General features: G+C 42.6%; 1 protein-coding gene and 1 long non-coding RNA gene across 5 annotated transcripts in view; both read left to right on the top strand.

The window, feature by feature from the left end:
* The first annotated feature begins 28,116 nt into the window (after positions 1-28,116).
* Positions 28,117-38,382, top strand: LOC121139502. The gene is made up of 4 exons (XR_005876452.1): positions 28,117-28,281; positions 31,296-31,489; positions 36,173-36,438; positions 38,283-38,382. It is a non-coding gene; the product is annotated as an uncharacterized LOC121139502 (long non-coding RNA).
* A 28,749-nt stretch (positions 38,383-67,131) lies between these two features.
* The window catches only part of Immp2l (inner mitochondrial membrane peptidase subunit 2), an 871,559-nt gene continuing 870,345 nt past the window's right edge, over positions 67,132-68,345 (top strand). For 2 of the 4 annotated variants that reach the window (XM_040743203.1, XM_021230693.2), the window contains exons 1-2: positions 67,132-67,194; positions 67,625-67,697. The gene's annotated coding sequence lies outside the window, so the exon portion shown is untranslated. Of the gene's footprint in view, positions 67,195-67,403; positions 67,524-67,624; positions 67,698-68,345 lie in introns of those variants that run through there. The other 2 variants (XM_040743205.1, XM_040743204.1) reach the window with 2 other exon arrangements.

Here is a 68,345-nt window from a genome sequence, read left to right as displayed (position 1 = left end):
CTCGGATCCTCATGTTAGCATTATTATCTAACCTATTTTAGCAGCGCCAGATTAGAGAATCTTAAAAGTGGAATTCTTTTCCCAGGAAAGTGTATCAGATTTAAGAGCTAGGAGTTTTAAAAATCACTACTGCTGCTGCCATCACACACACACACACACACACACACACACACACACACACACACACTCACCGTATGACATCTCTGTTTGGGAGTGGGCACAGGGGCAGCACACTGGGGTTCCACCCCTCATTCCTCCTGAAAATTAATGAGCAGAATGAACATTGTGATGGTTGCATGTGGAGGAGGACTAACATGGAGGCAGAAACAAGGCTTTGTGACTCCATGAAATCAATGGGGCAATTTTGCTGATTAATCAAGGCATTTTCTTGCGTCCAGTGTGAGTCTAGATTGTCTGAAACAAACAAGATCATCTTTGAAAGTGAGATTTTCAAAGCTAGGAATTAGGACAAGCACATTCTCCATTTAGTAAGAGGCAGGCTGGTGCTGCAGAGTCACAGTGCGGGCTTAGCAATCCCCAGGATAGATATGGGGTTGGAGAGGAGGGAGGCAAGAAAAAAAAATAGTCATGCATCCACTTTCTCACATAAACCCAGATGTATGAGTTCCCACATTGGCTATGTCTCACACAATTGTCTAGATTTCTTAAAGAAAAAAACAGTTTCCTCAACCCAGAGCCAAGATGCCATAGAAATGAGGCTGGCAAAATGGTTATATGGCTTTGAGGTCTCCTTTGCTCAAGCTGCTCCCAGTGTTCAGTCTATTTCCTGTTGCCTGAGCATCAACATGTAGCAGCTACCTCCCCAGGACCATGTCTGTCTACATACCACCAAGTCCTGCCGTGATGATAACAGACTGAAGCTCTGAACCATAAGCAAGCCACCACAATTAAATGTTTTCCTTTGTAAGAGTTGTCATAGTCATGGTGTCTCCTCACAGCAATAGAAACCCTAAGACAGAAGTTGGTGCTGGGAGTGGAGTATTGCTGTAATAGGCTGGACCGTGTTTTTGTTTGGAGGAATTTGGACTCTGGTATTTGGGTTAGAAAAGCAGTAGAATGCTTTAAGCGCTGCTTAACGGGCCATGCTAGTAGGAACACAGAAGACAGTGGTGCTGAGTGTGATTTGATAAACTGTGGAAGGCTGCTTCAAGAGGTTTCAGCGGAGAAGAACTTTAATAAGTTGCCTAGACATCATTCCTGTGATATTTTGGTGAAGAATGTGGTGAAGAGTCTTCCTGAGGCTAAAGTGGTTTGGATTAATTCTGTTGGCAAAGGAAATCTTAAAAAATGACCTAGTAGGCCGGGCGTTGGTGGCGCACGCCTTTAATCCCAGCACTTGGGAGGCAGAGGCAGGCGGATCACTGTGAGTTCGAGACCAGCCTGGTCTACCAAGCGAGTTCCAGGACAGCCTCCAAAGCCACAGGGAAACCCTGTCTCGAAAAACCAAAAAAAAAAAAAAAAAAAAAAAAGACCTAGTATAGACTCTGCCATGTGGTTATTAGTGATAAGTCCAATGAATATTTATAATGAAAAGTAGCAAGAAAATGCAAAATTTGAGGAGAAAAGGGATGGAACTAAGAAGAATGGAGTTAAGTGCTATGTTCAAGGAGATAAACAGATTAAGAAATGGAATAAAAGGAGTGGTAGCCTTAGATCAAGATCCCACCCAGCTAGATTTCCAATTTCTGAAAAGGAGTTAAAGAAAAGCTTAGAGCAGTGTATGGTGGTCCATGCCTTTAATCCCAGCACTCAGAAGGCAGAGGCTGCTGGGTCTCTGAGTTTGAGGTCAGCCTGATCTAACCAGCCAAAACAGAAGGCTGGTGAAGATGTAATTGAACAACGGGGCCATGTTCCAACCCCAATAAGCAGTAGAACATGACAGCTTTAGTTACATAGTTCTGGAGTTAAGGATAGAAGAAGGGGCCTTTGAAATTTGCCTTCAAGACTAATGAAAGGCACTAAGGCCAAGTATGTGGTAAGGATGTCCTTGAATGGAGACCTAGTAGAGAGGCCATTGCATGAAGATGGAAAGTTGAAGCCTGGATTGACTTGGAGACCCCAAGATGTTGGAGTTGTCAGAGTTTCAAGGTACCTTGCAAGGAAAGCTGCTAAAAGGGGGTGGAACCAGCCAAAGAGAAAGAAGTGTGTTACAGTCAACAAAGCTGAAAGGAGTTGGAGATCTGAAGAGCATGTTGATGCCGCGCCCACTGTGCAGCCTGTATCTGAGAATGTGCAGAGGGTGTCGGGATTGATGACACAGAGACCAGAGAAAACTTTAAGCAGGCCCCAAGAAGGCTCAAGAAAGCTTCCCAAGAAAGGCTTCCCTCAAGAAAAGCTTCTGCTCCCTCTCTTACCCCTGGCTGGTTCTGCTCTGACACCAGAGACTGTGGTGGGTGGGTCAGGAAGAGGTGGTTAGTCTTTGGACAGGTTGAGGTCAGGAAGTTCCAGTGGGCGAGCCCTTATCAGGAACATATTGCTCTGGTAAACATTTCCTATGGACGCAGGATTGTTTTCAGTAAACATGTTTTTAGTAAACATTGCCCCCAGGCTGATGGGGAAGTGGGTCTCCGGCCAAGGTCTGTTGTTCCCACATGTTGACATCAGTCATGGAGGTGTAGAGTTTGGAGTTGCCCAGCTGATTTTCAGTTTTGCTCTGGTTTAGTATTTCCTCACTATGAACCCTTCCCTACATCTTGGAATGATAATGAATATCCTGTGCCATTATATGTTGGAAGTATATGATCTGTGTTTCACTTTTGATTTTTATTTTATAGGGGATTACAGTTAAGAGATTTCACGAATCTCAGAAGAGACTTTGAACTTTATACTTTTAAATAAATTTGCGACTGTTATAGAATATAGGACTTTCGAAGTTTGAATATATTTGTGCATTATGATATGGCTACAAGTCTTTGGGGGTCAGGGAGTAGAATGTTTTGACTTCAAAGGAAATGGCCCCCAAAGGGAGTACCAGTATTAGGATGTGTGACTTTGTTGGAGTAGGTGTGGCCTTGGTGGAGGAAGTGTGTCACTATGAGGCTTTGAGGTCTCCTTTGCTCAAGCTACTCTGAATGTTCAGTCTACTTCCTGTTACCTGCATATCAACATGTAGCGTCTACCTTTCCAGAATCATGTCTGCCTTCATGCTGCTATGTCCTGCCATGATAATGATAGACTGAACCGTGAGCCAGCCACCACAATTAAATGTTTTCATTTAAAGAATTGCCATGGTCATGGTGTCTCTTCATAACAATAGAAACCCTAAGTCAGATAGAGGTAGATTGTTCTTTGCTAATTTTACCACAGATGTGTTCTTTGGGAAGTTCTAGCCAAGAGTAATTTTCCCAGTCTTTTTTTTCATGCTGGTGCCCAGCAAGAACTTACTGCCCAGTGCACTTAGCTGCTGGTCCTGTAGCACTCACTGGGTTTTTACAACAAGAAAAGGCTTTTTGTTATGGACCAACCATCAGGAGGACAAGGTGAAATAAAAGCTCAAGACAGTGTCTGGCATAGGAAGAATTTATAGGAATGGAGAAGGCAGGATCTACCCTCTCTGGATGGTAAGAAGGGGAAGTTTTGGGGTTATTTGGCAAAGATGTAGAATGTCATCATGCCTCTTCATGAGTGGTGTTTGTTTCTTTGGTGTACAGGAGAGAAGTATCACATGTCAGGGAGGAGTTTGAACTTATGAAATAAAAAGGTTGGTAGGAAGCCCGGCATGGTGGTGCATGCCTTACATCCCAGCACTTGGAAGGCAGAGGCAGGCAAATCTGTGAGTTCAAGGCTAGCCTGGTATACAGAGCCAGTTCCAAGATAGCCAAGACTAGAGAGAACATGTTTCAAAAAGCAAAAACAAACAAAAAGGGATAGTGCATTTTGCCAGGGCCATGGTGGTGCATGCCTTTAATCCCATGATTCAGGAGGCAAAGGCAGGAGGATCTCTCCGTTTCAGGCCAGTCTGATCTACAGAGCTAGTTCTAGGATAGCCAGGTCTACACAGAGAAACACTATCTTGACAAACCAGAAAGAAGAAAAAGAAAAAAGAAAAAAAGGTTGGTAGAACAGAACAGACACATATTTAGCACAGATTCATTCTTGAAGATCCAGTTGCAAAACATCCACCAGTGCATTCCAGAGGCTACCCCTGAAGAGCCACATATGCACCTGAGGAGTTTATGTCTGGAGATGTTCATAGCTTAGCTGAGGTAAGGGTCCCTGTGCAGCCCTGGCTATCCTAGAACTAGCTCTGCTGACCAGGTTGGTCTCAAACTCAGAGGTCTACCTGTCTCTGCCTCCCAAGTGCTAGGATGAAAGGTGTGCACCTCCACAGCCTCCAGAATGCTGCAGTTAGAAAGTGTGTGCCCCACACCCAGCTGTGCTTAGCCAATTTCAATGCTGTCCTGGGAAGAGATGGGGGTAGGCCAATGCGGCCATGCTACTTCTATTGATTGGTCTTTTGCTCTCCTCTACAGGTGTCCTCACCTCAAATAATGAGCCACGACAATGGGTAAAAAAGGAAACGCTACAGATACTCAGTTAAAAATGTATTTACACGCATAGAAAGAAATACAGGAAATTATGTGAATTACTTTAAATTTAATCTGGGGGAGAAAAATCAGTCTTTTTTTTTTTTTGAGGAGTTGGGATCAAACCCAGTACTTTGCATATGCTAGGCAAGTGATCTACATCCTGACTTCTGAGTTGAAAGCACTTTAATTAATGAAGTATTTAACATTCCAATCTCTGCTAAATACTAGCTGCTGAAGTTAAGCACTGCTAATTAATCAAATATTTTAATATTCTCACTCATTATTTTTCTATTAGTTCTATAACATTTGTTTCATTATTTCTTGAAGACAGCTCTGTGAATTTAATGTTTGTCCTCTCATCCCCAACCCCCATTGCCCCTAAGGTTATGGAATTAAGAGATGGGGCCTTTGAAAGATGAGTTCCTGAGGACAAACCCTGCAGCAAAAAGTTTGCTAACTTTATAAAAGATGCCCAAGAGGACCCTTATTCCTTCCATCACATAGGGCCACAATGGGAAGACGGGTTTCTACAAACTGTAAGAAATAACTTTCTGTTGTTTATAATAAAGTCAGCATCACTATATAAAAGAGGCTTGAAGGTATGTCCAAGAAGTACAGAGGACCTGGAGAGGGAGGACTGCACTGGAGAGGGAGGACTGCACTAGAGAGGGAGGACTGCACTGGAGAGGGAGGACTGCCCTGGAGAGGGAGGACTACACTGGGGAGGGAGGACTGCTCTGGAGAGGGAGGACTACACTGGAGAGGGAGGACTCCACTTCGGGTAGTTGTCTCATTGCCTCTGTGAACTCAAAGTTGTTGAGGAAGAGGAAGCCCAACCATTTGATTAACCACATGCTTTGTGACAATTGCAGTACGCATGACAAGTCAAGTGACCAGTGCCTTGGGTACATTTGCATTACTGACTTCAGGCTCTGGGCCACACGCAATGGGGCAGATTTTCCCTTAGATTTATTTGTGTCAGTTGAACACCAGGGCAGAAGGTCATATACCAGTTCCATCGGGGGATGGGCTTAGGGGAATTGAAGCTGGTAATGAGTTAAAGTTCTCAGGGGAAGAACAAGTCCTGTCTTTTCTGATAGGGCAAGAAGAATGGTCAATTTATGTCACTGAAAAATAAGGAAGGGGCCAGCAGTGGTGACCATGCCTTTAGTCCCAACACTCAAGAGGCAGGAGGCAGGCAGGTCTCTGTGAGTTTGAGACCAGCCTGATCTACAGAGTCAATTCCAGGACTGTCAAGGCTACACAGAGAAACCCTGTCTCAAAAAACAACAAAACAAAAACAAACAAGCAAGAAGACAAAAGGAAGGATTATGGGATGAGCGAGTTTCCACTGTCCCTGGTCCCCGACTCCCTCTTTTTAGTCCCTTCAGGAGCTAAGATAATAATTACATATTTTATCTAACTTCATTATGATCCAACGGCAGTGTTACAATATTTTATGAGAGCCAAACATCCACATGTTTTCTAGAAAAGAACAATTTACCAAGCAACATTAACCAACAAATGGAGACCACTATGCTTTCAAATAAACAAATTAGAGCTGGGGGAGTTGGGCTGGGCTATCTCTATTCTTTCAAATTGTGCCTTGTTTTGTTCAAATGCTAGTGGTAGTAAACTCAAGAATGCAGTGTGACCCACCAAATGCATGAGACATTGGAAAAGCAGGATGAGGTGGGTGGAGAACAGGTCACACTAGGTGCTGCTTTAGAGTAAATTTTAAAATGAGGAGAAGCTAGGAGGTGGTGGTGCATGCTTTTAATCTCAGCACTGTGGAGGCAGAGGCAGGTGGATCTCTGTGAGATCGAGGCCAGCCTGGTCTACAAAGCGAGTTCCAGTACAGCCAAGGCTACAAAGAGAAACCCTGTCTTGAAAAACTAATAATAATAATAATAACAACAACAAGTTAAATAAACAAATAAAATGAGGGGGATCAACCCCAGTGCCCACCCCAGAGTAAGAGGAAATAAGGGCTATGAGTGAGATTAAAGTAATATTTTTCAAAGCTACCAAAAAGTTTGACTGGGATTTATGTAAATTTAAAACCCACTCTCTGTCTTACTTGATGCGTTTTTAAAGATAGTTTATTATTTCTTTTTGGTTTATTTCTTTCCCTTTTAAGTTGTGTGTGTGTGAGAGTCTATGTGGTTCTGTGTGTTTTTATGTGTGTATGTGCGTGAGTCTGTGTGTGTGTCTATGTGTGAGTATGTATTTTTGAATGCTGGTGCCCTCGGGAGCTAGAGGCATCACACAACGCCCCCAGAACTGGCTATAAATGATTGTGAGTTGCCTGATGTGAGTGCTGCAAAGCAAGCTTAGCTTCTCTGTGCCATCTCTTCAGCCCCTCAAGTCCTATATTTATTGTTTTCTTTGCTTGTCCATCAGAACTCCCGTTTTTAATTTAAATAGTCTTGAAGACCACATAAGCTAGCTAAGATTCTTTCTGCAGTATTTTCTCAAAATGCTATTCATTGCTCTCAATCTACAGTTTTGGTGAATTTGAGATTTTGTTTAGTCGTCACAGGGATCGCCATCTAGATGCTCTGTTGTATTCATAACTGTATCATTAATGCCTAGAAAATGTTTGGTACATTGTATTAGTTGATGAATATTTGTTGACTGACTATATGAACTCCTTCAGCTCATCTGCTTTTGCTAAGCCAAGAAAGATTCTTACCAGAGGGAGTATGCTATAGGACTAAAAAAGAAATGTTAAAGCAAGACTATCTGGATTTACATATTAATCATGTCATTGGTTAACTATTGGACAAGCATACACAAGTTGTAAATGAAGTCCTCTGGAGAATCTGCGTGTGTATTAAAGACATTGCAGAGTGCTGGAGTGGGCTAAATAGAACACCTTGCTTGTGAAGAGGATTGCAGATCCACAGCAGAAGTTATCTGCAGCTACCTTTAGTGACACACCCTCTTCCTGATTTTTCATAAGATCCTGTGTGTGTGTGTGTGTGTGTGTGTGTGTGTGTGTGTGTGTGTGTGTGTGTGTGTGTCAGATGTATAAACCTGTGAAGGCACTGGGTCCCCTGGAGCTAGAGTTACAGGCAGCTGGGAGCCACCTTATGTTGGGTGCTGGGAACTCAAGTCCCTTGGAAGAGCAGCAAATGCTCTGAACCTGAGTGACCTCTCTAATCTTCCGCCCCTTTCACAGTCATATCCTCTGTATATCTCACTTAACATCCTGATGACTTCTACATAATATTCCTGCAGTGGCAACTCTAGTCTCCATCAACTCCAAAGCGGAGACCGCTGTCAACAACCTCTGAAACCTATGGAAGGGATTTCCCTGTTCCACCCAACCAGGGTATTTCTTAAACACATTGGCTCACGTCGGCTGTTCTGTAGCTATAAAAGTCCACATCCTGCATAGGAACTTCCCATGATCTCTTGGATCACTCATATTTGTCTCAAAATAAACTCTTTTCTTATTTCCATAAAGCATATTTATTATTTTTACCTTAACAAAACTAAGGAACCACAGAAGGAGCTCAGGCATCTAGCGGTAAAGCACCTGCTTAGCCTTTGACCCTACCGTTCTACCCAGAACACCAACAATAAATGAACAAGAGGTAAATTAAAGATAAGAGGCCTGTTTTATCTAATTCTCCCTGTTACCATAAGGCAGGTAATTTCCCTCCAGGCCTTTTCCTTAGGAAACTTTTGTGATGATAAGTATGTCTGCCTCCTTTGAAAAGTATGATTTACATACTTTTGGAAACTAGATAAATCTTTCTCAGCTTTAAGGCCCAGGACTGTCCGTCTCTAGGCACCTAAAACCGGGGGGTCTTTCTGGAAGTTTCTGTATAAACGTCTGGACACAGATTTGATCAGCATCTTGCACTAAGATCCCAAACTACCCCTTAAAAGATGAGAAGTTCTCAGCCTTTGAATAAAGCTGGTAAACTATGCTCACATCACCACATGAAGTTAGGATTTGTATAAGTATTGCTATTAAGTCCTTCTACTTGGAGCCTACAATTATTCACCTTGAAAACATGTATGTAACGTGCTTTATTTGCTTGGTTATATTAAAGGATAAGATTTCTTTCTGTCTTTGCCTACAATAGGGTCACATTCTGACTTAGTGGTTATTCAATAACAAAGCCATTTTCTTTCCCTCCTATCTGGAGGAGAGATTTTCTGTTGGCAGGCAATTTTGTTTTTAGTTTCCCCAGCAGTGGGTAAGTTTGGGCAAGTTACTTTTAACTGTGAAACTAAGCATCATTGCCTTTGTTTATAAAATAAGAAGTCTAATAATACTATTCATAAACTCACTGTGAAAATTCTCCAAGCTAACAAAACAAAGAACCTAAAACAATGCATAATTTGTGTGAAGAACTCAGTAAACACTGCTATTACTATCACACAAAGATGATCACAATTTCTAGTTCTGATGTCTTTTGGGAAGCAGTTTCCTTGGGGATAAAATTATCTATCTCTGAGGAAATCTCATTAAGATGCAGGATGTTCTAAATGTAAGTAAAGCATTCAGTTCTTCAAGGAAGTTCCTTAAGACTCAGGATGTACTAAAAAGGGAGGCACCTTGAGACTCAGGAAGTAAGCAACTAAGAAGTTCCAGGAACTCCCGGAAACTGACCAAATGTACTAGGCCCCTCTGTCCCCAAGCTTATATAAGCAATGAGGTCTGCTTAGAGACATCCTCGGACAAGCTGAGCCACCTGGAAGAAGTTCAGATGAAGGGAGCTGTCTGGAAAATACTCACATCTATTGAGCTGCCTGTGAGTCATGTAGTGAGGTCCAGGGTTCCAGATTTCACGAGCCATCACTCATGCTGGCATGAACTCTTGGTGATTCAGCTGTCAAGGCATCTCTGCTCCTGGGAGTAACACCTTACCCACACCTCCTGTAAGCAGTCTTAATAAACTCATGGGTTCACCAAGAAGGACTTTGTTAGCATCTTTGCTTTGGACTGTCATTCATTCCCTGTCTGGGGTAGGTAGACATCTCCCCTGAAAAAGGGTCACATGCTCATAGAGAAAAATATATCTATACCCCAAAATAGTATCCGGGGGCTGGGAAGATGGCTCTGCATTTATGGGACTTGCTACTCTTGCAGGGGACCTGGGCTCAATTTCCAGAAGCTCACAAGCATCTGTAACTTCAGATCCAGGGGATCCAATGCCCTTTTCCAATCTCTGAGGGTACCAGACAAACACGTGGTGAATATACACACACATAGGCAAAAACCACAGACACATAAATTTTTAAAAAAATTTTTTAAATATCCCAGCCTCTACACAGTTGTAGATGGATGTGTAGGCTTTGAAAAGTTAGAAATCCAATGCCACTAATACTGAGTTTTGCTGCATGGTAATTGTCTACACTAGGGTTTTGGGAAGTTCTATACACATTTTTATATATTAATTTTTAGTTATAGGATTTTAGAATGGGGGGACATTTTCTATTTTCATTTGTCATTTCAAATTCATCCAATAATTCAAAATGTTCCCTGGTTCCCAATTCCTCCTCTTGATTGTATATGAATTCCACATTCAGCCGTTTTTTTTTTTTCCTGTGGCATCTTCTTGTGGGATTTTGGCAGGGGTGGGGGGAGTGGGGGGTGGGAGAGGAGTAATTTGCATTCCATTTAATTTCTTCTCAAATTGATTATTTTTAATTTATTAAATAGAAGGCAAGGCACACAGATTTACTAATAATAAAATAATAATTTTATAATAAATTATGCTTTGGATTATATGATAAATTCTAAAGCAATAAAGTATATTAGCTGCAAACATTTGCAACAAAGCTGGTACCAACATGGAGGCTATTTCAGAAGCTGCAGGTCATTGTTGGGGCTGAGTTCAATTACCTGCAGGCAAACCCGTAGCAAACAGCTGAAATAGGGCCACAGCAGACGTGCTGATGTGGGATCACATTTTCGGGCCTATTATGTCTTGATTAAGACTCCCCTGGATATTCCCTTTTAATGGAATTTAAGGGATTAAAAATGGCTTCACAAATCACTTTTTAATCTGGTGAAGGAAGCAGGGAATGAAAAACACCACGCTGTCATCTTCAAGTGCAAGGCAAGTTGTAAATAAAGAAAACAAATTAGAGGCTGGTTCACACCTCATCAGCTACCTAACAACCTGTTACCAGTTAATTACACACCTTTGAAATGCATGTACAAGAGAGATTATTCAGAAGCCAGTTTCTCTAAAATGGAGGGGAGCAGACAAGCAGGATGTCAGCAGTGGTCAGCATTTAACTATTTCGAGCCAAGAAGATGGGAAAGCGTTTTCTCTGGAATGATTGGTTTTGAAGGTACCATCTATTAGTGAACCGGCCTCAAGGGTAGCTGTACCAGTGATTCACTCCAGGCAGATAAAAATTTGTGGAGGACATCCTGGGAGGTTGAATCTCCAATGGCCTTTAATGACCCCTCCCAGTGTTCTCAGTCTCTGGCTGATCCCCTGCAGGCTGAGTTTATGTGCAGGGCCTAACCCTAAGGGATTTAGAAGACAAGGCTGAGCACCACTGCCATGGGAGACGTTAGAACAGCCTCCTTGTGTGTTTTTGTTCTCACTTTTGTTGTTGTTTGATCTGCAGTACGCCTCCTTCCACTTGCATTAGCTGTAGGGCAAATGGGAGCTGTTGGAAAATATATATCTATATATTAAACAGCAAATGAATTTGAAACTGCCAATAACTGTTAGGTTATCTAGTTTAGGTACACAATCTCAATGAGAGATTTTGTTAGGGACCAGATATTTGTGTCTTCCCCCAAGTTTGTGTGCTGAAATCCCAAACCCATTTTATGCCAGGGTGTGAGGAGGTGGGACTTTGAGGGGATCATGCGGGCGGGGCCCTTAGGAAAGGGGCTTGTGCCCTCAACAAACAAACCTTGGAATGGAGAGACTGCTCAGCTTGCAAACAACACAAGTTCTGTTCCATGGACCAACACTGGGGGGCCCATGACTGCGTGTGACTCCAGCTCCAGGGGCATCTGAGACCTCTCACCTCCACATGTACCCTATACTCATACACATACAAATACTTTTTAAAACCTTAACTTTAGTCGGGCCGTAGTGGCGCACGCCTTTAATCCCAGCACTCAGGAGGCAGAGGCAGGTGAATCTCTGCGAGCTTGAGATCAGCCTGGTCTACAAGAGCTAGTTCCAGGACAACCTCCAAAGCTACAGAGGAACAGTGTCTCAAGAAAACCAACTAACTAAATAAATAAAATAAATAAAAATAAAATCTTAACTTTAAAAAGACCCAAGGGAACTACTCAGGTAAAAGACCACAGAATAAGTACCACCTGACAACCAGGAGTCAATGAAATAGGTGGGAATGTGTACCCCCTTTGGTCACAGCGTATGGGATTTCAGCTATGTCAGTCAGAACAGGTTAAGGTAGATGCGTATATGGATTCATACATTTTGTTTCTGTGGGATTATTTTGAATACATAATAGTCTCTAAACTATAGATTTTAAATCCTGAAAGTTTTGTGAAAATGTTCTCTAAGATACCGGTCTGCACGTTGGCTTGGACTCCCTGGGTAAGCTGCAGTCATTTTCTCCGGGCTATAGATTACCCCTCATTAGACCAGGGTAGTCATTACCTACCTCACTGGGTAGCTCAGAAGCGTGACTGACAGGGATAATTTTAGTGCACTAGGCCAGGGGTAGTGTAGATTATGATCAAAGTTCTAAAAAATAATATGTTGTACACCTACCAAAGCTGTACAGCCAGTTATTCTGTTTTTAAAATGGAAGTGTATGTCATTTGAAATCAGTTAACTCCACAATAATATAGTTGATAAACACACAAATTCCATTTGAACTATTAATTCTAGTTGGGTGATATTCACTTACAAATTGTGGTTGTTTAAATAAGAATGGACCCCACAGCCTCGTGTATGTGAATGTTTAGTCACCAGGGAGGGGAAGAGCTTGGCAGTATTAGAAGGATGAGGAGGTGTGGCTTTCTTGGAGAAAGCATGCCACGGGAGGGAGGGAGGCTTTGAGGTCTCAAAAGCCCATGCCAGGCACAGATGAGGATGTAGCTCCCCACTACTTTTCCAGCACCATGCCTGTCACGTTCCCTGCCATGATGGTGATGAACTCAACCTCTGAAGCTGTAAACAAGCCCCCAGTCAAATGCTTTCCCTTGTAAGAACTGTCTTGGTCGTGGTGTCTCTTCACGGGAACAGAACAGTGACTGAGGTGTTAAGTGGCTTATTTATGTACTATGCCTTAATGTGTTTAGCATTAATTCACCACCCAGTAGCTATTCAGTGGATACTTAATCAAAAGGTATCCGGTCACTCCTAAAGAAATATGTGTTAGTAGTGACACACACCTGTAATCTCAACTACTTGGAAGGCTAAAACAGGAATGTGACCTGAACCCAGAAGCCTGAAGCCAGCTGGGCAACATAGCAAGGCCCAAATGCCACCTCAAAAAATATTTTTTTATCTTCTTCAATGTCTTTCATCAAGGCTTCGTAATTTTAACTGCAGGGATCTTTGACCTCTTATATGTATTCATAACTGCTCTATCCTTTTTATAACCATTGCAAATGAGATTGGTTTCTTGATTTCTTTTTTAGATATTATGCTTTGGATATTATAGCAACGCTACTGAACAAAGGCTAAAACAGAAAAGAAAATAATACAAATATACACCTGCATATCTGTGTGTGTGTGTGTGTGTGTGTGTGTGTGTGTGTGTGTTATTAAATCCTTGTCTGGATATTGCCCATCCATAGAAAATATTTTTTAAAATCATATATATGTATACATATATATGGAACTTCCATCATCATACTGAGCCCACCCCCTGATGAGCCCACCCCCTGATGACGGGCGTGCTAATCATCGCTACATCACTCAGTAGCATGCATGCGCAAGCTTCGCCTTTTAAGTGAGCAGCTCCACGAGGTCGCCCCTTACTCTCCACTCTCCACGTTCTTCTCTCTACCTGCCTCTTCTCATTCCCATGCCTGTCTCTCCCCACCCCCCCTCGCTCGGGGCTGCTGTAATAAACAATGGCTCTTACTCTCTATGGCTCGTGTTCCACCTCGCCGATCCAGGTTCCACCTCGCGCCCCCCTCGCTCGGGGCTGCTGTAATAAACAATGGCTCTTACTCTCTATGGCTCGTGTTCCACCTCGCCCGCGCCTTTCTAATTTTTAAACTTTTACAAAAGAACTACATATATAATCGTATACATTCTATTAAATGTATTATTTAGTTTTAATATATAATATAATCCCTAACTTTATAAAATATAAAATATTATATATTATGAGATATAATATGCATTATCTTACGTACATGGGTGTTTAACCCTGAATGTACTTCTGTGCCACATATATATATGCAATACCCACAGAGGCCAGAAGAGGACATTGAGTCTTCTGAAACTGGAGTCACAGACAGCTGTGAGTCAGTCATCATATGTGCTCTGTGAATCAAACCCTGGTCCTCTGTAAGTACATTCAGGGCTCTTAACCTCTGAACCATCTCTCTAGTCAAAATTCATGGAAAGCCGGGTGTTGGTGGCGCACGCCTTTAATCCCAGCACTCGGGAGGCAGAGGCAGGCGGATCGCTGTGAGTTCGAGACCAGCCTGGACTACCAAGCGAGTTCCAGGACAGCCTCCAAAGCCACAGAGAAACCCTGTCTCGAAAAACCAAAAAAAAAAAAAAAAAAAAAAAAAAAAAAAATTCATGGAAAATCTTTCTAGTGGTTAATAAGAAAACTCTCCATCATGAGTAGGTCAAATTAAGATGCTGTTCTACATCTGCTTACTTTATTGACCACCTGCTTTTGTGCATTGAAAACAAGAGTCCACTCATACAATAAGGTATTCTAGTATAATAGCTGGAGAGATACTATATCAACATTAGAAATATTGGATTCTCTTACGGGCATGATTAATTCTACTATTTTGTACATTATGAAATTAGCATATATACATACATACCTACATATGTGTATGTATGTATATATGCTAATTTCATAATGTATGTATGTATACATAGACTTACTTTTTAATGAATCATTTATGATAAGTTTCAAATCCCTGCTTATTGGAAACCCACAGCCACTGATGTGATAACCCAGTCAGGCTGAATTAATAAATCCAGGGTTAATCTGAGCAGAGCATTCCCAGGTGGCCCAAGGGAAAATGAGAAAACCACAAGGAGAACCCACGAGGTAGGGACTTTTAATACCCTGGGTGGGGAGTGGAGCCGCCAATGGTGGGCTTTCTCAGGGCTGGAGTCTAGACTGAGGCAACTCAAGGGGAGGGGTCACCACTTGGCACCCTGAGGGTGGGGTTTGGAACTAGGTAAGATGGAGATTCCAAACAATTTATATATATACTATCATGTTTTAAAGCCCTTACTGTTAGGAAATTTAGGATGCCCTCAAGCTTTCTGCAATAGAAATTTTGGAAATAAAAACCCCAAAACCTGCTTTGTCACAAATGTGCAGCCCACTCGTTGAATGTCTGAAGGAAAAACTGTCGAGGTGAATGGAACTTGTATTTAAATCAAGCAAGGGTGTGCCTGCCTTCTGGCTTGTGCTGGCCAGGTAAGAAAAGAAAACCCATCCTTGTTTGTTTTTTGAATTTGGGGATCTGAAGCTGTCCAAGATGCCTTCATTTGCTTACGTTGGGGCATTTGAGTTCTTTCTCATCTGTTGCCTTTCAGCTCTGTCTCCGGCACCTGTCACTTTGGACCAGCCAACCTCTGAGACTTGGCTTTGTAGTCTTTGAAATGAAGCACATCTAAAACCCATGCGCTTTCAAGTCTCTCTCAGTTGATATGGTCTCCATGGTTAAGTGATAATGTTCAGGGGAGGAAGTAAATCATGGCTTTCCTCTAAATGGACAAAAAGTTTCAGTTTTCAGCGTATTTTATATTCCAAATGCAAAATTTCTTTTTTTTTTTTTTTTTGGTTTTTCGAGACAGGGTTTCTCTGTGGCTTTGGAGGCTGTCCTGGAACTCGCTTGGTAGTCCAGGCTGGTCTCGAACTCACAGCGATCCGCCTGCCTCTGCCTCCCGAGTGCTGGGATTAAAGGCGTGCGCCACCAACGCCCGGCGGATCCAAATGCAAAATTTCTATAAGGGAAAGGGCTTCTTTCTTTCTTGTTTTTTTTTTTTTTTTTTTGGTCATTTTGATTTTTAAGACAGGGTTCCTCTGTGTAGCCCTGGCTGCCCTGGAACTTTCTCTGTAAAGCAGTCTGATTTTGAACTCACAGAGATCTGCCTGCCTCTGCCCCCTGAGTGCTGGGATTAAAGGAGTGCTGTCCAGGCGCGCGCGCATGCCTGTGGGAGTCAGAAGAGAAAATCAGAAGCCTTGGAACTAGAGTGACAGGTAGTTTTGAGTTGTCCCACATAAGTGATGAAAACTGAACTCAAGACATCCGCAAGAGCAGCAAGCACTATTAACCTCTGTACCATTTCTAGCCCCAGGAATGCAATCTTTAACAGGGTGCAAAAATGTTTCTTTTCCATAAGCGAGAAGGTAACTAAATTGAAATCAATCGGACAAGACAGCGTGTGCATGTCTAACTGTCCATGTAGTTGTGAAATCTGGAATCCTGTAATGCATAAATTCTGTATGCAGTATGTAACTGCCCAATGAAAAATGTTTTCTCTGTAATTCTTAGGTGTCTCCCTTCTATATAATAAATATTATTCATGATCATCAAATAAAATTAGTATGAACAGATTTAGCATGGTTATTGACAAAGGAAGAATATTTACTCGCATGTAATGTTTCTGAAATCTGCATTGCTGTATGGAAAATTGCCGCGTCTGCTACGCGGCCTGTGTCCGAGAACGTGCAGAGGGTGTCGGGGATTGACAACACAGAGACTCGTTCAACGATGTAAAGAAAACTTTAAGCAGGCCCCAAAAAGGTTCAAGAAAACTTCCTAAGAAAGGCCCCCACCAGAAAAGCTTCTGCTCTCTCCTCTCCCCTGGCTGGTTCTGCCCTGACCCCAAAAACTGATCTGGGCATGGCAGAAGAGGTGGTTAGTCTTTGGACAAGGTCGAGGTCAGGGTGGTTTCTGTGGGCAGGCCTTTTCCAGGAACTTATTGCCCCTAGGCATTGTATTGTTTTTAGTAAACATGTTTTTAGTAAACATTGTCTTACAGCTGCCTACTCCCAGGCAGAAGGGGAAGTGGGTCTCTGCTCAAGGTCTGGTGTTCCCACAGAAAATACTAAAATGGATCTTCGAAGTCTGATTCGTTATCCCAAGGCTAGACAACCAAAGAATGAACTTATTACCGTATCCACCACCAATTCCTGTAAATGTGGGTAACACTTTCCTTTTCTTGGTCCCCTAAATATTCTTCGGTTCTTGCATCTGCCAGAAAATGACCTTCTACACTAATTTAGAAGTCTAGAAATCCTATAAATCAGGTACCAGGCCAGTTTACCCAACAGGATTTTGTAAGCATTTGTTACATGAAATTTAAAACCTCACAAAAATGTGGTCGTATTTGGTAAAATGAGCATTATTCTCAAATACGGCAACTGTAGAACCACATGCAAGAGAATAGAATTGGATGCCTTCCTCAGGCCATATTAAAATAACTAGTCAAAAAGTGGATGAAGGGAGTCGGGCTTTGATGGCGCACACCTTTAATCCCAGCACTTGGGAGGCAGAGTCAGGTGCATCTCTGTGAGTTGGAGACCAGCCTGGTCTACAAGAGCGAGTTCCATGATAGGCTTCGAAGGTATGCAGAGAAACCCTGTCTCAAAAAATAAAAAACAAAACAAATAAGCATGTAGAGTATGCCTGGGAAGTAGAGGGAAGGCAATCAGGGCTTCAAAAGCAGTTTTGGCTCCTTATCTAGTTTGAACCAGCCTGAGCCAGGAGATCCTCTAGACAGACAGACGGACGGACAGGGGGAAAAGATATCAGGCTTACTATAGTAAATATCCTATCTTGTATTGAACAGACAAGTGCCTCCCGCCCCCACTTTAGCAGCCATGACAGGTTTCAGAAAAGGCCTCTGACTCAGCACATGTCTGACCTTGCTGGGCCAGCCCTAGTCACTAGGAGGTCAGATACCTTCGTGACAATGAACCAGTCAGAAATTAGCTGGCGGGATGCTGGATGTGTTTTATGGCTCTGGCCATGCTTTACAGGACAAGTGGCACAACAGTGATGTGCATACCATAGCAACCACCCCGGGAGGTCCTACAGGCCATGACAACCAGGGACCAATCAACACAGGACTGGTCATCCAAGCCCGGAAGTGCACCAATCCTGAGACTGGTGCAGACCCCTAGACACTCCCCTTGCTCTACCCGATGTATTTCCCGCCTCTCGATCTCTTTGGGTCCTTCTCCAGTCATCTGCCTTGATGAACAGATGAAGAGCCTGAGTTAATGAGCTTGGCTCCTTAAACAATAAAAGACTCTTTGTTTTTGCATGGGAATGGGTCTCTTGTTGATTTGGGGGTTCAGAATTTGGGCACAACAGTTTTCCAGTCTATGGTTTGCCCTGAGAGACTCCATTCTGAGGATGGAGGCTGACTTTACATTTGGGTGGATACATGAAGGGCATCCTGAAAAAAATAAAAGGCAGGCTGACAAACAACTTAATCCCTAAAAGCAGAAAGTTGGCCACTCCTCATAAACTTATCAAAGTAAATCGGAGGAGTCTATAGGAGAACATAGATGTATTAAAATCAAATTAGGAAAACCTGGCCCCAGAACTTACTAGGCACACCAGACTGAGGAAAGAGTGTTTCTCTCTTTCATCTGGACCCTATAAAGAGGAGGACACTTAACACTGTGATAGTGACAGTGCCACCAATTTGTCATCTGACCACTCGGTTTGTTTATCAAGGAACTGACTTGCTGAGAGTTTTCTAAATAGCCCAGGGGCTTCAGCTCCGTTTGGTCCCTGCTGTTGACACAGCCTGTTTCATCTGCCAACCACACACCTGCCTGTCTGTCCATCTGGACCGATGGCAAATCCACCTGCGGTTCCCTTGCTCTGTAGCCTCCCCACCCACACCCTGCTTCTCCACTCATCCCTGACCCTGCAGCCGAGTCTCCAGCTTGAGCTCGTTATCTTCTTTTGCAGACTCTTTTCATCCCTAGAAGCTCTGTCTTTCAGGTCTCTGAGCCACCTCGGTCACTGCCGACCCTCCTGAACCCTTGGCAGACATGCTATAACCTACATACGTCATGTTTAGACAGATGTACTTCTGATGTGTAATGTGTGATTTGAGTACTAATATTGGTAACTATGACTAGAAAAAAAAGAACCGGTGTTTTCACTTACTGAGACTATCAAGGAAAGTGGATTTACTCAATAAGGATATGCTGCCAATAAAACAGCCATTCCTTGTGAATTTGTTTTCAGTAAGTTCTGACATTGTGTTCAACTGATGCAGTATGCTCACAACACAATAAAGGAGAATGGGAAAATATTTGTAATTCCTATATCAGATTCAACACTTGTATCTAGAATATATAAAATCTTACAATCCAATTATAAAGGTAACATATAACATTTAAAAAGTAGTTATTGAGTTTGAATAAAAATTTATCTAAAAGAGATACAAAAGCAGTTAATAGGCACACTGAAAATATTTGACATCATTAATTAGGATGGCTCATAATCAAAAGGCATGAAGAAACTGAAAACATCACACTCCGATGATGAGAAAACAGGAAGAGTGCAGCCACTTTGGTGAGAAGTCTGCAACTAAATGTAGAATTGCTATGAAAATGTTAAGCAGAAATTTATCATATAGCCTAGCAATTTTATTTCTTAGGATACCTAAGAGAAATGAAAACATACTCATGAAAACTTGTAAATAGCCTAGGCAGTGGTGGTGCATTCCTTCAATCCCAGCACTCAGAAGGCAGAGGCAGGCAGATCTCTGTTGAGTTCAAGGCCAGGCAGGTCTTCAAAGCGAGTTCCAAGACAGGCCAGTGCTGTTACACAGAGAAACTGTGTCTCAAAAAACCTAAATAAATTAATGAATACAAAATGTGCTCTTTGAACACAACTGAGTAATAACTGACAACAACGGATGAAGTACTGGTACATAGCACAACATGGACTCCCCAAATGTCATATGCTTAAGAAGAGACATCGGTAGCTAAAGATAACAGATGACAGCATTCCATTTATAGGAGATGGAATGTTAGCATATCTGATTTGGTTGATTGCTGATGGATACAGTATTTCATTTTCAGATGATGAGCATGTCCCCAAATCGAAGGCAGTGGTTGATAGCTGTCTAGAAATGTGGATGTCCTGCGACCCATACTTGGGGATCCAAGATGGCTCAGTGGTTAGCAATACTTGTTCTTGCAGAGGTCTGGTTCCCAGCGCCCTCTCCAGTCTCAGGGCATCCCATACCCTCTTCTCACCTCCACACGCACTAGGCATGCATGTGGTACACATACATACATGCAGTCAAAGCACCCATACACATAAAGTAAATGAAGCTCATATCTTAGGTGAAGAAACAGGAACCGTTAACCGTGTGCCTTAAACGGCTAAGTTTCATGGCATAGTGTGTGAATTATAACTCAGCACATGATACAGAATGACTGAACTCATGACTGAGGGCCACATTACTGTCACAGTCGGCAGAGAAGAGCTCTGCTAAGAGTCATGGGCAAGGGAAGACTTCCTGCAGAGGCTTCAGTTTCTCCAACACAACCCACGCAGAGACGACTAGACCCCTCCTTTGACTTGGCAACTCTCTCTCCATCTCATCCACAATTGCATATCCAGCAAACCCCTTTTACCAACTTTCTTTTCACAAGAGGAAAGAACAACTCTGTAACTCTGTAGATGTTTCAGGGAAATCTCAATGGCAGTTTTAGTCTCAGTAACCTTGGAGAGGCGTAAATTTTGGAGACTAAAATTATTTCCAAACTTCCTCAAAATATAGAAATAAACAGCTGTATTTCCCTGCAACTGTGGCTCCTAAATATAGTATAAACACCATATTCATTATAGCTATGAAGGTGGCTTCCTTTTCACAGAGAAAACTGCAGCGTGCGTAATTGCGCCCTGTCACTCATGGGCATCTTGCAGTGTAGTAGGAGAGCTGGTAAACGCACATAACACAGATTTCCTTAGCTGCCACGTTACTCATACTCCCTTCTCAACGAGGCCGAAATGAGCATGTTCATTACAGACACAAAGAGCCCAGAAAGGCAAGAGTTCAAGAACCTGGTGCGGGACGAAGACGAGTAACCAGGGAGGGATGGCTCAGTGGTTAAGAGCGTGTGCTGCTCTGGCAGAGAACCCTGGGTTCAGTTTCAACCATCCTTGCAGCAGCTCACAACCATCTGCAGCTCCAGCTCCAGAGAAACCAAATCAGATGGTGCACATGCATTCACGCAGGCAAAGCGCTCATATACATGGTTTTCTTTTTTTAAGGTTTATTTATTTATTCTGGGTACAGTGTTCTGCCTGCATGTATGCCTGCACCGCATTCTAGAAGAGGACACCAGAACACGCTTACAGATGGTTGTGAGACAACCTGTGGTTGCTGGGAATTGAGCTCAGGACCTCTGGAAGAGCAGCCGGTGCTCTTAACCTCTGAGCCATCTCTCCAGCCCCCACATACATTTTTTTAATTAAAAAAGATTAGTAATCACTATGTCTGTGCTGTCTAGATAATAAATACCCATTAATTAAATCACTTTAGTACCGGCTCAAGGTTTTATTTTATTTTCTAAAATTATTGCTTGGTTCAGAACCTTGTTTTATTTAAATGTGTTTTTCATTATGCAACACAACCCTTTGGAGACAATCATTCATGTAATATCAATAAGCTTCCTCAAAAGCTTCTAAACTAAAAAACCAACAGCCAAGGTTAATCAAGTCCAACACTATTAAATGTTTTTTTATTTGCTAAACTTTTAACTTAATTATATGGTTTTGATAATTTTATTTTGAGACAGGTCTCACTAAGTAGCCCTGGCCAGTCTTGAAATCAAACTCCTCTTTGCTCCCTGAGTTCTCAGAGTACAGATGCGTACCACCAGGACCAGCCTGACCTTGGTTCTTGCCAAGTTATTTATTTATTTTTCTATACAAGGTGTGAGCACCTGCACGTTCACATGCATACGGGTGCACATGTGTACCCATGCATGTTTTTTTTAAATTTATTTTTCTATGTGTGGTGTGAGCACATGCATGTTCATATGTATATATGGGTGCACATGTGTATCCACACATGTTTTTATTTATTTTTCTATGTGTGATGTGAGTACATGTGTGCTCACATGTATATGGGTACCTACGTGTATTCACACATTTGTATTTATTTATTTTTCTATGTGTGGTGTAAGTACATTCATGTTCACATATATATGGATGCACATGCATACCCATGCATGTGGAGACAGAAGTTGATGTCTGGTATTGTTGGACCCTTCCTCATAGGGATCTACTGACCCAACTCTTGTTACCCTACTTCCAATAAGGCCTGAATGCAAGTTCCTGTTATCAACCCATCCTTATTGCCTGAATGCAAGTCCCTGCTATCTGACCATGCGCTCTTGGAACATAAACCTCTGACTTTGATATTTCTCCACTGAGCCTGCTAACTGGTGTATAATGCTCCCCTCTTGTTGCAATAAATGGCATTCTCCTTGCAAAAATGACCCGCTGTCTTTTGTCTTCATTTCAATCCTCAGGCCCTCGCCCGAATCCTTGAGAAGTGTTGTGACCTGTGCACTACATGGTATCTTCCTCCATCATTCTCCTCTCCGTTTGCTGAAGAAGGGTCTCTCACTAAACCTAGGGCTTGCTGAGTCAGGTAGTCCAGCAAGCTGGCTTCCCTGGGCCTCCCCTGTGTCTGCTTTTCAGACCATGGGGTCACAGTAAGGCCACCATGCCTGCCTGGCTTTTATGTTGGCACCAGGGGTGTGAACTGCAGTCCTCATCTTGTATGGTGAGCCGTCTCCCCTGCCCCTGAACCCGATTCTTAAACACTTCTAAATTGTTTTTGTTGTTGTTGTTGTTTGCAAAAGCTCAAAATGGAAACGAGACAATTTAAAGACTGGTGTCCAAGATTATCTGCCATTCCTCACCTGGCAGAAGGCTCTGTAAACTACCAATTCATTGACAGTGATCATCAAATAATGGGGTTCTAAAATTGTTTTCCAATTAGGAAAATTGTTTTATCTGTAAATAAACCACAATCCAAAACGAAACATGAAATTAGAATGGGGTGTGTGTGTGTGTGTGTGTGTGTGTGTGTAATCAGAATGAAGAAAACAAAGAAGGAGCCAAGTTTAGCGGACCCTTTGGCCTTGATTCTCTGAACAAATAAAAAGTTCCCTTGCATTCAAATTGCCAATGTGATGCACTCTCTGTCACTGAAGATTGGCTGGCTCAGCTGCGAGAATCTGTTGGGTGTTTCATGGGATCTCTAGCATGTCATGAAAAAATAAAGTCCATCTTGTGTCAAAATGTTTATTTTATGCATTCATATAATTGTATTAACAGAAAAGTCAAAAAGTACAAATTTCTCCATAAAAAAAGGAACTGAACTACAATGCTATGTTTTCCACAGGGAATGGGAAATCAGTTCAATCTGTTAGATAAGAGAACGTTAGAAATTTATAGTCAACAAAAAACAAGAGGCAAGCAGTAGTTAAAGTACAAGTGACTGGCTATGTGGAGCCAGAGGAAAGGCATTTGTAGAGCTATTGAGGATGATCAGGTACAAAGTGTTGGGTTGGTGCTCAATTGACTTGGCAGAATTCTTACTAAAATGACCTTTAGGGGGCCAAGTATAGCCACCGAGAGTGGCGCCCTTTCAAAGAGTAAGAGGAGGAGCCTGATTCGTATCAATATACACATGGTGTAAAGGTTATGAAAGACTAGACTCTAATAGCCCATTGCACTCAAGAACTCAGTGCAAGCCAGGCATGGTGTCACACAGTGTTAATCCCAGCACTGGGAGGCCAGCGAGGCAGGCAGATCTCTGTGAGTTCAAACCAATCTGGTCTACATGGTGAGTTCTAGTACAGTCAGGCCTACGAAGACAGACCCTACTTTAAAAAGAAAGGAGGGGGGGGAGAAAGAAGGAAGGAAGAAGAAAGAAGGAAAGAGAAAGGAAGAAAGGAAGAAAGAAAGAAAGAGAAAGAAGAAAGAACTCAGTGCTGCTGTAGTTATCTACATGAGATCTTCTCAAGTCTGGCCTATCATTTCACCACAGTTTAGGGAACCCATTAGGCCCATTTTTGTTCCTGAGGAACCATTGGCAATTAACAATTACTGGGGCTCCCAACAATTTTCTTCAGTGGTGTAGCCACTGATAAGTTGCCCTTGCTCTAGTAAATAACTTTCCACCCCTGCTCAGGCAAGAAACTCTAATTAAACTCAGTAGACCACACCAACAAGAAGACAAAAGATAGCTGGCGGTGGTGGCGCACGCCTTTAACCCAGCACTCGGGAGGCAGAGGCAGGCGGATCTCTGTGAGTTTGAGGCTGGGCTGGACCAACAGCCTCCAAAACAATACAGAGAAACCCTGTCTCGTAAAACCAAAAAAAAAAAAAAAAAAAAAAAAAAAAAGACAAAAGACAAAAGATTTCTTGAGAGAGAGAGTTCTATCTGGAGAGAAAGGGAATAAGATGAGGGAATGGAGATGGAAAAAACTAAAACTCATTATATAAATACATACAGTATTCAAGCAACAAAGAATATAGTATAGATGTGTGTGTATGTATGTTTGTATTTGGTTTTAAAAAATATTTGTTTTTATTTTTTATGTGGATGAGTGTTTTGTCTAGATGCATATGCATGTATGATATATATGTCTGGTTGCCCATAGAGGATAAAAGATGACGTCAGAACCCCAGGAACTGGAATGACTGGGCATTAGGACTTAATGGAACATCAAAAGCTAGAGAATTCCATGACCAAATCTCCATTTGAGGAACCTCAGGAAGCTGAGTGGGGACCAGACTGTTGACATCAAGGCTTCCCAATATATATTTCACTAGTGACTTAGCACAGACTGATTCTCAGGTTCCCCTGCAGTCTTTGTGGGGCTGCAGCTGCAGCTTTGCTGCACTGGAGTACCTCTCAGGCTCTGGAGAGGAATGGATAAAATGAAAAGAATCCGGGTGAGCAAATTGTGACCTAAGGCTGAAGGGTGATATCTCCTATAAAGGACTTGCGGGTGGCCCACAGCCAAGCCCGTTTGTCTGCATGGTGTCTGTCAATGCCTTTGTGCTTAGCGGCAGAGGATTTGGGACTTGTGAGAGTTTGCCATCTGGCTCTCAACTCATTTAAAGTGTTAAAAAAAAAACTTGTGTATTAGTCTATTTTGTCCCTTTTTCTCCAATTATTTATTCTGTATGCTGTATTCAAAAGAATTTATGCAAATGCTTCTGGGCAGCCCAGTGCAAATTTTCAAAGCTTGACTAATTCTTGTGACGATGACTCCAGAATGCTACCCAGACGGCTGATAAGATGGCAATTCTTAGCATCTCTCCAGGGGCAGAGAGATGGGTTTGATTGACACAGTGAAAGAGGCTGTTAACCCAACTGGTTGAGAATAAGACCACTACCATATTTTGGGGGGCAAATTGAAGCAAGTTTTAATTAGATACTGGCTAAGGTGATGGACTATGGCCAAGGCCATTCTGGGGTTCCCAGAAAATGGCAGTGAGTCATATTTTCAGAGGTTTAAAGAAGGCAAACCTTCTCATCGGGTCCAATCAGGAACAAGCATTTATCTCGACATACTTCCTGCCTACATCCAGCTGGGGCAAGCATGCATCCTGATTATTTCATGCCTTCGTACCTCCCACCTCCATGTGGTCAAACACATCTGCTGCAATTTGGTCAAATACGCTTGTTTAGGGGAGCAAAATCATGGCTTGTTACCTTACATTAACAAGAGCCTCCAGCACTTCAGGAAGTGTATCTGTCCTTGGGCAAGGGGTTTATAGGTTACAGGCATTTTTGTTTTATGGCTCTCTTAGGCTTAATAGTTAAACTTAAAACATAACTTTAGCTCTCACAATGCCAGACCTGGATAGTACAAAGTTCTGAATAGTCTGCATAACGTTTAGGACCTTGAATTTGAAAAGTTCAGAGTAAGCGGAAGTTTGGGTGTTGAATTTAATTGTAAGGTTTTTGTTGGATTCCTATTTCCTATCTTTGAATTTAGCACACTACAGTTCTTGTGGGGAACTGCACTGGGTATCTTTTTTTTTTTTTTAACTAATAGTAGCAGGTTTTTGTTGTTTGTTTTCCGTTTTTGTTTTTATGAGACAGCAGCTCACCATGCATCCTCAGCTGGCCTGTAATTCACAGAAACCTGACTTTTAGCAGGTTCTTAAGAGGCCATGCTCTTTTTGTTGTTGTTGTTTTCTGAGACAGAGTTTCTCTGTACTGCTTTGGAGCCTGTCCTGGTACTCACTCTGCAGACCAGACTGGCCTCGAACTCCGCCTGCCTCTGCCTCCCGAGGGCTGGGATTAAAGGCATGAGCCACAAATGCCCAGCAAGAAGCTCTGTTCCTAAATGAGGTTGTTTTGAATTGTAGACTACAGGATTCAGTAGGGGTCAAATACCAACACTGTGATAGGTGATTCCTGAGCTCTTCCCTAGTCTCACAAGCTACCAATCAACCACCCTTACCTCATACACTTTCAGACACTTGAAGACTAGCAAAGAAGCAAAACGTGTTTCTGGCTACATTTTTGGTAGCATCTTTAGACTTCCTCACCAGACAGTGACCGGAATATAAACATGGATAGGATTTCCATAATAAGAACTTCCTCTGGCTCTTATTGCCAAACCTGGGTCAGTGATGAGTATGTGGGGGGGGGGGGAGGGGGCAGGGGTGGCAAGTCCTGAAAACATCATGTGAAAAAATTAAAGCGCATTTCAGTTCTTAATTGAAATTATCCAGCGTTCAGGGAAAAGTCGATTTGCATAACAGTTGGCGTCTCACCTCCCAGTATTAAACCTATCTGTCCTACACAGCCTTTGTGGATCCGGTTTCCTGTCTTTTCTAGAAGGCAGCCTAATTGCTGCTGTCCTACGGAAACCCCTCCTGGGAGAGGGATTTAATTTGTTATTTAATCCCATGGTTTTATGGAGTCTGGTCAAACGCCGTACTCATCACAGGATTTTGTTAGCTTCATCGTTGTCCGGTTTTAGAATCCCTCCTCTGGTTTAATCTGACTCCTGTTTCTCTAATGCTCCTTTTATAACTTTGGTTTTATTTGTCTACTTTTCTGACCCAGAATGCCCTTTTCTGCTAGAGAAAAATCTCATCATCACTCTAAGAAGTATTGATTGCTGGCCCGCAGGGTACATGTCACTGTTCCTGGTGCTTTGGGGGGTTGGCCAGGTTCCATTAACTTTCCTCCATGATACAGCCGAAGTGCAGCCAAATGACAGCAAAAAGCCCACTCTGTCATTCCTTGCTTCTGGAGACCGTGGAGACGGGTATCCCAAAGGGTAGACCACTCGAATGACTCTCAAAAACCAGGTGGGTGATTTAATCATGAAGGTGTTCAGGCCCCTGGATAGCATCCTGACCTTTCACCTAGTTTCTTGGCAGAATAACTTTCCCTTCCATCTCCCCCATTCCCTTTTTTGCCCCCCTATCAGCCCTTTTAACAGCTGCAGAATGAGTGTAAGCAATGGACTATTACCTGACATCGTTTTTATGAGATGGAATTCCTTTTGATAAATGTCAGAAGGGGACAGACATTCTTCAGTGAAATGAGTTGGGCCTACAGCAGATTCGTCACTGCCACCTCACCAGTCATCCTTTTTGGTTCTGACAAATACGGTGTGTCCTGAGCTTGTCTGTCCTCGGTGACCTTAAGGAAATAGAAAAGTGATCCCATCCTTTCTGACTGCAGCAGCACGCAACTGTCAAAGACGGCAAGTTAGAAAAGATTAAAATGTATACGTACTTTTCCTGGGATTCTGTCCCTTTGGGGCAAATGCATAGGAGGACGTTGGAACAAAAGCATGCTATATGTTATGTTTATGTTAAAACAGAGGTTGCATTTAATTTTGAAACTTCGGAAGATTTGTTTTCATTATGTGTATAAGCGTGGGTGCGTGTGCCCAAGGAGTCCAGAACGTATTGGACCTCTTGGAGCTAGAGTAATGGGCAGGTGTGCCTGACGCGGGTACTAGGATCGAACTCAGATCCTCGGTAAGAGCAGAGCAAACTTCTAAGCACTGAGTTAGGTCTCCAGTTCCAGTCTGAAACTTAATGCTATAAAGCTCCATAAAAACCTGTGGTATCCCAATACGGGGATTCATTTCAAAATAGCCAAGTCTTCAACAATGCCTCTTCAGCTGTGCAAACCGTACACGAGAGAAATTCATCTGAAACAACCTTATTCCAGTGAGTGGACCCATCTTTCCCTAAGGACATATTACCATTAGTTATCCCATGTCACAATTGCCCTAGAGAGCAGGAAATAAAGGAAATCGAGTCATAACAGAAGGTGTGAAGCTAGAATTACTCCCTCGGATACCATAGAAACAGAAACTCCGGGAGCAGGGCTGTTAGTCTATGCTTGGCATTTAGTTCCAGGAATGAAGGGGAGTCAGTCATTCTTTCCCGGGTTAGCCTAAAAATCTACTGTTACTACACCTTGGCTCTTGTTAACATTGAACCATAAATTTCAATGCTAGGTGCATGAGAAAGACTTCCCCTGGACTTTAACAGGTAAAATAGACCACTCATGAACTTATCCTTTTAACAGAATGTTACTAGTCTCTATGATATATAGGTCTGTAAAAAGCATGGGGTAGAGGAGAACTCAATGAACTGTGTAGAGGAGAACTCAATGAATTGTGCTCTTGCTCTTACGCAATTTGTCTGCCATGAACAAATAATTCTTTTTTCTTTTTCTCTCCTCTTTTCTTTCTTTCTTTTTTTATTTTTTTGAGGCAGTGTTTCTCTATAGTTCTGGCTGTCCCCGAACTCATTATGTAGATAGATCAGGCAGACCTGGAACCCATAGAGATCTATCTGCTCCTGCCTCCCTAGTGCTGGGATTAAAGGTAGGTATTCTGGGCCGGGCTTTGATGGCACACGCCTTTAATCCCAGCACTTGGGAGGCAGAGGCAGGTGGATCTCTGTGAGTTCGAGGCCAGCCTGGTCTACAAGAGCCTCCAAAGCCACAGAGAAACCCTGTCTCGAAAAACCAAAAAAAAAAAAAAAAGGTAAGTGTTCTGAGGGTGGAATCCATATGAGTGAGATTAGTGAGTGCCTTTATAACAAGAGACATCAGAGAGACAAAATTCCTGTAGGTAAAGATATAGCAAGAAGAGTTGGGTGGTGGTGGTGCACACCTTTAATCCCAGCAGTCAGGAGGCAGAGGCAGGCGGATCTCTGTGAGTTCGAGTCCATCCTAGTCTACAAGAGCTTAATTCCAGGACAGCTAGGGCTGTTACACAGAGAAACCCTGTCTTAAAAAGAAAGAAAGGAAGGCAGGCAGGCAGGCAGGCAGGCAGGCAGGCAGACAGACAGACAGACAGACAGACAGACAGAGGCTGCCTTATATACGCTGGATGACACTGATTCTGCTGCCACCATGGCCTTGAACTTTACTGTCTTCAGAGCTATGAGAAGTATTTGTTTGCTATTTTGACCACCCATATAATATTATCATGACTTGACTAAGACAAGAGGATTAATATTCTACATTATGAGAAGGGAACAGAGTCACAGTGACAGACAGGTTCACTAATTTGCTTATGGTCACAAAGTTCATAAAAAGTAGAGTTGGTATTTCTCCAGGGTAGCCTCGAACTAGAGTCTGCTCTTAACCACTGCCATTCATCAGATAGCTCTCATTTAAATGAATAAACTGCTGACTGTCACGCTAGATGGTTGATAGGAAAATACCATTAAGAAGCTCACAATGTAGGGGGGGGGGACCGAATGATAACGACAGTGCAGTGGAATAAATGGGAGACCAATAGGAACGAATCATATTAGGAACATCAAGAAAACAGCAACACTGTAGCTTGTGGTTTGTGCTTATTGTTTTCTTATTAAAAACACCAATAGAGACAGTAATCCACAGCGCAGTTTAGAAAGTGTTACTAAATTTGCTACTGAGGCAAATGGGAAATCAAAGCGCTGCTAACGACTCTTTCCAAACTCGGTCTCTGGATATTCATCGGCCCTCACAGACTAACTTCATTAGCTCCTCAGTGATGTTAACTTCCACTGTTTCCACGTGAGCATAGAACGGGGGTTTTGTAAGGGAAACGGATGTGTAGAACTGGTCAACTAAAAACCTGTAATTATACTGTTATTAGTGATTGATGAAATTTCCCCTCTTAGATCTCATTATTCTTCCTTCCGTTTCTCAATTCTCAATTCCTTATCCCCATTCTTGCTTAGCTCCCCCAATCTCAATGCTTCACAGTCAACACATTCAACCCGTGCCGTCAGCATCGGGGGACAGTGTGATAGATACTGTTGCTCGCCCATCAAGAGTACTACAGGTTACTTAATAATAATAAATGGCAGGTTAACAAGAAAAAAGCATACCAGGTGTATGTGACGGCACAGGAGCCTTAGTGAAGCCATAAAGGCTCGGGGAGAACTGGTTTAGGCTTGTGTTTGTTGAAGAATGAATGATGCTCAGTTGTGTAGGGACGTGATTAGACAAATGTGTGATCAAATGGGAAGGGCTGTTGGAGGAAACCCCAGAATGCCTAGCTTTTCAGTCTGTCTGGTCTCTCTGTGTCTGTCTCTGGGAAAAACGAAGAATTGGACCAGGGACACAGGGATTATGGTAAAAAAAAAAAATAGAGGTAGTTTGTTAAATAATAGGAAGGCATTCCCAAGAATCGTAATGGGCCACAGAACTGGACCGGGCTAACTCCCAAAAGCCATTGTGTGTTGGGGGTGGGGGTGGGGGCAGCATCTTGACCTTTTAAGGTCATTTATGTAACAAGGGCCTTCTTAGAGGAAGCATGTGTCTCTCTCTTCAGCCAAGCAGCTTCTTTCAGATGTTAATTGCTCTCTCCTGCCACGTCAGCGTGGAAATAAAGGAAAAGTGAAGGAAGTCAGTGAGATGGCTGAGAGGGTAAAGGTGCCTACAGAAAGCCTGGTAAGCTGAGCTCAATCCTCCACGCCTAAGTGGCAGGAGAGAACCGACTCCCACAGATTGCCCTTTGGCCTCCCTGTGCACGACACTTGAGAGCTGGTGCACACACACACACACACACACACAGAGAGAGAGAGAGAGAGAGAGAGAGAGAGAGAGAGAGAGAGAGAGAGAGAGAGAGAGAGAGAGAGAGAGAGAGAGAGAGAAGCACACAGTAAATAAAAATGCAATGAAAAAGAAAAATAAAGGCCAGGCACTGTTGGCGGACACCTTTAATCCTAGCACTTGGGAGGCAGAGGCAGGCGGATCTCTGTGAGTGCAAGGCCAGCCTGATCTACAGAGCGAGTTCCAGGATAGTCTCCAAAACAATACAGAGAAACCCTGTCTCAAAACAAACAAAAAAAACAAAACAAAAAAAGAAGAAAAAAGAAAAATAATACTCGGTGTTAGTTCGTTCTCATTCCCATGGGAGGCGCCTCCTTGGGTCTGTAGCAAAATGTCCCCAACATTCTACCTCCATGTGGACATGGCCTTTTTTCTTCATGTCTGTCTCTTAAGGCAAATACACTTTCCTTGCCCACACTCCAATGATGCTTCTTTGATTTTTCTTCAGAGCCAGACTTCAGACCTGATCTGTGAAGACACCAGATGACTCTCAGCACAGATGATTTTGTCCCCTCTTTCCAGTCCCCAACCCTCTTTAAAAGACTGAACAACCGGCTGAGTCTCCAGGTTTTCTGACTACTTCAGTCTCTTTTCCTGTCTTGACAGTGACCAGGTGGTAAATGACCATCCTGTCTGTTTCAGGTGACCACTAAGAATGGGATCCTAGAATCCCAGTCTCTGTGGGATGGCTGGGGGCTACCTTTGACGAGAGGCAGGGAGCAAGCTTATGTGAACTAATCCCACCAGCTCACTCTCTACCTGGACTTTTTATCTTTCCACTCCACCCCTCCCTCCACTTTCTGGGTGTCAGGTGAGCACTCTGTCACTGAGCTGTTTTCCCAAACCAATTTCTACTTCCTGCATTGGTTTCCAAACTTTCTAGTTTCTCTACTTTCTCTTTAAAATGAAGTGGGGCTGAGTTCATGCCGGGTCTTTTTTTTTTATTGCAAAATGTGTAACTAAACAAAATATGATTGTGTTAGTTTGGATGAGTGGCACTATTAGGAGGGGTGGCCTTTTTGGAGCCGGTGTGGCCTCGTTGGAGGAAGTGTGTCACTGGGGGTGGGCTGTGAGGTTTGAGAAGCTCAAGTCAGCCCAGTGGCTCCTGTTCTCTTCCTGCTGCCTGCCATTCCAGATGTAGAACTCTCTGCTACCTCTCCAGCACGATGTCTGCCTGTGTACAGTCATACTTCCCACTAAGACGATAGTGGACTAAAACGCTGAATTGTAAGCCAGCTCCAATCAAATGCTTTTCTTTATAAGAGTAGCCATGGTCATAGTGTTTCTTCACAGTAATGGAAACCCTATGACCTTATCACTTTAACTAGTTCTGGGTTTGTTCATGTCTGACACTTGTAAGGCCACTCCTTCGGTTTGGGTTCATCCTAATTCAATATGACCTCATCTTGTAGCCAGCATGTCAAGAAAGAATGAGGCTATCACAAGACACACTTATGTCCCTCATTCTGACAACCTGGACTGCCAAAACAAGACACCTCAAGAATTAGAATTCCCCTAAGAATTTCATGTTGGGATCAGGAAAAAGCTGAAGCATGGTGCTAGCCAGAGAGGGAGCTTGACTCTCAGTAAGAAAGAGCAAGTAGCCGGCGGTGGTGGCGCACGCCTTTAATCCCAGCACTCGGGAGGCAGAGGCAGGTGGATCTCTGTGAGTTCAAGGCCAGCCTGGTCTACAGAGTGAGTTCTAGGACAGCCTCCAAAACAATACAGAGAAACCCTGTCACGAAAAACAAAACAAAACAAAACAAAAACAAAAAAACAAAGAAAGAACGAGCAAAGAGCTTTCTCACAGCACTAACTTGTCAGAATGCTTTGCAGGAGACACTGGAGGTAGGCAGTAAAGTTGGGACCACAGCGTGAATGGGGCTGCTGAACCGTATGTCCCCCTTTCCTTCTCTTTCACGTTGGGGCACTGAACATGGAGTTGGGGGGAATGATGAATCTCTTTGTTCCTCTTTCTAATCTACTGGGATCACATTGAATGAATCTGTGTTTTCAGTACAACTGGTTTATTTAGCTAGATTATTAAGGATGGGTGGCCAAATGCATCTTATTGAAGATGTCACAGCCCAGGGTCTGATTCTCAATAACTGATAACAACCATAATCCTAATTTATCTAGATACTGTTTCCCTTTTCTAATACCTGTGCTCAATTCATTTGCTCCATTTTGAAAGCCAATGATACAAACTAAAACTTAACTGTGTCCCCCATCAAATCTTTCCTGTCAAAAGCAGTCAACAGGGCCAGGGAGTGTACTTCTGAGGTAGAACATGTTTAGCATGCCCAAGGTTTTGGGCTTAACCACCAGCAGTCAAAACAACAAAGAATGGACACATTTTTAGATGGGAATCTGTCTCTAGGATGTCAGCAGGTATGTTTTTACCACAGTCACATAATGCATGTCAGAAACGTTTTTTTTCATCAGCCTTAAACATTGCCCATTCGCTGTTGACCTCAGTTCTTACAACAAGCTACTGATGGATGGACACCACTACAGTATAGGGGGGGTTTGCATGAACAAGTGTGTAGGAGCACTTGCCTGTGTACACATATGTGAGGAAGCCAAAGGTAATGGTGAGTGTCTCCTTCTCTACCATGTGCTTTTTCTTTTAGAGTGGGTCCCTCATTGAACATGCAGGTGGCAATTTCATCTAAAGTTGCTATCCAACAATTACTTAGCATCAGCCTGGATCTGCCCTCCCTCCCCACAATGTGTGCAACTGTGCCCAGCTTTTACCTGTAGGTCGGATCCAAACCCAAGTCCCCATTCTTATTCAGTAAGCTCTTTACTCACTGGGCCATTGCTCCAGCCTGGAGCCTGTTTCTGAGATTCTGGGTATGTGGTTTAAGATCACAGATGCTGCCCCTCTAGAAGGGATCAGCACGCCTTATATCTTACATACTAAGTTGTTTACCTCCTAGCATGTGCCAGCCTCATGGTAGGGTGGGATAATAGAACTAGCTTAGCACATTAAGGTCTTATATCTCATCTACTCCTTCCCCTAATACCGTAAACTCAGACAGTCTTCCACTCTAAACTCAGAGACCTTTCCTTTCCAAGTTCAGAGACACTTCACCTCTAACAGCTATAAACGTAAGAAACGTCCTTTGTTCTCTGAGTTTCTGTTGCATCTCTGATTCCCCAGCTCTGAGTGGCCAGAATTAGTAAAGGAATTGATTACCTGAAACATATCTCAGCTCCTCTCAATAGTGAACAAACACTCTGTTTACTTCCTTTCCTCATTTAACAGACAGGAGCTTTGGAAGAACCGTCTTCAATCCATTGCTGTCATTAGCCAATTAGTTACTGCGGCGAGTTCTATGGATTACCCACTGCATAGCCAGTGACTGTGTATTTCTTGATAATAATTGTTTTCCCAGAAGGATAATGTTAGTAGCCTCTAGAGTTGTGGGCCATGGTGAGTCTAAAGTAACAGAAATCTAGAGTTGTGGGCCATAGTGAGTCTAAGGTAATGGAAATGTTACTGCTTGTCAGAGTCTGGCTGGGCATCTCTAAGTTCTTGATCTCTAAATCCAAAGAAACAAAGATAAGGGCTCACACAGATTTGTAAAGGTAACAAGACAGCTTTCTTTGGAGACAGTGGTAGTACAACCAGAGAGGGACACAGTGCCAGGGTTACCAATGAGCTACACGAATGGGAATACTCATGGACTTTGATGGTTATTCGGGGCTTCTTTTTATGGTGTTCAAGAGAAAGAGGACTTTGAAGTGTAGCATTGGAAGTTCTCTATTTTAATGGGTAGCTTACATCATGCAATTTTTCTCCTATGCATATCCTTTCCTATAATGCATCTGATTTTGTTGATATGATTGTCCAATGACGCATCATCTTATTGGTAAATCTCTCTAAAATTTACTTGAGGATACAGTTGTGCCCTGCTGTACCCAAAACCGGTTTAGGCCTGATCAATCCTTGTAATATTCAAACACAGATACAGTGGGGACACACTTGACTAGAAACTGCATTTCATTGTCACTAAGGATGGAGAACTCTACACTGTTTCTCAGTCACCATCGGAGGTACAGTACATGTGGCAGCAGGTAGATGTTTGAAGGGGCCCTGGGGTCAGTAGGTGCATTACCTGATAACAGGTGTGTGGGATCTGCAGGTAAGATGTTAAACCACTAAATGCATGATATAAAAGGGGGGTGTGCATGGCCCGGTGCAAATGGAGTCCAACGTTTCCCTGTGCTTGAATATCTCAGGGACACATCTCTTGCCCTCTTTACCAGCCTCTACTGCTTTAAAGGCTGCCACGTGACCCAGTTCTGGTCAATTATATCTAAAATAGGCTCTGGAGGAGGTTATTCACCATTAAGAGAGAAAAGCCTAGAAAACAGTGTCTATATGTCCAGGCCCTCCCCTTTCTACATCCAAATGCTTCCCTGATCGATCCTCTCACCAAATTCAGTTACCTTTTCCTTTTCTGAAATTCATTTCCTATTTATGGCTTCATTTCTGCTCGATCCAGTATCCATCATTTCTCACTAGACAATTAAAACATTCTAATTAGCCTCCCTGCTTCATTCTAGGCCCATCTATTCCCTTTGGGCCCACCAGAGTAATTGGTCTGAAACACAGTTCATGCCCTCTGCTCAACAACTTTCCTCAGCTCCCAATTACTTAGAGAATAAAGTCTAAACTTGTTAGTGCTAATGAGCTGGCCTCAATCTATTTTTTCTAGTCTCATTTACTTTTATATCCTCATGGATGCTAGACTTTGTACTGCAAAATTATGAAATGGGAGAAAAGAGAGTTCTTGGGTATGATGGAGGCTTCCTAGATTCAGGGGCACATGCTTCGCACAGCTGAGATGCTGGACAAAGCAAGGTCCGTAGCAATTCTAAGCTAGTACCTACTGTGTTCTCTGTCTCAAAGACTTGAAAAATTAGTTTCCTAGACAGTAGAAGGGTGAATTTAGACTAGATTGGGCAAGGACAGCCAGCAATAGGAGGATACGTTTACAAAGTGTTTTAATTATAGATGAGAGCGAAAAAGAAAAGACAGAAGGCAAGGCAGGTCACAGAAATGGAGTGATCTCCGTGTGCTAGTCCGGGCCATTTTTATAGGATTTATGGAAAGACTGCCATGAGATATGGGGAGGTAAGCTGGTCAGCCCACTAAACCCATCCACGAAGTACCCAGGGGCTTCCCGATTTTAATCAAATCCTCTTGTGTAGCTCCTAGGCTGTGGGGGCTCATTTGTGTTGAGTAAAGGAAGAGGACAACTAACAAGAAATCAGCGCAGGAACCAAACTGACTTCTGACACTTTTGACTCCAGTTAGGACAGAACTAAGGCCACATCTCGCTTCTGGACAAGAACAAGGATGCCCACCACTAACCTGCTGGAGCAGGTCCCATCCCCTGCTTGCGTCAACTGCATCTCTGTATACTCCTGTACCTTCCCATCTCAGCCTGGGCAATCACTCCCGTTTATCTCCGGGGAGCTTGACCCCTATGTGACCGCTTCTGCGGGTACCCAGGAGGCACTACCTGAATGAAAAAAAAGGAAATAAAAAGGAAAGGAAAGGACATGACTGCTGCTAGGTAAGGTGGAGGAGGAGGCTCATTGTAGATACGTGGGAGAGCATAGTCAGAGGCAGAGTGGACATTACCAAACTGGGGTGGGCCATGTGGGCAGAAGGGGAGGAGAAGGGAGAGGGGAGAGAAAGGGACTAGATACAGCAGCTGTTGTAATTTTAAAAACACCTCTAAAAGAAGTCATGCCATACAGTAGAACTCACATAGGAGGTTTATTAGAAGAGAAGAGAGAAGGGGCAGAAAAGGGGACAGATAGAGGGGCAGAGACCACTCCCTGGGGACTAGGGCGGTGGAAAAGAAAGAGAGAGGGGGAGAGAGGGACAGAGAAAGAAAGATGGGAGGTGGGCAGAGTCCTTTTAAAAAGGAATGTAGTAAATGTGCACAGGAGGTGCTCCTAGTGGCTGCAGCTGAGGGCGTATCCTGTCAGAACCCCAAGGGCAGGCCAGTGCAGATGCCTGAATACTAATAGCAAGCAAGAGGAAAAAGGTACAAAAAGATCAAGCAACCAAAATTTCTGGATTACATAGGGAAGAGCAGCTGGGGGAAGGGAGGGCAGCCCAGTACCTGGGGCTGAATAGTTCAGGGTAGAGGGCAGAGTGTGCCGGCCATACCCTGTGGAGACTGAGGGATGCTGGGAGGACCTGGAGGTCAGGTCCACTTTGACATGTTTGTCCCGGGTTTGAAAGTTAACATTAACCTTTTCATATGAGGAAAAAAGGAGAGAAAGCTGACTAAAATGTATACATGTATGTGTATAGGATATTGAAATATTCTAATGTGTTTTATTCTTGATATTTTACACATATGAATATCATATTGCTAAAGAAAGCAAAATGATACCAATATTAAAATTGTGATCTGGATTCTAACTCGGTATTTCTTCAGCTTTAATTCAATATTCTTGTACTTAATTGTGAAGAAGTTGTTCAAAAGAGAATATGTAGAAAACACAGGAATATATTGCCCAAGGCCTAATACGGGAAGAAATGAGATATATTTAAAATTACATAATAGGGTTGGGAAAATGGCTCAGTGGTTAAGAGTACTGGTTTCTTGTCCAGGAGGCTTAAGTTCCCTTCCAAGCAGTCACACGGTAGCGTAAACTGTCAGTAAGTTAATAACGTCAGTTCCAGGAGATCCTACATCCTCTTCTGGCTTCCACAGTTGGCAGGCACACATGGCGCACAGATAAACACGAAGCCAAAACACTCACACACGTTAAAAAATAATAATAAATGCACGGGGTTGGGGATTTAGCTCAGTGGCAGAGCTCTGGCCTGTCAAGTGCAAAGCCCTGGGTTTGGTCCTCAGCTCCAGAAGACAGACAAACAAACAAACAAACAAATAAACAAAATGCACAGTAACAATCAGCTTCAGGGTACATAAAGGAGCTTAACTTAAGCCTGGGAGTTTCTCTGTTTCTTAACAGTGTTAGGGAAAAGAAAAGGGGTAAAGAAAGTCAGAAAGGAAGGAAGGAAAGAAGGAGGGAGGGAGGGAGGGAGGGAAGGAAAGAAGAAAGGAAGGAAGGAAGGAAGGAAGGAAGGAAGGAAGGAAGGAAGGAAGGAAGGAAGGAAGGAAGGAAGGAAGGAGGGAGGGAGGGAAGGAAGGAAGGAAGGAAAGGAGAGAAAAAACGCAGTTACCTGAATGAAAATGGGCTCAGTAAAGAAACCAAAGTCCCCACTCTGTGGGTGAGTAGGGAAAAGGTTACTCAAACTGCCAAGCTGTCTTGGGGGTTGGGGAAGGAAGCAAGGAGAAGCAACAGGGGAAAGACACAGGAGAAAGGGGCTCCTTTGCCGGGGAGGGCAACTCTAGCCAGTGATAAGGAGAATGACCCTTTTATATTATTTTAGGAAATAGGAACTTTCTTCAAGCCCACAAGAGACTGGTGGCCTTTGTCTAAATGTCCGACCTTGGGGAAAAGGAGTTTCTTGGGGGACCAGACATAACTCAAAGACAGAAAATATCATTGTCTTTAAAAGTATTGACTGGATACAATTCGGTAAGAAAAAAAGCGAGCCTGGTGTGGGGGTGGGTGCCTTTAATCCTAGCGGAGGCCAGGCCAGCCTGGTCTAGTAAGGGAGTTCCAGGTCTGCCAGGGCCATGTAAAGAAACCCCGTCTGAGCCTGGGGTTGGTGGCGCATGCCTTTAATCCCAGCACTCAGGAGGTAGAGGCAGGCGGATCTCTGTGAGTTCGAGGCCAGCCTGGTCTACAGAGTGAGTTCCAGGACAGCCTCCAAAACAATACAGAGAAACCCTGTCTCGAAAAACCAAAAAAAAAAAAAAAAAAAAAAAAGAAACCCCCGTCTGTCTCAAAAACCAAAACCAAACCAAAACAAAGAAACAGAAGGGGAGGGGAGAAAAAAAAAGAGTGCTTAGACATTATGTATCACAAGGTCAACATTACAGTTTTCTGAAAGATCTCCGCTAACAGGTGTTTTGTTCCAGAATATTACATGTTATCTAAGAAGATAAAGAACTGTAAATTGGGAGTGGGGGGGGACTACTTTCAAAATTGCTTCTTTTGTCCTTATTTGCTTAATCTACATTACTTCAAATTTTAAAAATCTTTAAAAAGTCCTGAACATATTCTAGAACAGTGTATGATAAAAATAAGCCATAATTACAGCTTACATTGCACGCTTAGCTGTATAAAGAGAATCCCTCGCATAGTGTGTAGGTCTGTGGTGCAACTTCTGTGGGCACCATACAAAGGCAGATGTTAATTAATTGGGCTCCAAGAGAACAAAGAATTCTTGATCAAATAAGCTTAGGAATGTCACTTACTAAATCCTGTTGTGGAGATCCAAAATGCACATTAGCATATTAAAAACCATGAAAAGTCCCACAGTTTTTTTTTAAAACTCCATTTAACTTTGTTCAAAGATAAAACATGCATTTATTTGTAATGAGGAAGAATTTCTTTCCCCTGAAACACCTATTAACAACTTCTTCCCAACAAAAGAAAATAAAATCATGTAAAAATTAAATGATTTTCCTTTTATCTCACATTAGAAAGGACTAAATGAAGGATTTGGGGAAGCTGCCTTATTATTTTGAATTTTCTGCTGTGCTTGAAGAATTGCATTATTTTTAAAGGACTGAGAATAAAGCAAGGCAACAGCAGGGGGTCCCTGAGAATCATGGAAGTTCTCTCTTCCCCAGTGGATGTCACTGGGGGAGAGAGAGTGCAAGGATGCTCTTGGTCAAGGATGCTTTTGGTCACACAAACCTTCCACCGAACAATTCTTGTTTCTTTGAATCTGAAGGACAGATTTCATGAACCATAGGGTGTGTGAGTTTTCCTAGTTCCTAAGTGAAACTCTCATGAATTCTGAGGCCAGTTGAACTGCATAGTGAGGACCAGTTCAGTCAGGGCTGCACAATGAAGGAAAACAGATAAACAACAGAGTGATAAGCAGAAAGCACACACTTAACACCGACAGGACAGACAGAATCCTTTAGGCAATAAGAACAGCCCATGGTGAACCATGAGCTAGCCATGTAGCATGTGACCCTCACAACTTGGGTCTGAGAACCCTATGTAGGGGCAGGAATGGTTAAAAAAAGGACAGACACAGACAAGAAAGCTGAGTTCAGGTGGGTTCTATTAGCATTACTATCCACCTGGACCCTTGGTGTGTTTATTAAGTGCAGCACAGGACGGGTCAGCTAGTCTTGCTAGGACAGGAGGTCTCTGTAGGCAGCAGTCTCAGGCTGTGACCATCTGGGAAGAGGAAGCCATATTTGCTAGTTTCCATGGATTGTTCATGAACACTCTATTGGGGCTGCTGAGGAGAGTTATTGTCAAAATACACATTCATTCAAGACTTTGCTCACCCAGGGCTGTCTTTACTCCCTGTATGGTTCCTAAATGGGTTAGTAACTCTCTGACTGAGACAAGGGAACATAGATAACAGATGTAGAGGCTTGACTGGCTTGTGTTCAAAGATTATTGAGAAAAAAAATTAGACTAAGATCATAAAAAGGGGGGGCAGGAAGAAAAGAAAATGGAACATCCATGGTTTCTATAGTAATATGAATAAGTGTGATTATTATTTCTCTATTTCCTCAAATGGGTGAGAATGTCACAGTAAATGAAGTAGAAGAGTAACAAGAAAATTGATTAATTCCAATATAGACTACCCCCACCTGTATCCAGTTCCTGCCAAAAGATCCCCAAAAGTCAAACAGGTCAAGACCACATGGAAGTATTCCTCCCCTGGAGTCTCTCTTACTCTAGGGAGTCCTTTTCTTACTTTTCCTCTACAAATCTGTGTTTGCTCTGCTTGTTTCTTTATCATGACATCATTTTTCTTTTTTTTTTTTTTGTTTTGTTACTTTTTTCATTTTTTTAAAATTATATTAGAAACAAGCTTGCTTCACATGTCAATCCCAGCTCCCTCTCCATCCCCTCCTCCCCCACCACCCCCCACTAGGCCCCCCAGCCCCCCACCCAATCTCCACTCTGATCCCCAGGGAGGGTGAGGACCTCCATAGGAGTTATCCAGAGTCTGTCATTTCATCCAGGGCAGGGCCTCATTGCGGGATGGGCACTTAAAGTCTATTTGTACACCAGGGATAAATACTACCCAAGGCCCCATAGATTGCCTACACCCACATTCAGGAGGTCTGGATCAGTCTCCCAGCTATCAGTCTGGGGTCCAAGAGCTCCCCCTTGTTAAGATCAGTTGTTTCTGTGGGTTAAACCAGCAGAGTCTTAACTCTTTTGCTTATCAGTCCTCCCTTTCTGCCACTGGATTACAGGAGTTCAGTTCAGTAGCATCTAGGTTGCTTCCAGGTTCTGGCTATTACAAATAATGCTGCTATGAACATAGTGGAACAGACATCCTTGTTGTATGAATGTTATTCTTTTGGGTATATGCCTAAGAGTGGAATTGCTGGGTCTTGTGGTAGGCTGATTCCCATTTTTCTGAGGAATCTCCATACTGATTTCCAAAGTGGCTGTACAAGTTGGCACTCCCACTGGCAGTGTAGGAGTGTTCCCCTTTCACCACATCCTCTCCAGCATAAACTGTCATTGGAGTTTTTTATTTTAGCCATTCTGACAGGAGTGAGATGGTGTCTCAGAGTTGTTTTGATTTGCATTTCCTGGATGGCTAAGGATGTTGAGCACTTTTTTAAGTGTCTCTCAGCCATTTTAAACTTCTCTATTGAGAATTCTCTATTTAGTCCTGTACCCCATGTTTTATTTTTTTATTTTTAGATATTTTTTATTTTTAAGTTTAAATTTAGATTAGAAACAAGGTTGCTTCACTTGTCAATTCCAGGTCCCTCTCCGTGTCCCTCCCCTCCTCCCGTGCCCTCCCACCAAACCCCCAATATCCCCTCATTTCCCCAAGGAGGGTGAGGCCCTCCATGGGGGTGTCCATAGTCTGTCATTTCATCCAGGGCAGGGCCTAGACCGTCCCCCAAGAGTTCAGGGTGAGAGTGCATCTCTCATTGTTGGATGGGAGTCTAACGTCCATTTGTATACCTGGGATAAATACTGATCTACTACCCAAGGCTCAATAGATTGCCTAGGCCTCCTCACTGACACCCACATTCAGGGGGTCTTGATCAGCCCCATGCTTGTACCCCATTTTTAATTGAATCCTTTGGTGTTTTGGAGGCTTACTTCTTGAGTTCTTTGTAAATTTTGGAGAACAGCCCTCTGTCAGATGTGGGGTTAGTGAACATCTGTTCCCATTCTGTTCATTGCCTTTTTGTCTTGCTGACTGTGTCCTTTGCCTTACAGAAGCTTCTCAGTTTCAGGAGATCCCACTTATTAATTGCCTATGTTAGTGTCTGTGCTACTGGTGTTATGTTCAGGAAACTGTCTCCTCTTCCATTTCATTCAAGGGCACCTCCCATTTTCTCTTCTAAGAGGTTCAGTATGGTTGGATTTATGTTGAGGTCTTTGATCCATTTGGATCAAATTTGTGCATGGAGATAGACATGGATCTATCTGCATTCTTCTACATGCCAGCCTCCAGTTATGCCAACACCATTTGTTGAAGATGCTTGCTTTTTCCACTGTATAATTTTAGCTTCTTTGTCAAAGATCACGTGTTCATGCATGTATTGGTTAATATCAGGGTGTTCAATTAGATTCCATTGGTCTAACTGTCTGTTTTTGTGCCAATATCAAGCTGTTTTCAGGACTATAGCTCTGTGATAGAGCTTGAAGTTAGGGATGGTGATGCCTCCCAATATTGCCTTGTTGAACAGGGTTGTTTTGGCTATCCTGGATCTTTTGTTTTTCCATATAAAGTTGAGAATTATTCTTTCAAGGTCTGTGAAGAATTGTGCTGGAATTTTAATGGGGATTGCATTAAGCGTGTATATTGCTTTTGGCGAGAGTGACATTTTTTTTTTGAGAGTGACATTTTTACTATATCGATCCTACCTATCTAAGAGCATGGGAGATCTTTCCATTTTCTGGTGTCTTCTTTAATTTCTTTCTTTTTGTTGTTGTTTTGTGTTTTGCTTTTTTGAGACAGGGTTTCTCTGTAGCTTTGGAGGCTGTCCTGACACTAGTTCTTGTAGACCAGGCTGGTCTCGAACTCACAGAGATCTGCCTGCCTCTACCTCCTGAGGGCTGAGATTAAAGGTGTGCACCACCACCGCCCTACTAATTTCTTTCTTTAAAGATTCAAAGTTCTTGCGATACAGGTCTTTCACTTGTTTGGTTAGCATTACCCCAAGGTATTTTATGTTGTGTGTTGCTACCGTAAAGGGCGATGTTTCTCTAATTTCTTTCTCAGCCCTTTTATCATCTGTATATAGTAGGACTACTGATTTTCTTGAGCTAATCTTGTATCCACTTTGCTGAAGGTGTTTATCAGCTGTAAGAGTTCCCTGGTAGAGTTATTTGGATCACTTATGTAAACTATCATATCATCTGCAAATAGTGGAAGTTTGACTTCTTCCTTTCCAAAATGTATCCTCTTGATCTCCTTTTGTTTCATGTTGTCTTTTTCCTATTTGAGCATGAGACAAAGAAGTTGGAAACCAGGATCTTAGGGCAGTGGTCAAGAAGTAACACAGCAATAGAGCAATGGGGTTAGATAAGTGGGTCTAATGATAGCGGGGGGGGGCTGAGGAGTGGGGACTTATCAAGACTTCCTTGTTCAGATTTTCAGTGGTGCCCTCTCTTGGTTTCTTTCCTTTGGGTACAGGCTGAATACTTTCACATGAGTGTCTCATGAGCCACATCCACAGATCTAAAAATCTGTTGTAAGTTTGATGACCTGATCAGACAGGCTTGGCAGAGGTAGAGATATATTCTCCCCAACCCCTTTTTTTTCCTTTTCTCAAATGTCTTCATCTCTAAATACCTTGGAGGTAATGTGTTCTGTGTTCACCACCTCCTCCATTTATAATGAAATATTTGATACAAACAAGGAGAAAGGACTTATTTTAAGTCATGGTTTCAGTTATTTCAGTCCATGGCCCTTGCCTCCAAGGCAAAACACCATGGCAGCAGGCGCATGTGGCAGAGGCTAACCATCTCATATGGTTACATGGATTGGAGCGAGAAGGAGGAATAGGAAGAAGAGGAATAAGAAGAAATGGAGAAATGGGGGTTAGCCGGGCGTTGGTGGCACACACCTTTAATCCCAGCACTCAGGAGGCAGAGGCATGAGGATCTCTGTGAGTTCGAGGCCAGCCTGGTCTACAGAATGAGTTCCAGGATAGCCTCAAAAACAATATAGAGAAACCCTGTCTTGTAAACCCCCCAAAAAAAAGAGGAAGAGGAAGAAGAAATGAGGGTGACTACAACTTCGAACCAGGAACAACCTTCAAAGACCCCAGTGGCCCATTTCTTCCAGCTAGACCTCACCTCCATCGTTACACACCTGTGAGTAGCCCTCCATATTAAAACTATAATATGTCCTGAATTGGTTACAGTAGCTATATAAGTTCAAACAGTCAGAATTCCAGTTTGGACGAAGGACAGGCTCCCAGTCAGTGTTCCACCCCTATCAGAGGTACTCCTGGCAATTGACGTTTGCTAAAAAGAAAGAAGAGTCACTCTTCCTTAGGTATATTGCTGTTGATAGGATGTTTGTGTCCCTGTGGTTGGTCATATACCCTTATGATTATGGGTAGCACTTATTAGACTTAGGGTCTATTGATAGCAATTTTTAAAAGGATATAATGTAGGTTGGAGGCACTAGAGGGACTATGAGAGAGGGAGACAATAGTAGATGGATATGATAAATATACATTGCATAAATCTACAAAACTTTCAAAGAATGGAAATCTTTAAAAATAAAAGGTCAGTTCATGGTTCTTTCTGTCTAATTTACATTTTCTCAATGAGGTTCACAGGGCATTTATTAAAGGGAATAATGAAATCCAAACCACAGATAAGGATTCCTTGTCAATTATAAAGTCATCAGGACTAACCTACCCAAAAACAAAGTGCAAATAAAGATTGCCAGGTGTCCACTATAGACAGCAACTCCTAACTGGTTCTTCCTGCAGTCTGAATTTGGCTGTCCTACATATGGGTTCTCTTGATTATTGCTAACGTTTTTTTTATTCAGATCCATTTTCCAAGACTTCTCCTTAATTATATAAGCATTCTTAATTTTTTCCTATATTTTTTCTTAAATGTACCAGAGCCCTTTAAATTTCCAATTAGGAACACACATTCCCATGAGCTACACTTAGTCAGACTCATGTAGACCCCTGGTTAGGAAGAGCAAGATGTCAGATATCTCAGTTACTGTCTGTGCATTGATAAGTAGCACATTTCCTAAGGCAGTATAGGTGATTTGTGTCAGAATTATTCGTAACCAATAATATTTAGCATAATTAGTGTATTTATATATAATAAGTATCAGAAATGGCTATGTATTTTACCAATTGTTGTTGGTTTATTATTTTGTCTCTAGGATTAATTTTAATTTGTGGATTAATTGTTTATTCTTTTTTTTTTTTTTGAGACAAGGTGTTACTATGTAGCTCTGGCTGTTCTGGAACTCCCAATGTAGACCATGTTTCCTTGAACTCACAGAGATTCTCCTCCCTCTGCCTTCCAAATGATGGGATGAATGGTATGCACCACCATGCCAGAGTGTGGATTAATAATTTATGAGACAACAGTGGTGATGCATGCCTTTAATCCTAGCACTCAGGAGGCAGAGGCAGGTAGATCTCTATGAGTTTGAGGAGGCCACCCTAGTCTGTAGAGTCAGATCCAGGACATCCACAGCTATACAGAGAAACCCAGTGTTGTAGAATATTAGTTGGAGATGTGTTACACTTGCTTATGCTGTTGAACAATTGTTTAATGATGTGAACATGTGTTGCATTCGTTTACATTGCCTCTGTGAAGCTGTGTTACTTTGCCTGTCTAAAAGAGCTGAACAGTCTATAGCAAGGTGTCGCGTCTGCTGCGCGGCCTGTGTCCGAGAACGTGCGGAGGGTGTCGGGGATTGACAACACAGAGACTTGTTCAACGATGTAAAGAAAACTTTAAGCAGGCCCCAAAAAGGTTCAAGAAAACTTCCCAAGAAAGGCTCCCACCAGAGAAGCTTCTGCTCTCTCCTCTCTCCTGGCTGGTTCTGCCCTGACCCCAGAAACTGATCTGGGCGTGGCAGAAGAGGCGGTTAGTCTTTGGACAAGGTCGAGCTCAGGGTGGTTTCTGTGGGCAGGCCTTTTCCAGGAACTTAATGCCCCCAGGCATTGTATTGTTTTTAGTAAACATTGTCTACAGCTGCCTACTCCCAGGCAGAAGGGGAAGTGGGTCTCTGCTCAAGGTCTGGTGTTCCCACAGCAAGGCAGGAGAAAGGATAGAACACCAAAGGATCCAATTAAAAAATGGGGTAAAGAACTAAACAGAGAATTCTCAATAGAGGAGTCCAAAATGGCCAAGAGACACTTGCGAAAGTTCTCAACATCTTTAGCCATCCAGGAAATGCAAATCAAAACAACTCTGAGATACCATCTCACTCTTGTCAGAATTGCTAAAATAAAAAACACTAATGACAGTTTAGTGTTAGAAAGGGGAACACTCCTCTACTGCTGGTGGGAATGCCAACTTGTGCAGCCACTTTGGAGATCAGTATGGAGATTACTCAGAAAAATGGAAATCAGTCTAACACAAGATCCAGCAATTCTACTCTTAGGCATATACCCAAAAGATGTACCCTCATACAATAAGGACATCTGTTCCACTATGTTCATAGCAGCATTATTTGTAATAGCCAGAACCTGGAAACAACCTAGATGCCCCTCAACTGAAGAGTGGATAGAGAAAATGTAGTACATTTACACAATGGAGTAATACTCAGCAGGAAAAAAATGAAATCTTGAAATTTACAGGCAAATGGATGTCCCTGGAAGAAACCATCCTGAGTGAGGTAACCCAGTATGTAAAGAGAAGCTTTTTCTTTGAGAGGAGCCTTCCGGCCAGCCTGGTTCTAGAGCCGCAAATAAACACACAGGAGGCTATATTAATTATGAAGCTGTTGGCCTTGCTTGTTTCTTACTGGCTATCTCTGACTTAAGTAATTACCCCATAATTGTTAATCTAAGTATGTTTCTTACTGGAGAATAGTTCCGGGCTTCCTACCCCATGGCGTTACATGTTGACTTTCCTCGTGTTTCTCCTTCCCAGAGTTCTCCTGGACTCCTAGTCCCACCTATCTAGATTCCCTATTGGCCAGACAGTGCTTTATTGACAAATGCACAGGACCTCCCCAACACCAGTCCTCACTCATATATGGATTTTAGACATGGAGCAGGGCATTGCCAGCCCACAATCCCACCACCAGAGAGTCTGGGGTGCAGGGAGGACCCTAAGAGAGCTATGCATGGTAACCCGGAGAAAGGTTAGGGGATGTGATCTCCTAATTGGATTGAGAGGGGAGAAGGGGAGGGCAGAAGGAGATGGGAGAAAGAGAGAGAGAGAGAGAAGAGCAGGGGAGAGGAGGACATGGGAGAGCAGGAAGGTTGAGCCAGGGTAAGAATAGAGGAGAAAAGAATGGGAGATACCAGAAAAGAGGGAGCCATTATATGTTAGTGGAAAGATCTGGCACTAGTGAGATCTTCACAGATCTACAAGAATGACACCAACTGGCATTAAGGCTACCTTAAATACCCTCCCATGATAATGAGACCGATGACTACCTTATATGCCATCCTAGAACTCTCATCCAGTGGCTGATGGAGGCAGAGGAAGACACCCACAGCTGTGAACTGAATTGAACTCCTGGAACCCAGTTGCAAAGAAGAGTGATGACCAAAGGAATCAAGATCTGGCTGGCGAAACCCACATAGGCAGCTGACCTAAGCAAGGGGCATCACATGGTCCCCAGACTGATGATTGGGGGACCAGCATGGGACTGATCTAGACATTCCTCCCACTGAACCTGGGTGACAGAGAGGAGGCCTTGACAATCTGTGGGACCTTGGAGAGTGGAGCAGTATTTATTCCTGGCATACAGAAGGACTCTGGGAGTCCATGCCACGTGGAGGGATGCTCTCCCAACCTGGACACATGGGGAAGAACCTGGGCCCTTCCAGGGATGATGTGACACTCTGGAAATCCCTCATGTAGGCCCTTGCCCTCCCTGGGGAGTGGAGGGGGGGGGTGGAGTGGGGGTGATGGGTTGGGAGGATTTGGGGGCTGGGGGAGAAGGGGAGGGAGAGGGAACTGAAAGTGAAATGCATAAAAAGTTAAATAAAAAATATATAATAAAAAAAACAATTTAGGGGCTGGAGAGATGGCTCAGAGGTTAAGAGCACTGCCTGCTCTTCCAAAGGTCCTGAGTTCAATTCCCAGCAACCACATGGTGGCTCACAACCATCTATAATTCAGTCTGGTGCCCTCTTCTGGCATGTAGGCAGAACACTGTATGTGTAATAAATAAATCTTAAAAAAAAAAACAATTTAGAGGGGGCTGGAGAGATGGCTCAGAGGTTAAGAGCACTGACTGCTCTTCCAGAGGTCCTGAGTTCAATTTCCAGCAACCACATGGTGGCTCACAACCATCCGTAATGAGATCTGGTGCCCTCTCCTGGCGTGCAGACATATATAGAGGCAGGATGTTGTATTCATAATAAATAAATAAAATCTTTAAAAAAACAATTTAGAAAAAGAGAAAGCAGAATTCAGTTAAGTAACCTGGTTCTTCGAAGATAGCTACTCACCTCAATTTCACTACTTAAAGTTTCTAAATATGTCCTAAACATATGCTGCTGTGATAATATCAGACCAAGGAATGAACTACTAATAAAACTCATACTTAATTTGAAATCTAATATATGTTGATTAAGGATTTTCATAGCATAAAAAGAAATTGAGTGATTTGAGGTTTGTCTTTTTTTCATTGCTCTGTTCTATTTCTGTAGAGAAGATAATCTTTGAGATTCAAAAATACCATAAAGCCAAAGCGAAATAATATTTTGGTTCATCAGTCCTAGATAAACAGGAGTTATTCAGATTTTACTTGCATGTAACATAGATTAAGAAATTCAAAGTAGGGGATGGAGAGTGGTCAGCTAAGGGCACTTGCTGGGCTCCTAGAGGATCCAAGTTTGGTTGTTAGCGTCACATCTGCATCTGACAATTACCTGTAGCTCCAGCCCCAGGGGATCCAACATGTTTTTTTCCTCCATGGGCACCCACACACATGTGGCACCATCATACTGAGAAACGTGTGCGTGCAAGCAAGCACACACACACACACACACACACACACACTTGATTGGGCATGTTACCTTATCATGCATTAGCTCCATGTATGATTAGCTCTGGGTCCCATCCCTAACACCCTTATCCCCCAAAGGAACTGCAAAGTTAACAGCACAGGATACACTAGTAGGATCCTAAAGCACCAGTAACCAAAGCTAAGATTTTTAAACAGACTTTAAGAGACTGCTAGACTCTTGAAAGATATGAATGTGAGAACTCCAATTCCATGAAGTTCGTACCCAGTTTCCATTACCATTGCATGGAACAGAGAATCATAGATTAATGTTTAAAATTTTAAGAATGTATGTCTCAGTGACATAGAAAACACCAAGCAGTTCTTTCTAAGTTAATTGAAAACTCATTGTGTGCTTGCAATGTAATCTATGTTGTTTTGTTTCCTTTCTGGTAATAAGCAAGACAGTGTCTATCCTTGTGAAACAGTCTGTGAACTCTAAAAGAACTATCACAGTAATGAGAAACATGATCAATAGTCATACTGCCTTCTTAAGGCAGCATCTGTAGGGTAAATGAGCACTCAGCCAAGCAGCAGTGATGAGAATGGATATGTTTTACTTTCTATTTCATGGTCTAGAAGAACCCGTGGTTCTGCTTCCAAACAAGAGAAGCAACAGGTTCAGTACACATCATGGATTACAGTGTTAAGCTTCAAGTCAGGGACAATGGCTGAGGTGCCTATTTAACTTACCAAAGCAGACCTGGCCTCCAGGTTCTCCCAGCATCCCTCAGTCCCCACCCGTTACAGGGTGTGGCTGATACCCTGCCCTCTACCCTGACCTCTCCACTGCAGAGGCTGGGCTGCCCTTCCCCGGATGCCCTTCCTATATAATCAGGACAGTTTGGTTCCCTGCCCTTTTGTTCCTTTGCTCTTCCGGCTGCTGCACCTGGTCTCCTCTCCCTCTCCCTCCCCCTCCCTTCTCCTCACATGGCGCAGCTCAGTCTGCTCATGTCCTCTGGACTCTCCCAGGTGTCCCTGACTCTGGCTATGCTCTCCCACGTATGTACAACAAACTTTCTCCTCCACCACACCTAGGGGCAGTCATGTCCTTTTCTTTTTATTTCTTTTTTCATTCTGGTGCTGGGTGGCATAAATGAGTTCCATCCCAACGAACTCGGCTGCTGTTGACGCTCCCGAGGTATGTGTGGGTCATTTGATTTTGCTGGCTTTTATCACCCACCAAATTTGATCCTAGAGTCCACCTCTTCATCCACCTCATCTAACCACTCATCTCTCCTCACCCGTTCAGTGTCTTCTCTCCCTGCTGAGCCCTTTTGGGGCTCCCACCATGTGGGACCCCTACTTACTGAGACACCAGCATCTCTGCAGCGGTTTCTCCTCTACCTGATCTAACCATTTGCCTCTCCCATTCTACTGAGTAAGTGTCACTGTGGAGCTCCCTGCTCTGTCTACTTTTACTACGAAAGCCACACGGGTGTGCCAGGAAACTTCGTCTCGATCTACCGTACCTCATCACATGGAAAGGAATGCCTCTCTTCTAGATTTGGGACATTTCTTTCTGACAAGTCTCATCCTTGGGGATGGCCTGGATTGAAATTCTTATTACCATGACACTTATTGGCGCTCTCATGACTTCTCTCAGCATCTTTCTGGATCTTCCTCACCTTTCCCTAGGAACTATTCACTGTTCTTTCTCTTAGCTGCCTAGCCCTCCCTATGGCAGAGTTCTTTTTCATTATTATTAATTTATTTTTTACATTCCAATCTCAGTTCCCCCTCCCTCCTCTCCTCCCACAACCTCCACTCCCCCCTCCTCCTCTCTGCTCCTCAGAGAGAGTAAGGCCTCCCATAGGAAGTCTACTAAGTCTGTCCCATCATCTAGTTGAGGCAGGATCAAGTCACCTCTCTACTCCCACACCCCTGTGTCTAGGCTTGGGCAAGGTATCTCTCCATATAGAATGGGCTCCACTAAGTCAGTTTGTGCATTAGCGTTAGATCTTGGACTCACTTCCAGTGGCCTCATATATTGTTCCAGCCACACCATTGTCACCTATATTAAGGAAGTCTAGTTTGGTCTTATGCAGGTTCCCCATTTGTCATACCAGAGTCAGTAATCTCTTACTGATTCTGTGGGTTTCCCCATCATGGTCTTGACTCTTTTGTACATATTATCGCTCCTCCCTCACTTCAGTTGTACCCCCAGGAGCTTGGCCCATTGGTTAGTAGTGGATTTCTGCATCTGCTTCCATCTGTTTCTGGAAGAGGGTTCAAGCTTCTTGAGGTAATGGATTGTGGGCTGGGTATCTTTTGCTTTTTTTCTGGTATCCACTTATGAGTGATTTCACACTATATTTGTCTTTCTGGTTTTGGGTTTCCTCACTTAGGATGTTTTTCCTAGTTCTATGGCAGAGTTCTTTTGGTGACCCTTCCTCCTTTGTTCCTTTGACTCAATTCCTTTCTTGGACTTCAGAAATTTTCTTATAGCACTTCTGTCTTACTGAAAACATATTGGCCTTGGTATAGATCGATGACCAAAGATGGCACACTCAAGTTCCAAGCTCTTGCAGATTATAACATCTTCTGCCAGCACAAGAAAATGATCCCAAAGTCTCTTATCTCTGAGGGTCTACAACTTTCTACTTTTAAATCTTTTAACTCTCTGACTTCTCTGTGCTCTGCTCTCAAGAAATCTTTTAAGACTATTGTGTAAACAGTCTTTATCTCAGGATGTGTAAATTCACCTGGTGTGGTTAAAGAATCTGTAAAATCAACAAAATTTGGCTTAAAACATAAAGCTAAAAGACTTACTGTATATGTGACTCAACTCTTGTCTAGAATATGCTGTATATGTAACTTAGATTCAACTCTTATTGAGGAAAATAGGTATTTTTAAATAGCAACCATGTGTCTCTCCTCCATGTTGTTGATGACCTCATCAAGGTGAAAGCAGTAACATGACTGGTAGCCATCTTGATTAAAGTTAAAAAGTATGTGTAAAACTTTTCAGTACCACTGAGCCCTCTACTTGCTTCTCTTTTTTAGACTAAGGAAGCAACAAGTCTCCAAAATATTTTGGATTGATATGGATTTTTGTACCATTATAAAAATTTTAAGTTATGTTTGCTACAACATACTGTATATGTGATTCAACTCTGATTTAGAGTACACTGTATGTGATGATCAAATTTTATGGTTATGAAGGTTTACTCAGATTAACAAAAGCTGATTTAAAATGTATTTCTAACAGTTTACGTCTTTGTGAACTGTTCAACACTACACTTCTAGAATATTTATATAAATAACAACATATGTTTGAAAACTATGGTATTTAAGAAGATTTAAAAATTCCTAAAGTCTGCTCAGGTTCACAGTGATATTTGCCTAGCTTCTTTTGTCTTAGTAACTTTCTTAAATTATAGTTATTTGGATAAACAAAGTCATACAAAAGTCATGATATTCTATAATGGTATACTATAAAAATATCAGTAAAGTTTCCCTCTCTATGGACTAAAGTTTACTGCATTTATGGTTTATTTTGATGCTAAGGGATCTTCAATTAAATCTTCAACTTAAATTTTAAGGCTCATACTTAACAGGGATAAAGCTGTAAAATCTTAGCCATATAAAAGCTGCCAACTTAAACTGTTAAGATAATTAAGACATGCAAAGTAATGTGTTTTCAAGGTTGAGCCGAAAATCAGGTAATAGATAGATTATCCTAAAACTCTTCAGAGATCTGCTGAATATGGCAGTTAAAATGTTTTTAAAAGTTTCCATGGTAGACAGAATTGCCCTCCTTCTAGTGGGAATCTTTTAAGGTATTCAAAGAAGATAAATGGGCACAATGATGCCACCACTTGGCAAAACTGCCCTATGCTGCACCTGCTGTCTGGGCTCTGCACAAACTGTGGACATTTTGGGGGTTATTGCTTGCCTTATTTAGGGTTTCTATTGCTCTGAAGAGACACCATGAGCATGGTAACTCTTCTAAAGGAGTTGTAATTTACAACTTACAAAGAATTAAATTAATTTAATTAATTTTTTGTAATTAAACACTTACAAAGGAGTTTAATTGGGGCTGGTTTACAGTTCAAAGGTTTAGTCCATTATTGTCATAGAGAAACGTGGCCACACGCAGGCACACATGATGCTGGAGAGGTAGCGGAGAGTTCTACATTTTGATCCACAGAAGGCAACAGAAGGAGAGACTGCGTCACTAGGCCCACCTCCACAGTGACACACTTCCTCCAACAGGGCCACACCTCCTAATAGTGCCATTCCCTATGGGCCAAGCATTCCAACACATGAGTCTATGGGGGCCATTCCTTTTCAAACCACTAGATTGCCATACCATTTATTGCTATAGTCTCTCATCATTGCTTAAAAAGAAGTAACTGCCACAAAAATATTTAAACAAGTCAAACAAACAAACAAAAACCAAACATATGATTTGGTAATTCCTATATATTTTTTTACCTGAATTCTGAAGTTATCTTTCAGACATTTAAACACAGTCTAAAAATAAAAGCTGGATCTAATTTATCTAGCCCAGCTTTATTAAGAGAGCCTTAAAAAAAACTATTAGTAATGGTTATCATTGTCAACTTGACATGACCAGAATCACCTAGGAAACAAGTCTCTGGGCATTAGTTGATTGAGGTGAGAACATCTGCCCTGACTATGGGGCTGGGGGTCTTAGACTGGATAGAAATAAGAAAATAAGTTGAGCACCCAAATTTATCTGTCTTAATTTTATGACTCTGGATAAATTGTGACCAGCTGTCTCCATGCCTCCTCTGCCATAATGGACTATAACCTCAAACTGTGAGCCAAGTAAACCCTTCCTTAAGTTGTTTTCGTCAGAGCAAGAACAATACAATTAATGCAAAGATTAAGTCTTAGTCAGTTCTTTCTAACTCGTATGTCCAAATTTGCTTCGTCACTCCAGATGCACATACACAAAGGAATCATGGGTTATGCTTAAACAGTGTGCCGATGTTCAGTTTATAGGAGAAAGGGCTTCTATGAGAATTTGGTAGCTATCTTGATAAACTTCAAGAAATGCCTTGAGTAAGAGACTGTGTCTTATTCTGTGTGATCCAAGAATCATCTAAGAAAGAAGAAAACTAGTCAAAGTATTTAAGTAAGATGGAGCAAGATATGGTGGATTCATACCTTCAGTCCAGTATTCCGGAGGCAAAGGCAGGTGAATCTCTGTGAGTTTGAAGCCAGCTTGGTTTAAAAAAGATGGAGTTTCAGGGATGAAAATTTTGATTATCTATGATTATATAGTATAATGCACACACACTGAATGCAAGCCTGTAAGTGAGTCACACACACACACACACACACTGAATGCAAAGCTGTAGGTGAGTCATCTACACACACACACACACACACACACACACACACACACACACTGAATGCAAGGCTGTAGGTGAGTCATCTATACCAACTGCCCTCCATCCAGGATGTAGAGAACTTCACAGAAGAGAGGGACAGAAGGAATGAGGCAGTGGCAGAAGGGAGGAGAGCTGTGAAATGTTGATGCGCAGGTATCTGTATGACCGCTTTTTGGTATGTACCTAAAAATGGCACTCCTGGATGATGTAGTTAATCCTATCTTTCATACTTGTTTCACAATTGTTCCAATTCCTCTACATCCTCATCAACAGTTATTGTCTTTTTAAAACATCAATTGCCCTCCTGGTGGATATGAAATGGTATCTGTTGTGGTTTACATTTGTCTAGGTTGATTGGTTATATTTTCTTTGTCAGTTTTGAAATATCACCATATTAGTTAGGGTTTTCTCGAGTCACAGAACTTACTTATGGCATGCATATGTAATGTGTAATGTATATATTCCATATCTATAGAACTTATTGGAACAATGTATAGGCTGCAGTCCAACTAATCCAACAATGTCTAACTGTTGGAAAGTCCAAGAATCTGGTAGCTGCTCAGTACTGATCTTTATATGCTGGAATCCCAAAGAAGTAGTCTCCACAGTGTACTCTGAATCTGGATATGGACTTCTGCCTTCTTTTCATTCTTCAGATGTAATCTACAGTACATGCCAGGCAATTGTGTTTAAATTGGTCTCAAAACCAGCAGAGACAGCTCATCTGAACAAGGGGGAGCTGTGGGACCCCAGACTGACAGCTGGGAGGCCAGCATGGGACTGATCCAGACCCCCTGAATGTGAGAGTCAGTGAGGAAGCCTGGGCAACCTATGGGGCCCTGTGCAGTAGATCAATGTTTATCCCTGGCATACAAACAGACATCGTGCGTCCATAACACAAAGAGGGATGCTCTCTCAGCCTGGACTCTTAGGGGAGTGCCTGGACCCTGCCCTGAGTGAAATGACAGACTCTGGATATCACCTATGTGGAAGGAAGTAGGGATAGGGTGGGAGGCTGGGGGGGGATGGTGGGTGGATGCTGGAGGTGGGGAGGAAGAGGGAACTTTGATTGACATGTGAAGCAAGCTGTTTAAAATTAAAGTAATAAAAAAAAAGTTTTAAAAAATTGGTCTGAGCCGGGCGTTGGTGGCGCACGCCTTTAATCCCAGCACTCGGGAGGTAGAGGCAGGCGGATCTCTGTGAGTTCGAGGCCAGCCTGGTCTACAGAGCGAGTTCCAGGACAGCCTCCAAAGCCACAGAGAAACCCTGTCTCGAAAAACCAAAAAAAAAAAAAAAATTGGTCTGTCCTTCGAGAGTTCTGGGAAAGGGCTGCCCTGTTAATATTTAGTATATGCTTACTGAATTTATTTACATGTTTTTTTCTCTCTCTTTGTTTCTGTTTTTTTTTTTTTAAGACAGTTTCTCTGTGTAACAGTCCTGCCTGTCCGAGAACTTGTTTTTTGACCAGGCTGGCTGCAAACTCACAGAGATTGCCTACCTCTGCCTCCCATGTGATGGGATTAAAGATGTGAGCCACCACTGCGTGGCTTTGTTTGTTTGTTTCTTTTGGTTATTTAATGTTTTTCTGAACTCAAACAATCATCCTTGGACAATTGCTTTTCTTGTTTCATTGGTGCATAAAAGTACACTGTGGGAATAAAAGACCTTGGCCGAAGGCCCACTTCCCCATCAGCCTGGGAGCAGGCAGCTGTAACTGACTGCAGAGAAGACATGTTTACCAAAAACATGTTTACTAAAAACAATCTGGTGCCCTTAAGAAATGTTTACCAGAGCAATAAATTCCTGATAAAGGCCCGCCCACAGGAACACCCTGACCTTGACCTTTTCCAATGACTAACCATCTCTTCCTGAACCACCAACCACCGCCTCTGGTGTTAGGGCATATAATAACCAGCTGGGGTAAGAATAAAGTGAAGCTTTCTTAGGGGGCTTCTTGAAGTTTTCTGGAAGCCTTCTTGAAGCTTTCTTGAAGCCCTTTTTCACCACCAACTGGTCTCTGTGTCATCAGTCCCAACACCCTCCGCACATTCTCGGACACAGGCTGCTCAGCAGGCACCACAGTACACTGAAACTGAAACAAGGCTGTCTACAGGGTTAGACTGTAGTCTGTCCCATTCTTTCAGGTCCTCAGACCCAGCACAGGAGTGAAAGTCAATAGTTACCTGAGTTGCATTCCATGCCTATTGTTTGTAATTTTTAATGGACATACTAATTGTGGCATATTTATGGTATGTGGTGTTGTACTTTAATACACACAGATACATTGCAATGATTGTGAATAAATTATTCTAGAGGGATCATGATCAAGCAGAGTGATTCTAGTCAAAGGAGATTAAATGAATGAATGAATAGATGTGTTCACTACGTCTGAAAGTCATCAACTGATTAAGATATGATACATAACTAAGAAGTGGGAGAGTGTGAGAAATAGTCTTCTCCAGGGATGAGCACACCAGCTGCTTATCTAATAAATGGTCAGCCCTGAAAACATACATATAAGTAATAGTATACAGTCTGAGCAGGTTACACACATACACACACACAAGCAACAACAATTAAAGAGAAAAAGATCATGAATCTGAAAGAGAACAAGGAGAAAGAGGAATATATGGTAAGGCTTAGAGGGTGAAAAGGGAAGAGGGAATAGTAAAATTATATATAATCTCAAAAAAATAAGAAAGTATATCAAAATGTGATGTGGCAAACTTAATAAATCCCTTTAGCAGAGTGGTGGTGGGCCATAATTTTAATCCCAACTCTCAGGAGGCAGAGGCAGGCATATCTCTGACTTCAAGGCCAGCCTTGTCTACAGAGTGAGCTATAGGACAGCCAGGGATACACAGAGAAACCCTGTCTCAAACAACAACAGAAAATTATTAAATCTCAGTTATTTTGTGAGACTGTCTCTTTGTACTCTTCTGTTCCTAGCATTTTTCTCTACATGTTGCCTTTCTTCATAGAGCAAATACTGACAAGTGGGTTGCAGGAAGAAGGCAAGATCCACTTTGTCAGCACACACTGTGTATCTCTTTTACTAATTATTTCCTCTCCCTTTCCCCCCATTATTGTTTCCTAAGACTAGACTACTCTGCCTACTATAAGCATCTAATCTGTATACCTGTCTCAGGGTCTATTTTCTAGGAAATGTGGGCAAAGCAGACATTCATTTTGTAGTGTTCATAAAAAAATTGCTAACATACAAATTCAGGGGAAGGACAAAGAACTCCCACATAATTATCCACTGTCGCATTCACACCATATAGTCCCCTTTCTTCTCTTTCCTTTTCTTTTTCCTCTTTTAAGGGAACACTAGAGAACATGTCCTTTAACCTCAACATATTTCTCTCCAAAAATGATAGACTTAAAAAATTTCAGTGCAAGCCATCCTAACCCCTAATGAAATTTCAGTAATTCCTGAGTGCAGTCTAACTCTGTCCATAGTCAAGTATCCGTGACTGTCACCTAAGTCTTTCTACGTTGTGCTGTTTGCGTCAGGGTTGAGTTAGAAGCATCCACTGACTCCTTCCTCCTTCTTGTCCTGGTTCTAACATTCAGCCTAGAGGAGCTCAGCCCTCAGGCAGTGCCCAGTGTTCTAGCAGGGTTCATTTCCTTTTTGCAATGTGATGCCACTTGGTCCTGAAGCCTCATTGTTTCCTGTAAGCCTGGGATGGGATGTCAGTTATAAGACTGAATTAAATTGTGTTTTCATTTCCCTCTTTGTTTTGGCAAGAACACTTTATTGGTGTTCGGGATACTTCATATGGCATTCCACCAGCCATGATAATGCCTGGAGTCCCACTTGTCTCAGTGCTGAGACTGTGACTGATTGCATATAAAGTCCCTCATTAACCATTCATGACAATTTCCTAAGCTGTTATTATTTTACATGCAAGATTGCTGAATGGTGGCTTCCCAGTTGAATTATTTCTTCCATATCCACTGTAAGAAAAACTTTCCCGGAACAACTATTTGGTCTCCAGAAATTCAAGCCCATCAAGAAAGGCAAGCCAAAGTAAGTCCTAGTCTTTGGCTGCACCCAAAGCTTGTAGGAGTTTGTGTCCAGTGATTGTCCTTCCCCATCTCCTCCCCTCTTGTCCTCTCTCCCACCGTCCCTCCCTCCCTCCCTCCCTCCCTCCCTCCCTCCCTCCCCTTCTGCCTTCTTATTTGGAGCGTCACTTAGAAATTAATTTGACTATATTTGGTCTCAAATAACCTCATTCATTTACTTTTTCGATGTTTGAATTTTTGTGTTTTTAGCTGAAGGACGTAAGTTTCTATGTTCTTTACACTTGCTCTTGTGAAGAGACCTTGTTTGTGACACCATGTCCTCTGCTTATATTGCACATATCTTGGGTCAAACTTGAAAAGAGATGTTCCTTTTTCCAGCCCTGGTTTCTACTATTTGAAATTAGCATTAAAAAAAGCCCAAATGAGTGATTTATAAGATTGTATTTGTAGTAATAATGAAAGTTTATCAATCTATTTTTCCCAGAGTAACATTAGAAACTAAAGTTAACTTGGGTAATGAACAAAACTCTAATTTGTGATTCTATTTTTAAGCTCACTTTTATATTATTCATGAAAATGCACACCACTGATTTTGATTAGTAACTACCAATATTTCATTTTTTTCAGATGATACAATTCACATTAGAAAATTTCAATTTTTTGTTTGTTTTTCAAGACATGGTTTCTCTGTGGCTTTAGAGGCTGTCCTGGAACTAGCTCTTGTAGACCAGACTGGTCTCAGATTCACAGAGACCCGCCTGCCTCTGCCTCCCAAGTGTCTCAAATTTTGAGACAAAGAATATAAACAAAATCATGAGTGTTTTCTTTTCCTTTTTTCTTCATTTTCTTTCTTCCTTCCTTTCTTCCTTCCTTCCTTCCTTCCTTCCTTCCTTCCTTCCTTCCTTTCTTTCTTTCTTTCTTTCTTTCTTTCTTTCTTTCTTTCTTTCTTTCTTTCTTTCTTTCTTTCTTTCTTTCTTTCTTTCTTTGAGACAGGGTTTCTCTGTGTAACAACCCTGACTGTCCTGGAACTCACTCTGTAGACCAGGCTGGCCTTGAACTCACAGAGATCCGCCTGCCTCTGCCTCCCGAGTGCTGGGATTAAAGGTGTGTGCCACCACTACCACCTCCTGTCGAGTGTTTTCATATTCGTTCACATAAGGACATCAATTTTCTCAGAAGCACTGAGAAACTTTTAGAAATGTGATTGGATATGAGTCTGGGAGTTTCTGCTGTACCTTGGAGTTGGTGAAGGACTATAATCTCAGATGTTAGCAAACTATTGTGTGTGTTCACAAGACATTCAAAAAATGAAATGCAAAATGGTATTTGGAAAAAAATTCTCAATGGAGTTCTGAGGAGCTAAGAGTAACTGATAAGATCACTAATGCCTTCACGCTCCCTCCTAACCAAGTTATAGATTATAGATGTGTGTGTGTGTGTGTGTGTGTGTGTGTGTGAGCTAGAGCTAGATAAATAGGGAGAAATAGAGAGGGAGGGGAGCAGAGAGAGAGGGAGGGAGGGAGGGAGGGGGATTCCCAAGACATTAGAGAAATCACCCTGGTAACTATTGACTAGTTCTCAGTGTCAGGCTTTTGCCGGTTAGCAGGGAGGGTAAAGACAGTGTAATATAGTGGCTGGAGAGATGGCTCAGTAGTTCAGAGTGCACACTGCTCTTGGAGAAGACTTAGATTCCGAGCACCCATATCAGGCAGTTCATAACCACTTGTAACAGTGCCCATCAGTGCTGCTACATTTTGCCTGTCAGACTGGATTTGTTTGACACTGTGTGTGTGAATGTGTCTCGGTGTTCATGAGTGCAATGCCCATGGAGGCCAGAAGAGAGAGTCAGATAACCCTGGGAATTAGAGTTACCCAAAGACAAAGCAGACTGTCAGCCTTAAGTCAGGAAGCCTCTCCTCGAAGTAAATGAAGGTGGATACAGACTCATGACTGTACAAGAAGCACATAAAGGACAGTTGAGGATGAGCCCTAAACAAATGTGTACACTACACACTTAAGGCTTCGACGACATTGCAGAGGAGGAGGCAGAAAGACAGTACGAGCCAGAAGATAGGGAGAAGGCTGCAAAACGACGCTCAAAGCATGGCTTGGACACAAGTATGAACCCACAGCAGCTGTGCCTGCTGTGGCCCATATAAGCTGGATATTCCTAACAGTCAGCCAGGTATGAAAGACAGGGACTCAGCCGATCCTGCTGCTTATCACTGACCTATTGACCACTAGCAGATTCTAGAACAGATTCTAGGAGACAGAGATGCACAGTATTCAATTGTATAATGGCTGGTGATCCCACCGATCTCTGATGGTCCATTCCAAACTCAGGGTTACACAAATGGCCTCAGTTAAACTCTTGAGGAACTAGAGAAAACAAATGCTAGCAAGTATAAGAAGAGGTAAATGGGGGGGGAGGTAACCAGAATATATATATATATATACATATATATATATATATGTATGAGTGCCAAGGGATAAAATTTATTAATTAAAAAATGGCTTCTTGCCGGTGGTGGTGCATGCCTTTAATCCCAGCACTAGGGAGACAGAGGCAGGCTGATCTCTGTTAGTTTGATTCCAGCCTGGTCTACAGAGTGAGTTCCAAGACAGTCTCCAAAGCTACAGAGAAACCCTGTCTCAAAAAAACAAACAAAAACCTCAAAAAATAAAAACAAAACAAACAAACAAACAAACAAAAAGGTTTCTTGAGAACAAAAGTTTTGAGAATATTTATTTTATGACATTTTACAGTGTTTGCTTACCAATGGCCAATGTGTATAGATGGAAATGTGTATTTTGTGTATACATATATTTAAATATACATATAAGTTTATTGTATCTTGAGGGTTTATTTTTTCATATCTATAGGACTCAAAATATTTTATACTAAGAATAGTTAAATAGTACACGTTTACATACATGGTGAATACTAAAATATTTTTCAACTAAAAATTTAACTTGTCCTCTGAATAGCAATGCCAACATTTTATAATTCAAGGTGAAGGAGACTGGAGTGGTAAAAAATCCAAAAGAAGTCTTTCATGAAAGAAATGACTTAAAAATTTCACACTTCCTCTCCACACATCCCCAAGTTAAGAGCATGATTCACAACTCATCTCTTTCAGCTTCGGTTTTCATTCTTGTTCTTTTTTTGTCTACATGTTCATCATCCTTCATGGTGATTCACACTCATCGTCCTTCATGGTGATTCACACTCATCGTCCTTCACTGTGATTCACACTCATCATCTTCACGGTGATTCACACTCATCGTCTTCACTGTGATTCACACTCATCGTCCTTCATGGTGATTCACACTCATCGTCCTTCATGGTGATTCACACTCATCGTTTCTTTGTAGTGATTCACACTCATCGTCCTTCACTGTGATTCACACTCATCGTCCTTCGTGGTGATTCACACTCATCGTCTTCACTGTGATTCACACTCATCGTCCTTCACTGTGATTCACACTCATCGTTTCTTTGTAGTGATTCACACTCATCGTCCTTCACTGTGATTCACACTCATCATCCTTCGTGGTGATTCACACTCATCGTCCTTCACTGTGATTCACACTCATCGTCCTTCACTGTGATTCACACTCATCGTCCTTCATGGTGATTCACTCATCGTCCTTCACTGTGATTCACACTCATCATCTTCACTGTGGGAACACCAGACCTTGAGCAGAGACCCACTTCCCCTTCTGCCTGGGAGTAGGTAGCTATAAGACAATGTTTAGTAAAAACATGTTTACTAAAAACGATACAATAAGTTCCTGGCCACTTCCCCTTCTGCCTGGGAGTAGGCAGCTGTAAGACAATGTTTAGTAAAAACCTGTTTACTAAAAATGATACAATAAGTTCCTGGGAAAGGCCTTCCCACGGAAACCGCCCTGACCTCGACCTTGTCCAGAGACTAACCGCACCTTCAAAAACCCACACACATCCACCTCTGGTGTCAGAGCAGAACCAGCGAGGGTAGAGGAGAGAGCAGAAGTTTCTCTGGTGGGAGCTTTTCTTAGGAAGTTTTTCTTAAACCTTTTTGGAGCCTGTTTAAAGTTCTCTTTATATCATTGAACGAGTCTCTGTGTTTTCAATACCCGACACCCTCCACACGTTCTCGGACACAGGCTGCGCAACAGACGTAACACTTCACTGTGATTCACACTCATCGTCCTTCATGGTGATTCACTCATCGTCCTTCACTGTGATTCACACTCATCGTTTCTTCATGGTGATTCACACTCATCGTCTTCACTGTGTTTCACACTCATTGTCCTTCCTGGTGATTCACACTCATCGTCTCCACTGTGATTCACACTCATCGTCCTTCGTAGTGATTCACACTCATCGTTTCTTCATGGTGTTTCACACTCATCTTCTTCACGGTGATTCACACTCATCATTTCTTCGTGGTGATTCAAGTGTTTTGCTGCATGCTGTCTTCTGATTCTGCTTTCAGTTGTGCTCTGGGCTCAGTGTTTAAGCCATTCCTTCTGTTCTGTCCCCATTTGCTTTGGTGTGTGATAGAAGATATCCTGGCTGAGTTGTTGACATTTCAAACAAAACTCCAATACAATCCAAGGCTGTTATGTCCTTTTCATTTTCCTTAATTTGTAGAACCATGTCTCTCATCAGTGAATGTATGTGGGATTAATTTGAAGTGCTTTCTCTGGCTGGCAAAATAATTTGTACAGATGTCCTAGACTGTTGGGTATATTTTGCTTTCATGTTCTGTCCATGTTGCTTGATGATCCCCAGGTTGGCTGGTCACCACAGCACAGGGACGCCTCCCAGCCTTTTCAATCTTGTTCTTAATTACGGCCCTTATTCTCATCCAGCCCAGCAGCGGCCCAGATGACCTCTCAGGGTCTTCATGACTTGGTCTTCTCACTTTCTACATACATCACTGCTTCTTCAGCAATCATCTAGAACCTTTCATATAAAACTCAGAAAAAGCTTGAATACAATGTGATTCCATGGATTTTTGTGAGGCAAATAATTTCATAGTCCATTTCAGAAGTCACTCAACAAGAGGAGATTTGGCTCTTTTCTTCTGGCTGAGCAATGAAGTAGATTTTTTTCCCCTGTCATCTTCTTCTCATTCTTTCTCCATTTTGATCTAGATTTCTGATGCTAGCTGGATGATTAGGAGATTGAAACAAGGAGTCTACAAGTTGTGTGGTCTTTATTCATATTAAACTGGTTGCTGGTGTCAAATTCTTTCCAAAAATCCCAGCACTCGGGAGGCAGAGGCATGAGGATCTCTGTGAGTTCGAGACCAGCCTGGTCTATAAGAGCTAGTTCCAGGACGGTCTCCAAAGCCACAGAGAAACCCTGTCTCAAACCCCCCCCCCCCAAAAAAAATTCTTTCCAAAAATTACCATGGTATGTCATCGGCAATCTCCTTGATCATGTCCAGAGTTTAATGGGCAAACTTCTTCCTATCAATCTTAAGTAGTTTATGTTGCTGAAGAGTCTCATGGAAAATATTCAAGGGGACATTGTCTAAGTCCTCAAGCATATCATGACAGTGGTCTGTGATGAATAAATACTTGGTGATTATACAGCTTAATGGCATTGATTTTCTTGGATCCATATTCCTCAAATAGTCTATATGGAACAGACATGGTTACAAATAAAATCAACTTCAAGGTAACTAACTACCCCTTGGCAGTAAAGTAGATATAAGCCATGGAGTCATCACTTTTCTTTGAAAATGTGTTTATTTTCTTCTACTTCTTTTGAAGTCATATTGACTTGATATCATCCATAAATTCCAAACTGTAACTCATTGTCAACTTGATAGGCTTTTAGAATCTCTAGAGAAATACACCTTGGGGTGTGTTTATGTGGTTGTCTCCAGAATGGCTTAACTGGAAAGAACCATTTGGAATGTGGCTGGTATCATTCTATGGGCTGGGGATACAATGTGACCATCTACATCCTGTCCTGCTTCCATGCCTTCTGCTCCATGGTGAACAATTCCCTTTAACTGTGAGTGAAAACAAACTCTCCCTTCTTCTGTAGCCTTTGCCAGGTGTTTACCGCAGAAATAATAATTGTAAAACACAATTGTTTTCAAATGTTTTAGTTCTCTCTGGGGGAAAAATCTGTTTCATACCATGATAACCTTCATCATTGACTTCAGGCACTTTTTAAGATTTCTTCCTTCCTTCCTTTTTTGGGACAGGGTTTCTTTGTGTATTCCTGGATGTCTGGGAACTTACTCTGTAGAGCATGCTGGTCTTGAACTCAGAGGTTCGCCTATCTCTGCCTCAATGGTGCTGGCTTTAAAGGTGTGTGCCATCATGGCTCTACTGTTCAATTTTTAAATTATGCTACTGTGATATATTTAATTCATACAAGTAGACAGGCATCTATTTACTAGTTTTTAAAAACCTGTCCTTGAGCCTTTTTGGATGTGCTTAGGTCTCCTCTGCTGTACCATCTGGATATTAACTTCATTGTCTGTTCTGACTTACAAAGATCAGCAGGACGCAGCAAAAGTAAACCTTAATTCTAACTCTTCGTGGCGCATGGACAACGAGTCTAGATCTTCTGGTCTCAGGAACCTTCTCTGATTCCCCATTTCCTGGCCTCATTCCTCATGTGGCTACCCACCATACCCCAAGCAGGTGAAACCCATTCACCCTACTTCTACCTACAGAATATGTAAGCCTAATTACTTCTAGCTAACTTTGGATTAGTAGCCTATTGAATGTTAAATATGATGGGTAGCCATAATTTAAATATGTATCTTAGTTGGGAATGTACGATTAGTTTCCTCCCATAGCACTGATGTCAAATACTTGAGCTTCAAATGTAATGCCCCTGAAGAATAAAAGATGTTCAGAGACTTTATCTTAGCTCCTGTTTAAAAGTATACTTTTATTTTTAAAGAGCAGGTTTAGGGGAAGAGCAAAGAGGAACAGAATAGACAGAATCCCTTCCGTAGTCCAGGACACCCACTTAGTCCCCCAAGCACATACAACTTTCCTATTAATATCCTGAAGCAGAGTTACTGGTTACAATGAACCTACACTGTCACATCATTAGCTCCCAAAGTCAGAGATTAGGCCTCACTGTTTTTGTTGTATATCTGTGGATTTAACAAATATAAAATGACATATTAGTATCATATAGAATATACTATCATCATCCTTAAGGCACCTTTGCTCTGACTTCAGAGTTTTACCATCTCCAGAAAGATGTGCAGTCGGGAAAAACAGGGATGTAAGCTTTTTTGGTTACTCTGACTTTTAAATACGTTTGATGAATCTTAGTGACAAAGTCACTTAGCAGCTATTTTTGTAGACTTAGTTACTTTCCAGAATAAAGCCCCGCCCCCTTGTCTTTGTTGTTTATCTATGTTAATTCCATCCCATACAGTCAGGTCCTCACTGAACGGACCTTTTGCTTAATTTGGCGTCCGTCTACTCTTAGGACCCAATCCAATCTGTAAATAGGCCCTGACATCAGAAGTGGCCTCAACGATACGCTCTTGGAATTAAGTCATGGAGCATTGGCAGGATCAAACTTACCTTGCAGTAATTATTTCAGCTACTGATAAAAATAACTGCACCCACACCCTGTCCAAGAACAGCAATCTTCTCGTTGATAGACTTCTGTGATTATCAGTCCACTGAAGTCTCTCTCTCTCATTTTGGATTTTTGAGACCAGGTTTCTCTGTGTAACCCTGGCTGTCCTGGAACTTGTGGTGTAGACCAGGTTGGTCTGAAACTCAGAGATTCGCCTGCCTCTGCCTCTTGAGTGCTGGGATTGAAGATGTGTGCCACCACTGCCCAGCTTCATTTAAGTCAATTACATTCTCTCATCTTTATTTAGAATTAATTTTGAATGGCCAGTGTCAGAGCACTAGGCCCTTATACTAGTACGCTACTTATACTTGAGAATGATAGCTCAGCATTATCCAGAAGGATAAGCCTAGAAAAGATACATGTACAATTGGGGAGGAGTGAAAAGAGAGAATCAATTTTGTCGTCTATGTAGTTTTCCCTGACACTGGTTTTGTAGGCTGTAATAACACAGTTAAGATTTTGAACATTTAGAGAGCAAAAGCATATATATATATATATATATATATATATATATATATATATACATGTATATATCCGATATCCGTAGTTTCTTTAAAAAATAAATTGTTCTGGATTTCTCTTTTTGCTTGCTAGAGTAACAAAATGGAAGTTTCCCGGTGTGCAAGCAAAACAAACATAAAACAAAAATAAAACATAAAGAGCAGCCCAGTCTCGGGGGCTGACCGGTAACTACAGTGGTTTGCTGCTTTTCCTTGCCCTTTTAGCCACGACCATGACGCCAGGCTCAGACTCACAGATCCTAGCATCGGTAACTACCAGACGGACGGCTCTGGACCGCCGCCGCTCTGGTAGAAGCCAACTCCCGGCTGCCAGTCAACAGTGAGCGGCGTTCCGGGAGGGGGCGGGATTTCCGTAGGGGGCGGAGTCTCCCCCGGCCGCCTTGGCTGGTGGTGGGAGAGCCGCGGCGGTGGGCGGAGCGAGCCGCGCGGGGTGGGCGTGGCGTGCCGCGGCGGAGGGCGGGGCGTGCCGCGGGGGACGTCCCCTGGGCTGAGCTGCGCGGCGGGTGCGCGGGGGAATGGTGTGCCGGGTCGGGGCGGCGAGCCACGCGGGTGGACTTGGGGGGGACCCTCAGTATTCCTGGCGGGGTCTCTTACCCCGGGGTTGGCCTCGGACGGGGTGGGGTGGGGGCGCGCTGCTGGCAGGCTGGGAGCCGCTCGGCCGCTGCGCGCGCGGCCGTGGCGAGCATGCGTGCGTGCGCGTGTTGCAGCGAGGCCGCGCGGCTGTCCTCTCGGTCCGTCCTCCCCTGTCCCTCAGTTAGGGATCCCGAGCCCACATCGGGGCGCGTAGGCGACCTCTCCTCCCCGCCCAGGGTATCCACAAAGCAGCCGGGAGGTAGCGTGGCTCCTGGAGTGGTGGGCAGCTGGTAGGAGCTGCTCGGGCTCGAGCCACAGGATTTTAAAGGACTTGTCTCTTGTCGTTTTTTTTACTTTTAGGATATTGGCCAAATTGGGCGAGGGTACTATATTACCACTTACCCCTTCTCACCGAAGAAGAGCGGGAGAAAGGGTAAGTAAGTATTGCTCAGGGGCGGAAGGAGCCAAGAGTCCATTCTTGCAGAGGGGAAACTGCTCCTGGGAACTTGGGTCCAAATTCCACTATGTATCAGAAACTGAAGACCCACCTTCCAAGGTCACTGGTCCCAAGCCTGAGCTTTTCTTCACGTTTCCGAAGTCCATAGAGTCGTCTGGAAGTTGAAACAGCTTGGTAGTCACTCGACAGAACTCATTTCCTTTCAGAAACTCTTTAACCTGGTACACTGGTGCCCTAGTTCCTCTCTGGTCGGTCCCTTGTCTTGCTAGGTAGCATTCGCTGGTAGGGTGTTAGGTAATCTAGGCCTTGCTTGGTAATCACTCCTCCAGGAAGCTTTACATTTTAAAATCTGCCAACAGGGGGTTAAAAACCACATAGGACCCCTATAAAGGCAATGACAATTTCATATACTTGAAATTCTTCTGAGATCTTTCAGAATTGTACAAGAAAGGATTTGTCCTCAAGCGTTCTGCGCTTCTGAAAAGTTATGTTGAAGTCCTGGGAAGTTTACTGAGATTTTCAGTGTCATCTCTTTTTATTGGTTCTCCCCTGAGACTTTTCTATTCTTTCTCCAATACACAGCTTCCTAGTCTCTATGTGGTGACAAGAAACACAGCTTCTCCC

Source organism: Mesocricetus auratus, unplaced genomic scaffold, assembly GCF_017639785.1.
Source record: "Mesocricetus auratus isolate SY011 unplaced genomic scaffold, BCM_Maur_2.0 Super-Scaffold_15014, whole genome shotgun sequence".
NCBI lineage: Eukaryota > Metazoa > Chordata > Mammalia > Rodentia > Cricetidae > Mesocricetus > Mesocricetus auratus.
The sequence above is the reverse complement of the archived record's forward strand: the minus strand, read 5'-3'. Positions and strand labels throughout refer to the sequence as shown.